The 69242-nt window shown below is 52.6% G+C and overlaps 2 protein-coding genes across 14 annotated transcripts in view; both read left to right on the top strand.

Annotated features, from left to right (window-relative positions):
• Positions 1-1025: 1025 nt before the first annotated feature.
• On the top strand, positions 1026-25599 carry RBM5 (RNA binding motif protein 5). Of its 6 annotated transcripts, XM_027098775.1 has the most exons (26): positions 1026-1152; positions 2495-2564; positions 4715-4880; positions 5663-5818; positions 9561-9630; positions 10120-10193; positions 12649-12732; positions 13617-13677; positions 14148-14213; positions 15072-15232; positions 15680-15777; positions 16382-16469; positions 16621-16698; positions 16782-16854; positions 17528-17613; positions 18002-18080; positions 18293-18384; positions 20037-20198; positions 21038-21187; positions 21270-21341; positions 21919-22098; positions 22640-22714; positions 23734-23831; positions 23909-24038; positions 24441-24530; positions 24917-25001. In XM_027098775.1, exons 2-25 carry the CDS (start codon positions 2548-2550, stop codon positions 24495-24497), a joined length of 2373 nt encoding a protein of 790 aa, XP_026954576.1. In that variant the 5' UTR covers positions 1026-1152; positions 2495-2547; the 3' UTR covers positions 24498-24530; positions 24917-25001. The 6 variants fall into 6 exon arrangements, with proteins under 6 accessions (XP_026954576.1, XP_026954574.1, XP_026954579.1 ...); XM_027098774.1 differs by lacking the exon at positions 24441-24530 and having other exon boundaries at positions 1027-1152; positions 24917-25599; XM_027098773.1 differs by having other exon boundaries at positions 23909-25001.
• Positions 25600-55940: 30341 nt separating this feature from the next.
• The window catches only part of SEMA3F (semaphorin 3F), a 29493-nt gene continuing 16191 nt past the window's right edge, over positions 55941-69242 (top strand). For 2 of the 8 annotated variants that reach the window (XM_027098767.1, XM_027098765.1), the window contains exons 1-2: positions 55943-56455; positions 60470-60627. In XM_027098767.1, the coding sequence (XP_026954568.1) occupies positions 60516-60627 (112 nt within the window). In that variant the 5' untranslated portion in view covers positions 55943-56455; positions 60470-60515. Of the gene's footprint in view, positions 56456-56762; positions 58098-60469; positions 60628-69242 lie in introns of those variants that run through there. The other 6 variants (XM_027098764.1, XM_027098766.1, XM_027098762.1 and 3 more) reach the window with 6 other exon arrangements.

Raw genomic sequence — 69242 nt, forward strand, 5'->3', positions numbered from 1 at the left:
ACATTTTAGTGTGACCTACTCTCTAAAACAAGGACAGTGATAATAGCTTTAACTAAGTGAACGGCAGTTGAGCCAGCTAGAAGTGGTCAGATCCAAGATATAGTTTAAAGGTAGAGTCAACAGGATTTGCTGATAGATTGAGTGCGAGGAAAAAGGAGTCATGGATGACTCCAAGTTTTTTGTCCTGAGTAACTGGAAGCAGGGGGTTGCTAACTATGGGGTGGGGAAGGCTGTGAAGGAGACAAGGTTGGTTTTTGGCTGTGTTAATTTTGAGATTCTATTAGACGGCCAAGTAGTAACTGTTAAATTAACCCTGGAAGGACTTCCTGGTGGCATTAAGACTCCACTCCACAGTCCCAATGCAGGGGGCCCGTGTTCAATCCCTGGTCAGGGAAGTAGATCTCACATGCGTGCCGCAACTAAGAGTTCGCATGCCACAACTAAGGAGCCCACGTGCCACAACTAAGGAGTCCTGGAGCCGCAACTAAGGGGCCTGTGTGCCACAACTATGGAGCCTGCCTGCCACAACTAAGAACCAATGCAACCAAATATTTTTTTAAAATCCTCTTAATTTCCATAAACCTCAATTTCCTTACTTGAAAAATGGATTTAATAACCACCTCATAGGTTATGAAATGAAAATAGAAATTTGTAAAGCATGTAGCCCAATCTAATCTAGCATTCAATAATGCAATAGGCGATCGACCTACATTCCTTCTCTTAAAGCCAGATTAAACGTGATGGTTTACACCGCGTCGGTGAAAGAAAACTGTACTCTCTAAGGCCCTTGTAGCAAAGCAAATAATTACTATGCCTAATAAAGGTAAAAGCTCTGATCCCTATCTGCAAAAGGCAGACTGGAGATTAGGCCTGGGTTTTGAAGAAAGGGAAATACGCAGGAAATTGACACAGGGCGTAGTTAAGTGACAGGTTGCCCTAGCGACCACACTCCCCAGCAGCCCTCGCGCAGCCAGACCCCTTCGCGGATTGGACACCTCCATAGGAAGCGTGTGGCGGGGGGAGGGGATAGGCGCGAGGTACTGTGGGTAGGAGACGGCCGTCGACGGAGGCGCCATTTTGTGAGGCGGCCGTACCCTGTTGGAATCCCTTGGCGCAAAACCGCTACTGCTGCTGCTTCCGTCCTTCCTGGGGGTGAGTGCGGCGGCCGCCCGTAATGACCCGCGGTTCTTTCTGTTGCAGCAGGCCCTGTAGAGCCTCCCTGTCAGCCGCGGGCGGCGGTCGATCAGCTCCAGCCGGATCTCTCGAAGGGCTACCGGAGGCATTGGAGAGCCGCGCCCCTCCTCGCCGCTAGCGCTGTCAGCTTTCAGAGAGCGTTCTCCCGCCCAGCCCGAGGCCCGCTTCTTTCGGGCTTTGAGTGTGCCCCTGTCGGGACGTGTTTCCGACTACCCAGCCCAGCTGAGCATGAAGCCGTCGTTTGTCCCTCGGGTACTTCTCAGGGGCGCCCTGACAGTCTCCAGCCGCCATCGCCCCGCAGCTTGACCTGAATCAGCCCTCTCCGGAAAGCTGTTCGGTGAAGGCTGATCTGCGGGCTGGGAACCTCTTGGGGGTCGGGAGGCGGGTGTGCAGGCAGGAAGAGAAAGCCGGACTCCTGAGTTGGTCGCGCAGGCCGTGGCGCCGCCATCTCGGCCGCGACACCCCGCGGAGGTGGGTCCGGGCACTGCCCAGGCGAAGAGGGGAGGCATCAGAGATTCTGCCTAGGGCCTGGTTTCTCCTGGATGGTTCTCTTCCATTTATTAATTCAGCAAATGTTCGTTCAGCGCCTGCCTAGAACAGGCGCCAGGGACTGCTGTTAAGTAGTTTCTCGGACCGCGCACGCATCGAACGCAGTCTAGCTCTGTGATGTTTTATCACCGCCGGTGCGCAGCTGAGCCAGGCTGGCCACCTCAAGAACCTGTGATGATCATTGTTACCTAGGAATTAAGTCGTGTGGAGGTTTACCCTTGTTTGAGATAGCTTTGGATCAGCCGTTGCATTTTAAATGGAGTAGATTTTCAATCAACTCAGCATCGGGCTTCTGAAAGGTTTTAAGTTTTTCCTAAGTAATTTTTGAATTTCGTTTCACTCCTTGTATTAATATACTTTGATTAATGTTTTAACGGTCAACGATCGCAATGGAGTTGCTTTGATTCAGAACACAGGGAGCTGATTGCAGCTGTGCCCTTTTTGCTTTGTAATCCTACAGCAGGAGCAGGGAAGGAACCTTCTGCTCGTATCCTTTTATGGCTTTGTTATTGAATGTGGAATCTAATATTTTTAACTGTGCTTCGCCTTCCTGCTATGCCCACTGTTAACAAAATGTTAGCTTGATTTTAATGTTGACAGTTGGTCCCCACTTCCCTCCCCACCCCCCCAACCTTAGATAATCACTGTTAATGGTTTAATGAAATTCCAATCTCAGTAGTGTTCCAGCTGTGGAACAGTTGACTTACATGATCTCTCAGACTTGCAGCAACCTATCTCTTTTGTCTCCTAGGAAAAACAAAATTTGAACCGTTTGGAGCAGTGTGCTAGATCTTCAGCAGGACAATGGGTTCAGACAAACGGTAAGTTATTACTGTTACATGCCTTTGATCTCAGCATTTCAATGGGGACTGAGCTATTTGTTAAAAATTGTTTATCAAACAAATATTTGAGTGTCTGTTTTGTATCCGGCGTTGCTGTGAGCACTTTCATGATACTTGCTCTCACAAGCACACAGTTTAATGAGATAATTAAAATACTGTGTGAACTGTGCTATGGTAAAAGAAGTTGAGGGTGCTGTTAGAACACTTAGGAACATGTGTTTTCTTGGAAACGGCCAGGAAAGCTTCCTGGAGAAAGTATTCTCTAAGGTGAAGCCTGAAGGGTAAGAAAGAATTAGGCAAAGGAGGGCTGGGTGGAATAGTAAGTCATGAGGGTTCCTGGTGTGGATAACAAACAGCCTCTGGAAGAAGCTAGGAGATCATACTGTCTGTCACTTTGCACAGTACCTGGGTTGTAGAAAGCAATCAGTGAATGCCAGTTCTCGTTATTGTCCCCTCCATGACAAGATGATCCAGATTTATAGAGCTGAGAAGCTTTGGACCATGGGTTACATTTTTAAGAAAAAAAGAAGAAGAAAGAAAAACTGCTAAAGAATTAGTAAAGAATTAAGATGAGAGCATTTGACTCCTGTGTCATCTGTGGATTCTCCGACTCAAACCATTTGATTTAAACACACAACCTTTGTTTATACATCCAGCTGCCTCCTTAATATTGAGTCCAGTCCCAGTGATAGATCAAATTGATGGCGCACTGGGACTCATGAAGTGTTCATGTCACATGATATCATTGTTTTAATGCTTTGTCAGTACTCTGGTTCCAAACAAATTAACATTTACCGTTTTGGGGTCTCTCATCTACGTACTTAACATTTCAAAATAGTCCTAGGCTACTTGTTTCATTTGTTTCTTTTTATGAAATTTGTATACTCTAAATGAGGCCCTTATAAGCCTTCTCTTTGTCTTGTCCTTACATAGTAGTTTTATGAACCTGGTAAACAATTTATGAAAGAACTATTTATATCTGTGGTCAAATGGGTTTAAGCCTTTTGTTATTAGGTTTTCCTGTGAGGCCCAGTGCTGCTCAGTAATCAAAAATAAATCAGGGGCTTCCCTGGTGGTGCAGCGGTTAGGAGTCTGCCTGCCAATGCAGGGGACATGGGTTCAAGCCCTGGTCCGGGAAGATCCCACACGCTGCAGAGCAACTAGCCCCATGTACAGCTGCTGAGCCTGTGCTCTAGAGCCCGTGAGCCACAACTACTGAAGCCCATGCACCTGGAGCCCGTGCTCTGCAACAAGATAAGCCACTGCAGTGAAAGGCCCTCGCACCGCAGCAAGAAGTGGCCTCCGCGCACAGCAATGAAGACCCAATGCAGCCAATCAATCAATCAATCAGATGTTATAGGAAATAATGTTCTCTGATGGTGCTAGTTATATCTAACAAATGAACTTGGTTAACTGCCTAATGGGGAAAAAAGACAGGTTATCCAGTTTGTTGGTCCATTTCTTAGTAGTGAGATACTCTTCAGAGTGGATGAGTCAGGACATGTCCTCCTTTGTAATTGAGTGAAATGCTAATACAGTTGACCCCTGAACAACATGGATTTGAATTTTGCAGGTCCACTTATAGGCAGGTTTTCTTCAATAAATACAGTACTACATGATCCGTGGTTGGTTGACTCTGCAGATGCAGAACTGTGTATACCAGAGGGCTAACTGTGGGACTTGAGCATCCATGGGTTTTGGTATCTACAGCAGGTCCTGGAACCAGTCCCTGGCGGGAACAACTATAATTACATTCTTCCCATCTAGATTGATCACTAAGATCTGAAATCAGGGATGAAAGGAGTGATGTGTAGGCCACAGGCTTGGGAAAATGCAGGATGAACTTGGGCAGCTTGACTCTCTCAAAAATATTAAACCCATACATTTGATAGCTATATTTTTACATTTAGTATGAATTCCTGAAAACTACCTTTGTACTTAGGGATATAGGTGTTTTCCCAGTCATTGTCTTTGTAAATTGGAATTTGGTGATAAATTTTAAGGGATACACTGAACTAGTTGGATGTCTTGTAAACTGAGATGTGGGTTGTGTGTTTTTTCAACCATGTTTTCTAAAGGGACAAAATATGATTTACTGAAGAGTAAATGAAAATTATTTTCCGTGGCAGAGTGAGTAGAACAGAACGCAGTGGAAGATACGGGTCCATCATAGACAGGGATGATCGTGATGAGCGTGAATCCAGAAGCAGGAGGAGGGACTCAGATTACAAAAGATCTAGTGATGATCGGAGGGGTGATAGATATGATGACTACCGAGACTATGACAGTCCAGAGGTGAGTGACCAACAACTGTTTATAGAGTTGTTAGAATTATGAATTATATGCACAGAACCTCCAAGATTCTTGAAATAAGTATACCAAGTGTGGAAATCTCTCAAGAGGAGTATTATATTCAAACTCTTTATTATTCTGAAATCTGAGTCGACTATAACCCTCAAAGACAGACTGTGCCCTGTAGTCATAGAAATACTGGCCAGGGTTTACTTAGGGCTCACTATGCTCCAGGCAGTCTTTTGAGCACTTGACTTACATGAACTCATTCAGGTCTCACTATAACCCTATAAGGTAGGTGTTATTCTCATTTTAAAGATGAGACAATTGGGGCATAATTATATACCATCCCTTTGCCTCAGATGGTGTTTCTAAAAGTTGTAGTTTAACATTGTAGCATAGCTTTTTTCACATTTCTTTACATATGCATTAGCTTTGTTTAGCAGTAATTGTGCAACCAGCATAATTTTGCACTGTTTTTTTTTTTTTCTTATGCATATAATCATCTTATTTTAACAGGTAATAGTGTTTCATTGTGTGTTGTTATACTGTTTGTGAGTTGTTAAACCATTCTTCCTGAACTAAATGATTGTTGCCAGGTTTGGGGGTTTCTGTTCTTGTTTTTTTTGTTTTATGCTGTTTTAGAAGACACTGCAGTGAACATCATCATGGAGTTCTTGTATTATCTCTATTCCTAAAGATAAATTACAAGTGGAGAGACTGGATCAAAGGGTATAAATAAGTCCAGTGTGATTTGAATTACAATTTTCTTTTTTGTAAATCAGAGAGAACGTGAAAGAAGGAACAGTGACCGATCCGAAGATGGCTACCATTCAGATGGTGACTATGGCGAGCATGACTATAGGCATGACATCAGTGATGAGAGGGAGAGCAAGACCATCATGCTTCGCGGCCTTCCCATCACCATCACAGAGAGCGATGTAAGGGGAACCAACAGTTCTAATGAGCAATCCAATAGGCACAGTGAACTTTGAGCTTCTACCATTATTTTCTTGTGTTACTATATCTCGAGCTAATATCTAGTGAAATACATTTCTGTAATTAGGGTGGAGTTCTCTCAACTTGGTTCACAGATAGAATCATTTGTATTTAGGCTTTGAAGCTCAATGTAGAGTTTTCAGAAGAACTACAGGGAGCAGTTCTTATTCTTTCAATAATAGCTATTAGAAGGTAGCCAGTACGTTTTTATTGAATTCGTTACTTACTCAGTGAGGATGTATCTGTAAGAACATTTTATGATTTGGCCATCCTTTGATTTAATGGAAATTATATTATCCATTTGAAACTTCTTAAAAGCCTGTAGAAAAGCCTGGCTCCCCACTTCTCAGACTGGTCAACTATGGCCTTGGTGTACTGGGCACTGCCTGATTTCCAGTGGTATCTCTGACCCTCATGCATTCCTTCCAGCCACATCCACCACTTGCTTCTGCTGCAGGCCACTTTGGACATGTCCACTGTTCTACCAGTGTGCCTTTTTTTTCTTCTTGAAGCCCTCTTCCCTTCCCTTCTTCCTTCCCTTCTTCCTTCCCTTCTTCCTTCCCTTCTTCCTTTTCTTCCTTCCTCCCTCCCTTCCTCCCTCCCTCCCTCCCTTCCTCCCTCCCTTCCTCCCTTCCTTTTCTTCCTTCCTCCCTCCCTCCCTTCCTTCCTCTTTCTCTCTCCCCTCCCTCTCCCCCTCTGTCTCTCTCTCTCCCTCCCTCCCTTCCTTCCATCTTTCATTTGGGAGGGCAGCTCTGTGCGGCATGCAGGACTTTAGTTCCCCAATCAGGGATCGAATCCATGCTCCCTACAGTGGAAACACGGAGTCTTAACCACTGAACCGCCAGGGAAGTCCCTGAAGCCTTTCTTGACCTACCAGGTAGAATTTCTTAAGTGTATCCCCAACCCTTGAATGCAGGAGGCTGCTCAGCCAATGTTGTTTGTGAAATGAATGATGTTTTGAAATACATTTATAAAACATGCATTATGCCAGTATCTATTGTCTTGGAGTATTCAGAGTAATATTCTGACTAATGTTTAGTGAATTTTAGAGCTAAAGATAAGTACTGAGTTCACACAGCCTTGGTCTTCTAAACATTGGAAGTGACAAATGTGAGATGGGATATTAGAATTAATAGTGGGTATTTGTGATCCACAGCACACTTGCTACACTGTGTACTGCTATGCTATAGTGATGCAGAACCATGGATCCTGCCTCATAAAAGCTTAAGGATGAATAGCTAAGGTCAGCAGATAATGAAGACAATGCAGAGTAGAAAGGGGTAGGTGTTGGAAGAGGTCCTGTTGAAAGTGGTTCTGTGGAGTAACTCTGGAGGATTCTTTAAGGGAGCTGAGTTAACTGGTTGAGAGCAAGGAAGAGCTCCAGGGAGGTTTTAGTTGAGTTGATTCTTGGGGGATAGAAATGTTTTGGTCTGGTGGAGAACTGAGGATAAGATGTGGACTGGCCCAAATCAGCTTGGTTTGACTGAAATCAAAAGCTTTTGGCAGGAGAGAGGTGGATGGGAAGGTGCTTTGGGGGCCAGTGATGGAGTCTTTGAAAGCCCAGCTAAGTATAAAAGAAAGCTACTGAGGTTTTTACCTGGTAACAAAAGCTATGTAGGTTAGAATGGTAGGGGGTGGAAAGAAGGCAGAGCTGAGCTCAGCAGCAGCCATGAGCATGTGGAGTAGGGGATACAAGAAATCTTGCAGGAGTCAGTTGAGGAAAGTTTACTTGTTGATCATACTGTTCCCTTGAGTCTTTTAGGCCTGTGGCCCTGGGAGCGTGCAGAAGAAGTGGGTGGCATGGGGAGAGCAATGCCTTAGCTGACTCTGGGGGCACTCCCTTCTGGTAATGAAACAAGATTGAAATGCTTATTTATTTCAGGCTTCTCAGAGAACTAGAAGTGCTTACCTTAAGAAGGCAGGTTTTCAAAGTAGACTTTCTGAGGTTGCCAAATTTTGTGCAGTATTTGTAGAAAATTTGCTTATTGAGATCTTTAAAACCTTTTAAAATTATAGTATTTAATCTTCTCCTGAATTTCAGTTTATCACTTTTAGTATTGTCATTTTATTTTAGTCCCCCACTGACATGTGAACTCTTAGAGTAACAGTCTTTAGTTAATTATGTTACTATGTACGTTACTGTATCACTACTTTTTAGAAGCTGTTTTTAGTTACTCTGGTGACTGATTTTTTACTTACTGTGTTACCAAGCATGAACTTGAGTCAGGTGGTTGGCTCTGGCTCAGTGTAGTGCTTCTCATACATACTCTTTGTGAAAAAATAGTCGATTTTCCTTATATTTATGGTAGTTGCAGTCTATAAAGGCACTGGGGGTATGGAACCATGCTCTTAGGGGAAATACAAAGTTAGGTTCCTGTGAGCCTCTGGTCACAACATTTACATTAACTAATCAATATATGACCTTGTTTCGTGTGTATTTCTGTTTAGAGGTGCCTTATTTAATATATACTGTTGATTCATTAGCATTGAACTCACAGCCAATAGCACTGTAACTTATGTCTGAATGAAGCTTTTCTAATATATTTTCCCTGTAAGGGACATCACAGCCTTCCTTCTTGCATTAGGAACACTAGACAGCACTTCAGCACTGCACTTGGAGAGCCATTTTAAACAGTGAAATCACCAACAAAAAGTACAAAAATGTGAAAAACTTGGCACTAAACAGACTATGAGTAGGACACTTGTTTACAGTATGAAAGCTGAAACAAGGCAGAGCATCACCTCTGCCGGGAACACATACATCAGGTGACTCAAATTTTTTACTACTCTGCACGTGTCTGCAAATGGCCATGAAAGCACTTACAAGTATTGATTTGGAGTTAACGAATTTTAATGCGTAGGCAAATCCACAAGCGCAGAATCCCCAAATAATGAGGATTGACTGTATATAATCCTGCAGCCTTTACACGTAATTATGGAAAGTGGAGGCCACGAAGAATCTCTGTTTCACAAATTTGGCCCTGGTTTTCTCCCTGGGAGTATCGCTGCCTGGTATGATTGATAAAGAGACTAATGTATTTATTAATGTATTTTGCCTTTTGCAGTAAGGGTTTGATCTGACATCAATAACAAACCTACCAGCCAGAAGTCTTTCTTCAGGCCCAATTAATGTTTACTTTGATTTACTAGGAACCAAAGAACGTTATGAGCTTTGTTAATTTTCACCATTAATGTAAATGTAAGGAAGCTATTTCTTTAAGATATTGTGCAAAAAATATTTATCTTAAGGGAGTTCCTCATTTTTTGGCATTGATACTTGGTTGCGTACTTCAGAAGACAGTGACATATCTTCTGCATTTTTTAAATCTCATCTTTCTTTCTGGTCCTTTAGTACAAAGAACAACAAGATTAGACTAAAGGAGGGAGGCTTGAGGGACAGCATACCATGAGCAAGACTGTATATCACAAAATAAATAATTGTGCTTGAGGAAATTCCCAGTCAGCATATAAAGAATGCCTTCAAAGCTGTTACAGTACATCAGTTTCTATGAGAAGTGTTCCTTCTTTTATTCTATTTTTAGAATAATTACATTTTGATGATAGAAGTTAAAAGCTTGGCTAATTAAGCAGTTAATGTAATCCCTAGTCTTTGACCTCTCTTTAGTGTGGAATAGTTTGTGGCTAAAGCTTTAACTATAAATGTGTAAATCCCTGTCTGTGCAGATTCGAGAAATGATGGAATCCTTTGAAGGCCCTCAGCCTGCGGACGTGAGGCTGATGAAGAGGAAAACAGGTGAGAGCTTGCTTAGTTCCTGCTGTTCTGGTTCTCTTCCCCATTCCCACCTCAGTCCCTAAAGAACATCCTGATATCCCCAGTCTTCAAGCACATGAATTCAGAATGAAAGGTTTGCCATGGCTAAGGAATGTGACTGTTTGAAAACGATGTTAGAAAGCATCTGAGGACCTTTTTAAAAACTTTGTTTTTAGGGGCTTTTTTTTCCCTTCGGTAAGTAGTGATTTATAAACTCCTTGTTTGACTGTTTGTAGTCGGTTGCATGGTTACTTTTTAAGCGTGGAATCAAATCGAGTGGCATTTAGTTCAGGCGGCTTGGTTCCTTGCCATGGCAAAGTATCAAGAAGATCCCCAAGTCAAGTCACATTTGTAAAGCTGCTTCCCAATTGGCTTTGTCACGCAGTGTTGAAGCAGTGGGAGAGAGATTCACCTGTTATAAAGGAACTGACTAACACGAGTATCCCGTCTATATCTGAATGCTGTCTCTAGGTGTAAGCCGTGGTTTCGCCTTCGTGGAGTTTTATCACTTGCAAGATGCTACCAGCTGGATGGAAGCCAATCAGGTTGCTTCACTCACCAAGTCTAGATATTCATGAAAATGGAACAAGTCTGTACAATTAAAAAAAAAAAGGTTGAAGGAGTGGTTTGTTCCAAAGGAGTGACTTTAAAAAAAGAAAAGCTTTGTATATATTAAAATTGCTGTTACTAGAATAAATACAGTACCAAGCACTACGTTGCAGAATTTGCTCTGCCTTTAAACATGGCTACCTGGCAGAGCCTTGTTAACCACTGAATATTTGTCTGGTAGTTATCAAGACATCTTTAATATTCCCCTTTTCCTTACCTGATTATATTCCTATTATGTCCATTGAGAGTAATCTTAGATTATCCAACTCTCGATTTGACAGTGAAGAGAATATAATTGAAGTCTGCTACAGGCATTTTGTAAGTAATTTTTTATTTTGCTTGGAGACTGCAAGCCTCCTGGAGGCGTAACTGCTCAGTGGGTCTTCAAGGACTATATAAGGACCTAGTGGAATTTCTGAACAATAAGTCTGATGAGATTAGCCTGGAAGCTGGTGTCCTGCTGCTGTCTGATCTAGTTAGAGTGGCATTAACATTCTAATCTCCCTGAGAATGCCTTTTATAGTCTGTTCAAAGCAAATCATTGATGATTCTTTAAGAAGCATTAACTGAAGTGTTCTACAGTTTGTCAAGATAATGTTCAGTGCTTGGCACTTAAATAACGTTTTTTGCCAGAACTCCAAAGCACAGTATTGAATGCCTTAACCAAGTGCATTCTGGGAAGTCTGCTTAACTCATTATGTTGCTTCTCTGCAGCATTTTATGATTTGTCACTCATAAATAAGAGTTATATTCTTTGATGATTTATTATCATTTATAACAAGACTCACTAATGAGGGTATCATTTTGATTGACTTGTTAGATTTTTAAGCCTCTCATTTCCTTAACCCAGAGGTGACAGCCTGATCTTATAATGGTAGATCTTCATTCATTTCATACCATGGACACCATCCTAATAAAACTCAGGACATACACAAGCTTCATGTGAATCTGCTTTCTTTACATGACAGCATTTTTAATATGGTGGATGTATCAGAATGACTTGCTTGGGAGTTTAAAACTCCTAGGAAATTAAAACTTGTAAGACACTTAAAAATCTCCACAATTTTAATGTATACAAAGCTATGTTAATGTGTAATATTTCATTACAGTTCAAATTCACTCCAGAAATAAAAGGCCAGTAGGATTAGGGACTCAGTGATAGTTTGGAGTCTCCCCCAGCACACATCCCTCCTAGTGGGATGATCTGTTGACATATCTGCCAGCTTCTTTATTTTTGCTTCTTTACAACACAGTGAGTGGATGGCCTTCAGCTCTTTCCCTCTTGGCCAGACATGCAGTCTTGTCTTTAGATATTGCAGAGACAACATTCACAGCATGTCTTAACTCTTCCAGGATTTGCAAGAACCAAATTACTCAACAGTATGTATGTTTAGAGGGGTTAGACTTCTTTAAAAAAATTTGGATATCTAACCTCCTACTTAAATCTGTTCTGACAGTGTCAGAACATCCTGCTCCCTTCCCCTCCCCCCCCAAAAAAAAAAGAAAAGATGTGCCTGTTAAATGAAGGCTCTTTGGGGGCAGGTGCTGGGTATACTCTTGGTAGAGTGATTCAGCTCGGAGTTTTTGACCTTTGAAAATTAAGTCCTTTTTAGTCACATGGTTGACTTGAAGGATGAGGTGGTATATGAACATTTACAAACTTTTCCTAACCCCCTGAAGAAACTTCATTGGCCTCCTGGTTACTCATCTTGAAGGAGAGTACCATCTATTTCAGTGAAAAACACATCTGTCACTCAGGACATCACGTGGTTGCACTTGGCAGGAAGAAATCTCATTTAGCTGTTTTACAGTCGATGGCATTCAGACTAGTTCCTCCTGAGAAAATTGTAACCAGATTCCCTTTAAAAATGAGTTCCCCTCCCATTGTCCCCCAAAGGACACATCCTGAAGCAGGAATTTGAGGGAAGGGGAAATGTAAAGGCTTTCACTTTGCATAAGGATGGGGGACTGGGGAAAAAGTGAAGCGAAGCCCAAGGACACCATGCTAAGGGCTAAAGTAGGAGACAACCTCAGAACTGGGAGAGTTGTGTCTTCTGCTTTTTGAAATAGACTGTCACTCTCAGGCAGCCTGTCAATGATGAATGTTAGGACTTCTGTCTCTGCTGGAGACACGGCCTGGTGCATGTCAGCGTTTAGTGTGTGGCAGCTTTCTCAGCACTCCCTGACTCCGTTTACCTTTACTCCGCATCCCATTCTCTTACTGCCTATCTGAAGGATTGGATGGGCAGAGTATAGGTGGCGGTGGTTGGTCCTCCCCGTATGTTGTCCATTTAATTCCAGAGCACTGATTTTTCCGAAGTGTGCTCTGCCCTGGGAAAATGGACACATGTTCCTCACAATGGGAATAACTAATTACTTCTTTTTTTACAGAAAAAGCTGGTGATTCAAGGAAAGCATATTGCAATGCATTATAGCAATCCCAGACCTAAGTTTGAAGATTGGCTTTGTAACAAGGTAAGCATGTGTCCTTCCCAAATAGACAAAACTCTTTTGGGGTTTTGTTGTTTTCTATTTGTTTGTTTGATTGTCCAAACAAGGACATGAGTAAGTACACAATCACCAGCTTTTATCATAAGGTGATTTTTGTACTTTCTGACTTTCTTGGGTCCTCCTGAGTAGGTACTAAAGGACAGAATCCCTCAAACATGAGAGATTTTGTTTAAGATCCTGGTTCTAAGCCCAGTGTTTCAATTAAGATTTTAAGTTTATTTCACTTTATGGTTTCTTGAATTCTAGAGCTCTCAACTTTTGGCAATTTCTCTCTTTTTTTTTTTTTTTCTATTACTGTTTGGCTGCATTGGGTCTTTGTTGCTGTGCATGGGGGCTGTTCTTCATTGCAGTGCACGGGCTTCTCATTGTGGTGCCTTCTCTTGTTGCAGAGCATGGGCTCTAGACGCATGGGCTTCAGTAGTTGTGGCTCACGAGCTCTACAGCGCAGGCTCAGTAGTTGTGGCGCACGGGCTTAGTTGCTGATTCTTAACCACTGTACCACCAGGGAAGTCCTTATGGTGCTCTTCTGATATAAGGAAGAACTTTGCCAGTGGCTTGCTATAGGATTTTGGGGTGAACTAAAACTTTTCCCCAGCTTGGTAAAAATGGAATTCTACTTCAGAATACATCAAAATTTGTTTTTCTTGGGAGAATTCACATAGTAAAAGCATTCTAAATTTTTAGGTTAATATCCCTTTATCTTGGATACATGGTATCACTTTCTGCTTTTTTTTTGGTTGTTCCTCACTGGGACTTGCCCGTGGCCCTCTTGCTCTAACTTACCACATTGTTACTAGTAAGCCCGGCCTACTGTGAGAAATAACTAAGATAAAACTTTTTTTTTCCAGTGCTGCCTTAACAATTTCAGGAAAAGACTAAAATGCTTCCGATGTGGAGCAGACAAGTTTGGTAAGCACAGATTCAGCTGTTTGGGAATATGTATTAAACCCTGACTAATTGGATTGTCTGTGAACCTAAGGAAAAGTACAGGTTGTAGGGCATTTAAACAAGTAACCTATATATTTTCCTTAAACCTTCTTACCTTAGGTTAGGTAGATCCTGCTGATGATTGTGAGAGTACAAATAGTTCTTTTATGTTCCAAAATTAAGTCTGCTCGCCTTGTTTACATTCTGCATCTGCTTTTCTTTAGTATAGAGGTAATGTCAGTCCTCCACTGGCCCAATTTTTGCATTCCCCATTTAAAATTCATGTCAAAATTAATGAGGTTTTACTATAGCCACAAATGGTTAAAAAAGAAAAAACAACTGCTACATTTACTTAAAATTAAAACTTCGGTATTTCAATGTATTTTTTATATTGGTTTGTTGTTTGTTTGTCTTCAGTTAGTGATTCTTCCTCTTTCTTTCCTTTCTTGTAGACTCTGAACAGGAAGTGCCCCCTGGAACCACAGAATCAGTTCAGTCTGTGGATTACTACTGTGATAGTAAGTTCAAATGTAATCTCTTGGCCTTTATGTTGGAAATTAACCTCCATTTGATGTTTTTGTTCTCCTACCCTTTTTTATTTTATTTATTTATTTTGCATTTATTTTATTTATTTATTTTTGGCTGGCGCTGGGTCTTCGTTGCTGCGCACGGGCTTTCTCTACTTGCGGTGAGCGGGCTTCTCATTGCGGTGGCCTCTCCTGCTGCACAACATGGGCTCTAGGCATGCAGGCTTCAGTAGTTTGGGCATGCAGGCTCAGCAGTTGGGGCTCGTGGGCTCTAGAGTGGAGGCTTAGTAGTTGTGGTGCACGGGCTTAGTTGCTCCGCAGCATGTGGGATCTTCCCGGACCAGGGCTCGAACCCGTGTGCCCTGCATTGGCAGACGGATTCTTAACCACTGCACCACCAGGGAAGTCCCATCCTGCCGTTTTTTTTGTTTTGTTTTTTTCATCCTGCCATTTTTTAATGAGGAGCAGTAGCTTCAGATTGCCTCATAAAAGATGGGTTTTTAGAATCTTCTCCATGTCAAAGTGTGAAAGATATGCAGTCAACTCTTGAACAACATGGGTTTAACGAACAATGTGGGTTTTTTCAATGAATGCTATAGTAGTACAGTATCCTCTAGTTGAATCTGGGGTTGTGGAACTACCAGTACAGAGGGCTGACTATAAAGTTATATACAGATTTTTGACTGCGTGGCTGGGATGGGGGTGGGGTCAGCACCCCTCATCCCCCTGCATTCAAGGGTCAAATATGCTAGAAACCTCCCAAAATGGATTTGTTTGTACTTGAACCTGCCTTGAAAAGCATTGGTTGTGGGAATGCATGTATCTGTCATCTGTCTCATTCACCTGCAGCAATCATACTTCGAAACATAGCTCCACACACTGTGGTGGATTCCATCATGACAGCGCTGTCTCCCTACGCATCCTTAGCTGTCAATAACATTCGCCTCATAAAAGACAAACAGACCCAGCAGAACAGAGGCTTCGCGTTTGTGCAGCTGTCTTCTGCAATGGTGAGATGTTCATTGAATCTTTCCTTTTAAAAGAAACTGAGATTTAAGAGGCAAATGTGGTTCATCCAATTGTGATACTGTGTGTAAGGCTCCTGGAGCCCAAAGTTCAAGACTTAAGAAATGACAGTTATTACAGTGCTAAATTATAGGCTGATGACTTCAGTAAGTGGTAAAAATACATATATACCTGTAGATAACTGAAGGTTGAGCCATAGTTTTGTCATTTCATCATGCTTTGTTTTAGACTGTTTCAGCATTTACTCTTTTAATAATACGGGATACCTTCATGTCCTGGAGGAAAGAGGGCTAATTTTTTTCTCATGATTTCATATCCGCAAATAAGAATGAATTGCTATTCTTTTTTTAATATTTCTTTGATTGGGCTAGGTAGTAGCGAGAGATTTTCAGTTATGTGACAAAATTGTTTTTCTTCACATTCTCCTTCAGGACGCTTCTCAGCTGCTTCAGATACTACAGAGTCTCCATCCTCCTTTGAAAATTGATGGCAAAACTATTGGGGTTGATTTTGCAAAAAGTGCCAGAAAGTGAGTGGCTTCATTGTCCTTACTTCAAACCGCTGCATCTGCGTGCTTGTCCAGGGATGCTTTGCTAACTGCACTCAAAGCCCATGTTCTCTACATTGAGACACTATCCTTCCTGGTTGGCTGGGAAGGATACAGTTGTCTTCTTAGAGCTTATTCCCTCCTGTCTCAATAACCAGTTGCCAGAAAACTTCAGAGCAGGACAAAGAGAGACATGGCAGATGGGTTGAGAATAAGTGCTATGCAAACTGCTTCAAGATGGTGCAAACCCATCTGGATATAATTCTTTACTTCCAGAACAACCTGCAGTTTCATGTATATAGAGGTTCATTCTAGCGACGTAAATTTCCCCTTTCTGGTGTCATTGCTCATCCAGCAGACACCTTATTAGATGGAAGGGTACAAAGGAGAATAGAAATACTACAGGGACACTTGCCCACTTAGGGCTTTGCCCATGGGAACCCTTCCTCATCTGAAATGTGGCCTTGTTGGCATTAGAGACCTTCCAACAAAGGCTGGAGTGAATTGCTGTTTTCTGGGTAGTGTGGCATTAGTGATTGGAAGCATACTGAGATAGAATCACATGATTGGATCATTGTGGTTTCAGAGACTTGGTCCTCCCAGATGGTAACCGGGTCAGTGCTTTCTCCGTGGCTAGTACAGCCATTGCTGCCGCTCAGTGGTCTTCCACCCAGGTAAGATGGAGGATCTTTTTGCTCAATGTAGTGTGGTGGCGTTGCCCGGATTCACAGAAGTAACCTCTCCAGCGATGCTTGCCTTAGAAGCTCTCCAAGGACATTTTAAAAACTTGATGTCTGTGTTTCCTCTTCTTTTGATATTTTGTAGTCTCAGAGTGGCGAAGGAGGCAATGTTGACTACAGTTACCTGCAGCCAGGCCAAGATGGCTACGCCCAGTATGCTCAGGTAGGTAGATATGACCAGCATCCAACTTCTGGTCTCCAGAGTGTGTCTGAGAATAGCAGCTTTAATGGTGGACTCTTCTACAGTACTCACAGGATTACCAACAGTTTTATCAGCAACAGGCTGGAGGATTGGAATCTGATGCATCATCTGCATCAGGTAATAAACTTCATATTCCCTTTATTTTTGTTTAAGCAAATACAATAGAGGAGATAGAACTAGATGTTCTCACTAGACCCAAATAAATCTATGAGGGCCATTTCCCTGCAAAACTTGGGGATAGGACACATTCAGCGTTGTCACCATGTGCCTAAGGTCCTAGGGGAATATTGGGATTGCTCGTGTACATCAGGAGCTGATAAGAAGCTCTTAGAGACCATGTGATGAGTGTTCATTCTTGGAATTCAGTATTTTCCCTGTCTGTGTTGTTAGGAATCATGGGTGACCATGTAGGTTCAGGTAAGCAGAGACGGTGTGGCCCTGCAGTCTGGTGTCCAGTCATTAATCAGAAGGGTCACTCTAAAAGCTTATGCTTCAGTTGTTGTTCTAGAATTATAAAGGTGTGGCAGTTAAATCTATTCACAACCCCAGAGCAGATATGGAGACTTTCTTCTCTTCCTTCTTCTTAACCATCATACAGAATGTTTGACTTTGTGTGTCACATTCTAGTAGGATTATAAAAATGAAAATATCGTAGGTTCAAGAGTACTTATTGGGAATTAGGTTGTTAAGAACTGACATATACAAAGATGCTAGATTGGGCATTACAGATAAGGATGTTTGGCTTAGAGTTCAGTGCGTTGGCTCTTCTAACTCCTGTGTTTATTATCAGGCACAGCGGTGACCACCACCTCAGCGGCTGTAGTATCTCAGAGTCCCCAGCTATATAATCAGACCTCCAATCCACCCGGCTCTCCGGTAATCCTGTCATTTTAGATACAGAACTGGTGACTGTTGGGGAAGCTTTGTGTTGCCATACTAGTATTGTCTTTGCCTGCTGTATGAGCTAGGATTGAATAATACACACACATTCCAGTCTCACTTCTCTGTCAAATATTATTAGATAATAAAATAATTTTGTGTATGTATTTTAAGTGCAAGATTCCAAACGGTGTATTTATACTATGCATGTTTCGACTTGACCTTTAGGAAGAAAGTTGTCAACATGTGTTTTGATCAAGGATTGCCTTAGATCGTTGCTACAGTGGGTCTGTCAGGGGGCCCTTCCTGCTGGATGATTGCAGTGATTTAGTTCTCTTGAGAGACTTTACAGTTGAAATTATATTGAAGCTGCTGTTCTTTCCAGACTGAGGAAGCACAGCCTAGCACTAGTACACAGGCCCCAGCCGCTTCCCCCACTGGTGTAGTTCCTGGTACCAAATATGGTAAGCCAAACCTCATGGGGCTGTTGATAGTTGGAAGGTCCTAGTTGTTGTCTTTGTTTAATAAGAGTTCCTCTCCCTTTGTGGGTGTCAGAGGGACACTTGGGGATGTGAGAGAAGACCATTAAGGCCTGCTGCATCTCAGTGGCTTAGAATTTAAAGTAAAGCCAGTTTCTTACCTGGAATGACTGTATGCTGGATTTTGTTTTTTGCAGCAGTGCCTGACACGTCCACTTACCAGTATGATGAATCTTCAGGATATTACTATGATCCGACAACAGGGCTGTACTATGACCCCAACTCGCAGGTAATTTAAGGGTTAAAATGCATGTTTTGAGGTATAATGTACATACGGAAAAATGCATGAAACTGATGTACCGTTCTTGCAGTTCTTTGAATGTTTGCATGTATATGCGTTCATACATACACCAGCACTGAGATAAGAACGAGAGCATTCCTAGCACACTGGACATTCTCTGGTGCCTGTTGCTGTTCGGTCAGTAACCCCACCCGTAGCCACTATTCTTACTCCTAAACCATGGATTATTTTGTCAAGTTAAAATTTATAGGTGACTGTTAACCTTCATGTAAAGACCTAGATAAAAATTTTAATTGTGATTTTTTTTCTTACTATATATTCTTTTTTTTAATTGAGATAAAATTCACAAAACATAAAATTCACCATTTTAACCATTTAGAGTGTTCAGTTCAGTGGTATATTCACAGTGTTGTGCAGCCATCATCACTATCTAATTATAGAACCTTTTCATCAACCTGAAAAGAAACCCTATACCCTATATATTAAGCAGTCACTTCCTAATCCCGTCCCACCCCAGCAAATGCTGTCTGCTTTCTGTCTCTATGGATTTGCCTATTCTAGACATTTTGTGTAAATGGAATCAGATATGTGACCTTTTGTGTCTGGCTTTTACTTAGCAACCCTTTGTATTTTTGAGAATAGAAATTAGCAGATGTGTGGAGTGATATTTTATTTTTGGTAGTGTGTATAACTTTTAAAGAGGAAAAGCAACATTAACACTCCAAAAATAAACAGCTATTTATGACCAGGAGCTGTATGTATATATAGAACAGTAAAAATAAGTGCTTTTAACAGAAACTTGGCATTGAGAGCTTGTGGTTTCTGAGAGTCAGGTGTGAAGCTGTGTGGGACCTGCCAGGGAGGCTGAGCCTGTGCATGGTTCTTCCACTGCTCTTGCTTGTGAAGTCTGACCTTTCCCAGGCCATTCTTCTTGGCGGCCATAGAAGTTGTGGCTCCTGTGCCTGACCCGCACCACCTTCCCTGGAAGAGATACAACAGGCAGTCTCTCCTGGGTCCCTGTTGAGCAGGTAGAGTGAGTGATTGAAGAATAGAGAAGAGGAGAGAGAACTGCTACCTATTCTCTGTTGTGGTTCTCCCCACAAATTTCAGATCAAGTTCCTTCACATGTCACCTCCTTCCAGGCTCCTGAGCTAGCCTCTTACAAACCTGTTTGGTTGCCTGAATGTCCACAGGCCGTGTTCTGTATGGTTGAACCCAACAATGAGATGTTAACTGGTTGTCATAGAGGACGTATGAGAAAAAGCTCCTCCTGAACCACCTGTTCTGGCCACTTGGTTTGTGTAAATGGTCTGTCTATGGAAAGGAGTCAGACGCGTTTCTCTTAGGGTACCCTCCAGGCCCAGGGATTAAGTTAATAGGAACTAGACTCTTGAAAAGAAACCACACTCTACTTTTACCCAAGAGGTTTCACACCTCTTGGCTGGTTCATCATCCTCACCTACACCAAGGTGTACAGCACCTCTTCTCTACGTAGAAAATATTACTAGTCTGCAACATGCTTTGTTTTTATGTTTAGTTTTTTTGACAAAACAACTTTGATGTGGGTTTTTGACAAAATACTCCTTTAAGTTAATGGTTCAACACAGCAGAAATCTGCATTAATGGTATTTTTTTCCCAGTACTACTACAATTCCTTAACCCAGCAGTACCTGTACTGGGATGGAGAGAAGGAGACTTACGTCCTGGCTGCGGAGTCTAACTCCCACCAGCAGACAGGCCTACCTCCTGCAAAAGAGGGGAAGGAAAAGAAGGAGAAACCCAAGAGCAAAACAGCACAGCAGGTAAGGTCATGACCCAGCCAGCAGACCCATCTTTCTCTCTGGGATATTGGGCTTAATTTTTATGTTTTTTTTTGTGGGGGGCAGGGGGGCGAGGCATTTATATCTGCTTTATTTGGATTCTTTAAAATGGGGCCACACATTTATATCAAGTTTGTAGAGCATTTTGCAATTTTTTAGTGTTACATATGTTGTCTGTCAGTTGCCTATGTACTTACGGGAAAAAAATCCTGAAAGACTCAAAGACTTTTTTAATATTTATTTATTTGGCTGCATCGTGTCTTAGTTGCGGTACGCGGGATCTTCATTGCCGCGTGCAGGGTCTTTAGTTGCGGCATGAGGGATCTAGTTCCCTGACCAGGGATAGAACCCGAGCCCCCTGCATTGTGAGCACAGAGTCTTAGCCACTGGACCACCAGGGAAGTCCCTGAGATTTAGGTTGTATAAGGCTGTATGGGGTTTCCTGTGCCTTTCGGCGGTTAAAAGAATTCACTGAAGAGTTCCCTGTGATGGAGCAGCAAGAAGAAAAGAGTCATTAATCAGCCTGCATAGTGCAGGAGCCTGCATGAGTCCCAACTTCAGTCCAGGGAGGAAAAGTCGTTTATACAGGTAACTTCAATGGGAAGCTGATAGAGGCCATCCATAAAAACTATTTATGGAATTTAAAATACATTGACTTTTGAGACCTTTAATGACTTTGGTTGTATGTACCTCATAAAGGTAAGGGCAAAAGGGGTTTTGTTACAGTTTGTTACCATAATGCCTTGTTTTCATGGCATAGGAGACTATTTTCTAAGTTCCTCTACCTAAGTGTATTTTTTGTAATTGTTGTTTGACTTTAGATTGCCAAAGACATGGAACGCTGGGCTAAGAGTTTAAACAAGCAGAAAGAAAATTTTAAAAACAGCTTTCAACCTGTCAATTCTTTGAGGGAAGAAGAAAGGAGAGAATCTGCTGCAGCAGATGCTGGCTTTGCTCTCTTTGAGAAGAAGGTAACAGTAGCAGGAATGGCCTTACTTCATGAGGGGAACTTAGGTAAAATTTGAGGCTTATGGTGTGTTCTCTGTTTCCCAGGGAGCCTTAGCAGAAAGGCAGCAGCTCATCCCCGAATTGGTACGAAATGGAGACGAGGAGAATCCCCTCAAAGTAAGGAAGTACCACCAGTTTAAAGACCATATCTGTGCTTTGTGTCTCACTTTGAAACTCAGCTGCATCGTGGCTAATGTGATTTCTACTTAATTGGTCCCTGTCAGTGGGTATTTGGAGCAGCTTCTGCACATAGAATCCATGTTCAGGGCTTTGCTTTCCCTGTGTGAGAGCTGGAGAGATGGAGCAGGGAATGAAGCCCGAATTCCTGAGCTCAGTTAATTGAGTTTTATTGCATTTGTAAATAGAGAGTTTTAACAGACTGGAAAGAGAAAATTAAGACAAGAAAAAAACGGATTTTATTGGTAGATACTAATGTGGGTAGGCTGTTACTCTGATCTGTTGTATTTGGGGTTTTCAAATATGGTCAGCAGTTTGAGAACAGCCATCCAGGAACTCTTCTTGGGGCCCCAAGAGGGTTGGTGCCAGGAGGCTCTCGAGCCCATCACTGGAGGACCTGGCTGCTCCACTCAGTACGGGTAATGCGTACTCGCACAGTTTGGATTAGGCATTACTTTTAGCCATTGCTATCTTCCTGTTGTACATTTCCAATGACCCACCCTCCTTTTGTCCCTAGAGGGGTCTGGTTGCTGCTTACAGTGGTGACAGTGACAATGAAGAGGAGCTGGTGGAGAGACTTGAGAGTGAAGAAGAAAAGCTGGCCGACTGGAAGAAGATGGCCTGCCTGCTCTGCCGGCGCCAGTTCCCAAACAGAGACGCCCTGGTCAGGCACCAGCAGCTCTCAGACCTACACAAGGTGGCCATGCTTCTCTGAGCTGATCTGAGGCAGGGAGGGGAGGCAGCAAGATGCTGTGAGTGCCCTGACGGTAGTGAAGTTTCAGTAAATACCTGTATTAAATGATTGCCTTTTAGAAGGCTGCTCCTGATTATAGTATGTTCTAGATTATAGAGTGGAAAGGACCGTGGCAGCTCCATATGCACCGGGCTCTGGCTTTCATGCTGTAGTGTAGTGAATTAGACTTTGACTCTTAGAATATAATAGATACTGGGGCTTCCCTGGTGGCGCAGTGGTTGAGAGTCCACCTGCCGATGCAGGGGACACGGGTTCGTGCCCCGGTCCGGGAAGATCCCACATGCCGCAGAGCGGCTGGGCCCGTGAGCCATGGCTACTGAGCCTGGGCGTCCGGAGCCTGTGCTCCACAATGGGAGAGGCCACAACGGTGAGAGGCCCGCGTACCGCAAAACAAACAAAAAAAAAGAATATAATAGATACTGATAATGTTGTGATACCTCAAATTAGGTGTGAATTCTTACTGTCTGTAAAATCTCTCGTATAGCAAAACATGGACATCTACCGACGATCCAGGCTGAGCGAGCAGGAGCTGGAAGCCTTGGAGCTGAGGGAGAGAGAGGTGAATGGGGGTCAATGTGCCGCTAGAGTGTCTTGGGGTAACTGCCTTTGGCTTTTATTTGTAGCACTTGTTTCAGGTCCCAGGGACAGGGTAGGATTTGCCACATACCTGTCACCTGGCCATTGTGGCTCATGTAGATTGGACCCAACTCTGTGCGCTTTGTGAGCCCTGTACTGACGCTTAATGAGGGTGCTCGAGGCTGCTCACAAGTCCTGAGTGCCAAATACTTGCTGGTGAAGTATGCTGGATTTTAGCAAGGAGAGAGTGAGCTCATCTGGCCTGGCCAGGGAAGCCTTTGTGAACAATGAGAGAAGCTTCAAATGAGGCCCAGGGAACAGCAGGACACAAGATGATTGCAGGTGATGTGGAAGGAAGCAGTGGGCAGGAGAAACTTGTGGGGCCACTAATGGGCAGTCATTTGGTAGTTGACGAGGCAGGTTGAGAGCCAGCTGGGCAGGGTTTTAAATACAAATAGAGGCCTGTGGGTTAGAGATGAACCAGTGAGCAAGTTACTTGAAATTTCTCACCCCAAGATAGTATCTGTAGTTAGGGCTTTTGCTTTCCTGTTTTTTTCCACTGTTTATGGTGCCGTCTCCCCAGGGACTGTAGAACAGGTCTCTGGAAGTCTCCTTGGCTCTGTCTCCCTGGAGGTGGGCCTGTCCAAATGCTGAGGGGTACAGCAGCTCTGCCCTCCTCTCCCTCGAGGACCTTGGCAAGCTGTGCCCACGCCCAGCAGGCTGGTTGAAGAGCTTGACAAGAGGTGACTCGTTAAATAAAACTGGTTGTTGGAAACATAGTTCTACCCCAGGTTCCACACACAGTTCATCTCTACAAACCTGCCGTTTTGGGTATGACTGAGTGCAGCGAGGGAGACAGGGCATGTGGTATTTGAGAGCACTCTAAAAGGCCAAGCTCCGGATGAAGAAAGCACTTGAGGTGATAATCTTGAAGTGTGGGTGCATGAGACTGCTACAGATTGAAGTCTGAATATCTCTAACCATGTTTGTTTTCTCACATAGATGAAATACCGGGATCGAGCTGCAGAAAGACGGGAGAAGTACGGCATTCCAGAACCTCCAGAACCTAAGCGCAAGAAGCAGTTTGATGCTGGCACTGTGTATGTGTTGTGCACATTTTCCACTTTGTGAGCCGGGGCTCTGGCTTTTTAAGTAACTGTGTGTTTGCCACTGGCAGGAATTACGAGCAGCCCACCAAAGATGGCATTGACCACAGTAACATTGGCAACAAGATGCTGCAGGCCATGGGTTGGCGGGAAGGCTCAGGTTTGGGAAGAAAGTGTCAAGGCATCACAGCCCCCATTGAGGTAAGCAGTGGCTTGCAGGCTTATCCCAGAGATGAGATGCGATTGAAGAACCCAGAGGACCTAGGACCCAGTGGGAGTTGTCTTCTCTGCAGCCCTCCCATATTTCACGCTCCTTTTATGATGTCAGTTGGAAGGAATGGGTGTGGCACCCTACTTGATTTTTCTGGTCTTTTGGTATCTTTGGGTAAAACCTACCTTCTCCTAAAGGCTGTGTCTTTCCATGTCCTTTGTTATAAACAAACCCTAATTTAATACCAATTAATACCTAATTTAATACCAATACCAATTAGATTGGATTTTTAGAAAGGTACTGTGCTTTAATTTCTAAGTGATTTTGCTTATGTATAAAACAAATTATAATTTAGTAGGATTTCCATCCATGATAAGAAATCTTTTACTCAGATCTCAGGAGCAGAGGCCCTCAACCACTGGCCTTCTAGACAAAAGCACCGCCAGTGATTGCTCCCTCTCTGACCCGGTAACATAGCTTAGGTCAGACTCTTACTGTTGATTTGTGCAAGTGAGTTCTGCTGACTTCAAGCTGTCCTGCTGTAATCTGTGCCCAAAATTACCAGAGCTTCCCTGGGCTTCAGTGCAATGCTTTGTGCTTTGGGGCCCTTACAATGCTTGCTGAACAGGCATAGGAGTAGGGGAGGGTGTGGTTCTATCTGCCTGTCTCCCTTACTTACCTATTTGATCCCTTCAGTCCTTAAACCTACTCCAGGTCTCCAATATAGAAATCCATATCTTCATTTAAAACTTCCTCTCCTGTCTTCTAGAGGGTGGTCCAGCTCAGTAGGGAGTGGGTTAGATAAGGGAGAGAGGGAGCCGTCCACACCCTACCTGCCAGCTGCTGACAGCAGTTTTATCCCCCCCAGGCTCAAGTCCGGCTAAAAGGAGCTGGCCTAGGAGCCAAAGGCAGCGCATACGGACTGTCTGGTGCAGATTCCTACAAAGATGCTGTCCGGAAGGCCATGTTTGCCCGGTTCACTGAGATGGAGTGAGACTCAGAGGATGAGAGAGAGAGAGAGAGAGAGAGAGAGAGAGAGAGAGAAAGAGAGAGAGAGAGAGAGATGACAAGGAGCTCCAGAGAGCACAAGGAGTGCTCCATCTCTTGAATTCACTCTGACCACCTTTCTGTTTAAGGGCATGCCTTGTGCTGTTAATAGTTTTTAGGGCAAACCACTTCATTCTGCAAGGTTCTCCCACTTAAAGGAGTTCCCCTCATATGGATTATCTGGTGAATGGCCTGCCAGAGGGCTCGTGAGCTGGCCAAGGGGACAGTGGGTCTTTTATACTTCAGTGTACATAGTGTAATTGTAGTGTGTTTTACATGTGTAGCCTATGTTGTGGTCCATCAGCCCCTTGCATTCCTAGGGGGTGTTGAGATGCCCTAGGGTGGTATGTAACACCAAAGCCGCCTCTGTCATTTGTTGTGCTGTCTTTTCTCGGCAAAAGCCTTGTGTATATTTGTATATTACACATTTGTACAGAATTTTGGAAGATTTTCAGTCTAGTTGCCAAATCTGGCTCCTTTACAAAAGAAATACCTTGAAAAATGTGTGTCTGTGTCTCTTTATTCTTGGGGTGATGAAGGAAGTGTGTGAAAATTCATCATGAAAACTCCATCATAACTGAGTCGGCTTTTCCACTTCCTTACTTTGTATAGGCCTAAGTGAGTGCGAGAACTTGGGCTTCTTCACTTTTCACAGACTATATCCTAGACCTGCGGGGGGTAGGCATGTTACTGCTCTGTGAGGAAGAGCCTCCCTGCTTTTGGCCACAATACAGGCGACCTCTGCTGAGGTGGAGGAGCTGAGAGGCCATCTCTCTCCCCCGAAGCACTCTACTTCTCCGCTGTCATCTCAGCTGCTGAGGAGGTAAGGTGGTCAGGGACGTTGCAGGGTTTTCCATTCAGGGTGGTGTCATCCAGTCCTTGTCATCATTTGGCCAGCAACACCATGCTTGACAAGAGCAGGAAGTGTGTCTGAGTCTGAGGCTGTTCCCGGGACCAGATGTGGTGATGGGGTACCTATGCTGCCCATCTAGCTGAACTGAGTGCTTGGGCTCCCTGTTTGGCATTTAGTCAGGGAAGGGGAACTTGTTCTTAAAGTTAGACCTCCATGGCTTTTGTGAATGGTCATATTTTTCTGTTTTCAGGCAGGCCTGGCCCTTATAAAATCAGGATGAAAAATGCTCAGGAGGAGCTTTCAGGGCACGGGCCCTCACCCCAGCTTCCTAGGGGGTGCCTCAGAGAGGTTGAGCCTGGCTTTGCTAGGGAGATGTGGAGGCAAATGCAGAAACCTCAGGCTTGGGCTTCTGTGGGCTAAGGCTTGGGAACCTCACAAATGAGGGCCTAACTGATATGCCCATCTTCCAGGGACAGCCGTGGGGAGATACCATCCCCAACTCCAGAGTCCTTGCAGACGCTGGTTCTCTTAGCATTTGAGCAGCAGTTGCAAGCAGCTTAGACACATCTGACAGCCAGCCTGGAAGGCTGCAGCCACACAGGTGAGGCCACATGTTATGAAATCTGGGAAGCTCTTAATTACGTATAGCCAGCTCATCAAAGGGCAAGTGAGTGTAAGCCTCTTCCCTGGGAAGCTACAGCTGAGCCCTGGCAGGAGAGCCAGGCCTCCATCAGCCATCTTGAGCCTCTCACTTTCCCACACCAGGAATCGGTCCCAGCCCTACTTGGTGCTGATAGTTGCTGTACTCTGCTGCTCAAGGCTCCCATGAAGACAGCTCTGGACCACAGCATCTGCTGTCTGCACTGGCATGGGCTTTCCTATAAACATGAATTTAGTGTCCATCCTCTGATCAGATCCTCAGAGAAGCTGGCGGCTCCCTCTCCCACTTTCAGCCTGTTCCACAGCTATACCTGTCACCAGCATACCTAGCCAGGTGACTTCAGCCCTCATCTTGCATCTGAACCCATGGACCAATTTCTTAAAGTTTGACAGGCTGTACCTTTGGCTCAGATCTCTCATAGAAGACCATAGTTGGGAGATCCTGCCAGTAGTGCTAAATGACTCTTAACCCCTGAGGACCTGAGGCTGAAGCCCAAGGGCCCAGGCATCCCCCGCTGGCCTGTCAGGTTCTACTCCATCCCCAAGCCCAGGGATGAGTGTGCCATGTCCTGCCCTGCCCTACCCTGACCATAGGACCGCTGTTACAGCCATGGCCGACGGGGGTGCTGTGAGAGCAGTGCAAAGTTCCCAATCAGGGAAACCCAAATTCTGAATTTGGAAGGGTCTCTTGCTGACCAAGAGGGAACCTCCAGGGATCCCAAGTCCAGCCTGCCCTTTGCTGGGACAGCTGCTGCAATGTGCAGGGCTTTGAGGGCCATCCAGGAGCAGATGTCGTGGCCATGCATCAAAAGAGTTTCAAAGCCCAGATGAGCAGTCAGGCATGAGCTAAGCTCCCCAGGCATGCACAGTTTGGCTGGAGGTCTCAAGGGCGCCTGGAGTCCCTCCATCGGCCATCCTGATTCCCGAAGGATGAATGCCCTCAGGGACAGGGGGGATGGGGGGATGGGGGGGAGATTGGCCTGGAGACTGGACCCTGGAGAAGGGCTGTGTTACTGGTGGCCACCAGGTGGCAGCACTTCATCATTTATGGGCTGGACTCGTTTAGGTGCTCTCGTTGGGAGCATATCTCACCAAGTCCTGGGGTGCTGGAGGATCCTAGGACCTCTTCCAGGTCTCTGAGATTCAAGGGGACCTGGCTAGAACTTGGGCCTCAGAGGCCCTGCAGGTTTTTTGTTTTTTTTTTTTTTTTAAGATTTATTTACTTAGTTTTGGCTGCGACGGGGCTTAGTTGCAGCACGCAGGATCTTCGCTGAGGCACGCGGGCTTCTCTCTAGTTGTGGTGTGCGGGTTTTCTCTTGTGACGCGCGCAGGCTCCAAAGCGTATGGGCTCTGTAGTTGAGGCATGCGGGCTCTCTTGTTGAGGCGCACAAGCTCAGTAGTTATGGTGCACGGGCTTAGTTGCCCCGTGGCATGTGGGATCTTAGTTCCCTGACCAGGGATCAAACCCGTGTCCCCTGCATTGTAAGGCAGATTCTTTACCACTGGGCCACCAGGGAAGTTCCCCTGCAGGTTCTTGCCAGGTCCCTTACCCCCAGGGATCACCACTGGCTAGAAAGGGAAGTTGTTGCCCAGCTGTGGGACAAAGGGTCAGGCTAGCCCTGTGCACAGTAAGTGCTTCAGTCTCTTAGCAATTCTTTTCAACCCAGGTAAATAATTTCTGTGGTCGATAAAATGCATTTCTGCCTCTCACACTCTCTTTACCCATTTGCCTGATTATTGACTCACAGAAATACTCCCTTGGCAGAGCCCACATTGGATCCAGAGCCTCTGTCTCTACAGCCAGAGGAAGTTTGGGCTGAGCTTGCCCAGGGCTCTCAGGTGGAGGCAGGGGATGCCCACATGCCCTCAACCAGCCTCCCAAAAGCTGGAAGGAGGGGGGGAACTTTCCAGCAGGGGGCATAGCCAGGGGCAGGGCCCTTGCATCCGATTAGTCTCTGAACCACTTTTAGTCCCTGAATCATTTTCATCCAGTTTAAAGAGGAAACAGGCTCAAAGCAGAGCAGTTGCTGGAAATTACCAGGCTAGCAAGTGCTGAGCCTAGGTTCTGACTCAGGTACCTCTGCCCAACTGACATCTGGGCCAGCCAAAGGGACCGGTAGAGATGGAGAAGCTCGGCCTTGGGGATGACCACCCTCACCCGCCCACCACTACCCTGGAGAGAGAAGACAGACAGGGAGAGGCAGGAAAAAAGACGACTGCAGACAAAGCAAGGCCTAGAGGATGCCAGGAAGAGGAGCAGGAAAGGTCTGCAGCGGCTGCAAGGGGCGGGAGGAGGCTGTGGGGCAAGATAACGTGGAGTGGGAGCGGCCCACCAGGTCTGCGGGAGTCGGTTCCGCTCCACCCCCCTGGCCGCCGAGGAGATAAGACAGCCAAGGAGCAGCCGGTGAATTCTGCATGCTGAGCGGGGAGGCCAGGCGCAGCAGGCCAGGGAAGGAGGAGGGGCCAGGAGGCCTGGCCCGGAACCCCTGCCGGCTTTCCTGCCAGACTGAGCAGCCCCACAGACCCTCGCCCACCAGGCCTGGCTCCCACTCCAGGCAGGCACCAGCACCCTGAGTTCGGCTGCTGGACAGGAGCTCTTTGAGAATGATTCATGGATGCAATTAAGTGTCCCCATACCATCCCCTTGCTCAGGCAGGATTGGGGGAAAGGGAATTGGAAGAGGATGAAGATATGGGAGCCCCGGCCTGCTGTGCAAGGGTGGGGTTAAGCACAGCCAAGTGCCTCAGGTCACCCACTCCAGAACTCCAGCCTGGAGCAAGGCAAGGCTGGGCCCAAATCCTGGGGGGCACCCGGGCAAGGGCTTCTCCTTTCTCCCCAAATCCTAGGCTGGGCTGAGGGGTGGCCCACTGCATGCACAAGCATGAGAGAGTACACATGCACATGCATGCACAGGCCTGGATAGTCATCCAGCAGAGTCAGGAGTGCTTCTCCAGCACCCTCGACATGCGTGGGGGTAGGACACGCAGATGCCTGCAGACCCCAACCTCCCGCGCCCACCCCGCCCGTGCGTGAAGCATGCAAGCTCACACACACCTCTTCCCAACCACCTGTACATGGGCAGGCCAGGTCCAGTCATGAAAGCTCACCCCTGCACACACTTATAACCTGCTCTGGCTCAAGGGGGTGGGAATCAGACTCTTGCTACCCTTGAAGAAAGGAAGCTTGGTCTGGCAGCTGGGAAGGAGGTGGGAGCTCACAGGCCTCAGTGGGGCAGGGCTCGGACTGGCAGAACAGAGGTACCCCCCGTGCGCGTGCACACGCGCACACACACACGCACGCAGTCACTCTGCGGCTTCCCCTTCACAGGTAGGTGGATCTTGGGGGTTTCCACCCTAAACAGGTTCCCGAGCTTACTGAACAGAGTCCTCCGCTCAGCTCTAGTGTCGAAATGCAGAGCTGAAGGGGGAGAGGAGACTGAGGAAGGGGACGTAGTGCTCCTGAAAAAACTCAAAGCTCAAAACCTTCCCTTCTATTACTTACAGCCACACTTAGTGGGGACGGGACTGAGCGGCCTTCTCCAACAGACTGGCAAACTGAGGCTCAGAGAAGGGCTGCCGCAAACCCTGACTGATAGGGTTCATCCACAGCTCGTGGAAGCCCAGGGCTCTGTCTGTCCCTGCCCCTAGGCATCTCCGTGGGTTGGTGTCCTCTCCCACCCAAGACTGGGCTCTGCCATCCCCTCAGGCCGGCAGACCCTAGGATCACCTCCTCAGGCTAGGAGTGCCCAGAATCGGCTGGGCTCTGCCTCCTCCCTCAGACTGGGATCTCCTAGGACTGGATGGCTTCTCCTTTAGGACTGGGTACCCCAGCAATGACTGGGCTGGGCCTCTCCTCTAAGACTAGGAGCCCCAGCCTGAGCCCCTCAGGCTCTACCAGACTCAGATACAGAACGTGAGCAGCAACCACACACTGTCCTCCCCCCTCTCAGATTTTTCTGGTTCTTATTAATGTAAATGAAATCTGCTCAGCGTTCTTAATGGAAAGCGTTCCTGGAATTTGTGCACACGTGGTGGGAGGGGGTGGCACCCTGAGATTAACCCTTGTGCAGTCAGATGGAGATTCATGACTGTATAAGGACCCCTCGGGCCTCAGGCTGGGGTGGGGCTTGGCAGAACCAGGACAGTCACTCAGCCCCTCCCAGAACTGTGTCCCGGCAACATCAAAGGTGGCTGACAGAGCACCACACATACCCTCTGCCCTGAGACCAGCTGGGCGGTCCAGAGGTTTCTCAGAGCCTGAAGTAGGTGGCCTTGACAGGAAATAGGAAGCCCTAGAAGGTCCCTGATCAGGGAGGGGCCCAGCCAAAGGCTGGAGAGGCAGGGGTGCTGGGGGTGGGGGTGAGCAACCGCCAGCCAGGCTGCCCATCCTGTGCTCATCTGGCTCTATCCTGTGTTGGGAGAGGGGAGCCAGGCAACAGACCCTGTCTCTTTGAACCTCCCCACCCTGCAGGGAGAAGACCCTGCCTCTGTGGTACACCCCCCATCCATCCCTCCTCCGCCCACCTTACTCCTGTGATAGATCTGCCAGGACAATTATCTTCATAACTGAAGCGGGGGCAAAGAGGGAAGCTGGAGATACAAGGGGAAGTGCCTAGGGACAACTAGCTGAGGGGGTAGGGGGGGCAGCGAAGCCCTGGCCTGGAGCCCACACCTCACCCTGCCTGGCTCCCGCCCCCAAATCTGGATGCTTGTTCTGGCACAGCCCTCCCCCGCCGGCCCCAGTAGAGCCGTGTTTTACTGCCTTTCGTGTCCAGGACAGGGATGTCTGCTTCATCGGTGGGGGTAGGGGAAGAGTCTAAGATTTCAATTTCTCCCAGGTGTGGCTCAGTCTGGAGGATGCCTTGGGGAGGCTGACTGAGAGGCCAGCACCTGGTGCGGGGGAGGGCAGTGCAGAGAAGGGGAGGGGCTCCGGAAGGGGAGGAGGCCACCTGGGGGTCTCAGAGAGGGAAAGTGGGCTCTGGGAGGTGGGTTGGAGGGGCAGGGGCTCAGGGAGGGGGTTGAAGGGAAAGGGGACTCAGAGTGGGACCGACTTCAATGGGGTACAATGGGCTGACGGTTCTCCCTCCCACCCACACCTGTCAGGCAGGCTGGGGGAGGGAGACTGACCCACTTAGCTGCCTCCCCTCCCAGGCTTCCACTAATGAGCGCACTGAGCTTTGGGAGGCAGCCTTCCCCCCACAGGCTGTGCCTGAGGCTGTCCCTTCCCCCCAGCCGCTCATTATCTACTGGGGGTGCTCACTGGCTCAGGCTGCCCCCCTTATCTGCAGCTGTGCCTGCCTGTGGCAGTGAGGAGGAGGCTCTGGACCCCAAAATGTGTCCTCTCGGCCCCAGCTCCCCTCCTCCCCCAGGGCTGGGGAGACAAAGGCTCCCACTCCCCGCTGTGCAGCTCAGCTCCGAGCAGAGCGCTTTGATTCCACCTGTGGGCCCCACCAGCATGCCAATGAGGGAGGCGGGGTGGGATGGGGGTTGTGCCCGTGGCTCACGGGAGAGCTGGAATTTAGGCGCTGCCAGGACCCCCGGGGATGGGGTCTGCACTGCTCGCCAGAGGGCTTCCCAGCAGCTGTGGTCAGGAGTCCCTCTTGACCAGGAGTGGGGGCTCGTGGTGGGTGACGGGGGGCTCCTGAATGTGTGGAGAGCACAGCTCTGGAGGCCGGAGAGTATGGAGTAGCGTTTGGGGCACAGCTCTAGGAGGAAAGTGTGGGGTCAGGAGGGATGGTGGGGAGAGGTTTACATGGGGGCACAGCTCCTTGTGGACAGTGTGTGGGAGGGAGCACAGCTCTGGAAGGACCATGTAGCTGGGAGCATGGACCTGGAAGGGCCACAGTTCTGGAAGGACTGTGTGGGGAGCATAGTCTGGGGGGCTGATGTGTGTGGGGAGAGCAGCTCTCAAGGATATTCTGCCAGAGGACAGTCCAGGAAGAATGCTGCCATGTTTCTGGTAGCCTTGGCTTCTTCTGACTCCTCCTCCCCCACATTCCTGGGGTGCAAGGGGAGGTCTGGTTGCTGGAGCATGCCCAAGTCCCCCCAGGCTCCCTCTGACTCTGTCCCGCTGTCCATCTGTCCACCCCCTCCCCCAGGAGCCCAAGGCCCAGGTGGCACTCTCCCCTCCCAGCACCCTCATTAGGAAAGGGCTTTGAGATCCTCCTGAAGCATCTGCCCCGAGCCCCCCACCTCCAAGTCAGCTGCAGGCTCTGGCCCCTAGAGCCTGATAAATATTTATGACAAGATAAGTAGGATCTGCCACCTCCCAGCCCAAACCTTTGTCGTGGGAGCTAGAGGGAGAGGCAGGGTCAAAATCTCAGGACTTGAGTGTCTGGGGGCAGAGCTAGGAGTCCGGTTCTGGGTGGGGGCAGGCCTGACTGGGTAGGCCTCCTGAGCTCCATACTAATGAGAGGACTGGGCTGGGCTGTGGCTGGAGCAGGGGGTGCCAGAGGGGAGTTTCCTCCAAGGTGTCACACTAAACAAGGTCGCTCTCCCCAACCCTGGCGGGTCTTATGTGGGGGGAGGTGGGGGAGGGTACACACCGTACTTGGAACCCATTTAATTCCTTCCTCAGTGTGGACAACTGCTGTAGCCAGGGTAGGGTTAAAGCCATACTTAGGGGCAATCTGAGTTCAGGTATTCAAAGAAGCCGTGAAGTTGAAGAGGGAATGAATGAACGCCATTAATGGTAAGTCCAGTAGACTCTGGGCATCCCTGGCTAAAGGGGTGGGGCTCAGGTGATCCAAGGGGTCACCCATTAATTCCAAACCTGCCTACAGTGTGTAACCCTCACAAGGCCGCCAAGCGGGGCTCAGGGCTGGCGATGAGGGGGCGGGGGCCGCCTAAGGAAGCCTGGGGGAGGAGTCCCTATCTCCCTCACTCTATGGCTCCTGCCCAGCGGGCCCCAGATCTCCGTCCCTCCTGGAGCTGGGTGCCGCCTGGCTGAGCCCTCTGAGAGAAAGTCCAGGCTCCTTTTGGTGCGGGGCAGAGTCCCAGGTGAACCAGCAGGGTTTGGCCTCTTGCACGTGGCTCCAGGAGCTCCTGGGACATCAGATACTGGCCTGGGGCTGCAGCGACTGCACCCCACTTGGCCGGGGTGGGGGGGGGGCGGGGCGAGGAGGGGGATGGAGCCTGGAGCAGGCTGCCCCACACACACACACACACCTGGGGGCAGCCTGAGGGTCCCTACTCTGAAGAGAGGACAGCTACCTTGGGGAAAGTGTATGGCGGCAAGAGGTCCGAAAGTCCCCACCAGCCAGCTCCATTGTTCCTGTGGTCCCTGTGTGTGTGCCCAACGTGTGTGTAAGTGAGAGGTGTGGCCTGGTTGCACCCAAGCTGCCGCCCCCCTCAGGATTCTGGGTCGGTGCCCTCTCCCCACCAGTCATAACTCCTGCCATGGCGGTTCTAGCCGCCTTCTCAGTGCTGAGTGATAATTGCCCCATCTGACCCCAGTCAGGCGCTTCCTTCCGGCAGACTGGCTGAGCAGGGTGGATGTGGGTGGCGGCGTGCCTGGAGCCTTCGCCAGGGTGGTTTTGTGTTTAGCGTCGACTGTCCAGACCTCGGAATTCCTTAACCTGGGCCAGCTGGGCTAGTGGGGAGGCAGGATCTTGACGGGGCAGCCCTGGGCTGGATCTCCCCTCCCAGGGCTGGGTGGAGCAGCTTCTGCAGATGTAGGTCCTTTCTAGGCTCAGCTTTCCTACGTGCGAGAGGGGCAGTTGGGCTCGGGGAGCGAGGGAAGGCATGCCTCTCTTTCACCCAGTAGTACCCAGCCTCCCAGAAGACCAGGCCAAGGCAGCTGTGAGGAGAGGCAAGAGTCATCAGAGTGCCTTGGGTTCTTGCTTCTCCAGCGGCAGGAGGCATTTCTTACCTGCCTGAGAGGTGCTTTTCCCCTAGACAGACTCACTCCTCTCTCCACCCATCCCACATAGTCACATGGGGCTACACAGCCTCCCTGATACTCCCGTGTCTCCTCAGAACTCTTGTGCCATGCTCTCGGCAGAAGGGAATTCTGGGCGTGGGTCTGGGAATCTAGAATGTAACAAGCCTGCTCGAGGCTGACAGACTGGGATGGTAGACACCCCCGCCTCCTCTGCTGACCTGCACACACATGCGCGCACACACACACACACACACACACACACGCACGCACACACACACACACACACACACACACACACAGAGCCAGGTCTCCAAGGTCACTGGCAGCCCATATAATCTCTGAACTTGGCTACACTAATGCATTAATGGAAAAGCCTGAGACTCCAGGAGCCAAGATGCTCCCAGGTGTATCTAACAAGCATCTTCTGGTGTCACTGGGAACCCCAGAGACCGACTCTGATGGTAGGATGTCAGGCCATGGGGCCAGTAAACCTGAATACCCAGCCCCTTGCATGGAGCCTATGGTGTGAGAGGGTCAGTTGGGACCCAATGGCTGCACAGGTCAGTCCTGAGCCCACACCAGGAACTATTGACGCGACTTGTGCTTCTGGTTGCCAGGCTGTCCTGGGGTTTCTGAGAGTGTCCTCAGTGGTGACAGAACAGGAGCCTTTCTGTCCCTCCCTGAACCCTTACATTAAACCAAGTTTCTGGTGATAGGGCTGGAGTCCTGGAGGCTATAGGCTGTTGGAGGAGAGGACTGTCACCTTGAGAAGCCATCCTCCACATATGTTTGGTCATCTTCCAGGTGTACCTAGCAACCCTCCAGGTGTGTATAGCTGTCCTCAGGGTATACTACATAGTTGTCCTCCAGGCCTCATGGAACTAATTCCTGGCCATACACTTTTCTTTCTTGGGGACCAGTGACTGTGATGGTGATTCCCAGACTGCCACTCCCTGAGGTCAGGCGCAAACTTGGATGGTCTCCAAGCCCAAGGCTGTGCCCAGTTAAGAGCTCGGTTAAGCAGGCTCAAGATCCCACTCAGGGCTCCTATAGGCCGGAGACATTTGAGAAAGGAGTGGGTGGTAGGGGTTAGGGGATTATTCCTGACAATATTTTCTCCTCTGACCCCACTGCCAGGAGAAGGCACCCAGCCTGGCCTTCTGGAAGTGTGGGGGTAGGTGATCCCAGGCTGGATAGCAACCCCCCTCCTCCAAATTGCTCCAGCCCAGGCTCAGCCTCCTCCACCTACCCCCTCCGGCCACCTCCCAAATCCCCAATCCCAGCAGCAAACCTCGGTGTTTGCCTGTTGCCATGGCAATGGGATGCACCTTTTTTGTTACCATGGCAACCAGCCAGGGGTTTTTAAAATTCAGTTGAGGTAATTTCCACCCCTGAATCCTCATCCTCAGACACCTCATTCTTCTCTTTTCTTTTCTGAGTCTTAGAAGGGAGGGGGGCCCACAGCCACCAGTCAGAGGTGGAGGGTCAGAGGGGCTGGTGGGAAGACTTGGGCCCCATTCCTCACTGATTCCTCCATGCAGACTAGACCCCAGAGAATAGGGCAGCCTCTTCCCCATTCCCTGTCCAGATCCAGGTCCATGGTGGGAATATGAGGGCTTTGCATGGCTGGGCAGGCAGAGCACAGCACACCTGGGAGGCCTAATTGAGGGTACAGCCTGTATGGCTATGCAGGAGCAGAGAGAGTCAGCAGGGACCCTCCCAGACCTCCCTGCTGTGTCTCCAGGGCTCATGTGAGGATCTCAAGGTACCAGGGCCCAGACCCCAGGACAATAGGGCACAGATGTTGTTTATGCTGTGTCCTGGTGCTAAGGAGCTTAGCTTAGTGGAGCCCCGTGCTGGCCAGATTTGGGCAGAGGGTATCTGAGAAGGATGGAGGGAGAGGGATGCAGACACTGTCCAGTACCTCCCCCTCCCCCTCCCCCCTAGTGTCCTCTTTCCCCAGGAACCCGCTTCATTAGTCTGGTCATTGTAAATTCGTGAGGCCCAGCATCCCCTCCCTGCCCTGGCCTGCCTCCTGGCTGGGAGAAGAGGAGTCAACAGCCCAGGACAGACAGGTGGATGCTCCCCTGATCAGAGTAGACTGGATATAGGGGATGATGGGACCCCAAGCCCCACGCACTGCCCCATCATGACTCGTGTGCATGTAATTCCTTCATTCTTTGACTTGTCTCTGTAGCAGGTTTGTGCCCCACAGGCAGAGCTTCCCCCAAAGAAGAGGTTTCGAGGAAGGAGAAGTTGGGGAGAGTCTTGCAGCAAGGGCACCCTCCCCACCTCCCCTGTTCTCTCCCTATGCCTGTTCTCCTACTCCATCAGTCAGTTGGGTAGAGGGGCCCTTCTCCCCCAGGATGGATGTGGAGTGCCAAAGCCAAGCACTGCAGGGCCAGCAGGTGGGTGCCAGGGCCAAAGGGAAGTCACTTCCAGCTTACCTGTCCCTTGAGCTCAAGGGCCAAGACCCTATGGCAACAGCTCTTCTGAGGCCATAGATGGGCAGTCCAACCTTGGGAGACTACAGAGAACCCCCCCAGGTTGAGGCTGACGCTGCCTGAGGGCCTGCTCCCTCCTGCTCCTCCCTCACCCCAGGCAGGGAAGGTTTGTCTGGGTTAGCATTGCCCTTCCCAATCTCCTCTATTATATAGTAGCCCCAGCCCCAGGGTCCATGCCACCTGTGGGTGGGGGTCACTCATGCCTTTCCCACCAAGGACCCACAAGACCCTACAGAGTCCACAAGCGCCTGAACACCTGGGTCTGTGGCCCCCCACGTGCAGGATAATAAAGTCTGTGTTTGACACTTTTCATGACTTACTATTCCCACCAGCCCTGTAGACTCCATTGGCCTAGACAAAGCCACAGGTTTCTCCATAGCAAGTATGGTTAACACTTTTCTGTTCTCCTGTCAGCTGATGGGAGAGCGGGGGGAGGAGGGGTTAAACCAGAGACTTCTGGGAAGGAGGTGATGGGGCAGGGGTTGGGGAGGAAGAGGATAGAGGAGTGTTGTGGCCACCCTACCCCCACCTGCCCACTTTTCTTTCAGTCTCTGCTCCTTCCAGGCTGCCAGACCAGGGAAGCCCCAGGCTAGGCTGGGGAGGAGGGAACCCAGCCCAAGCCCTAGGTGAGAGTGGGGATGTCACAGGTGGGGCACCCTGCTCCATGCTCAGCTGGTGGACACCTGCAGCCTCTCTGCTTATCACCAAGGCACCTCCTCTCTACAGCCTGTGACCCCCTCCCAGGGTTATGGGACCCAGAGGAGGCTAGACCCCTCTCTCTCCCAGCCATCTGTGGCTCCTAGGCTCCTGAAGAGCTTCCTAGTATTAGGGAACTGATACTGAACCACACTACAGCTCCGTCAGGGCCTCCACACTTGAGAGCCTGCAGCTGAAGTACTGAGGAGCAGCGCTGCCCGAGGTTTCTCTTGTGAGCAGCACGCGTCCAGTGAGCCACACTCAGTGCGAGCTGCTGATGGGGGTTTGGCATCAGCTAGAGGACTGTCCAGCTGGGCAGACCCTCCAAGAAGGCCTGCTGGCCCTGGCAGGCTTGTGCAGCACTGGAGCCCCCATCTGGAGTCAGAGGAGGGGTGCAGGTGAGAGGGGGAACAGCAGGGCAGGGCAGGATGGGTGTCCGTGGCATGGGAATAGAGACCACCTCATCCTGGGACACCTGATGGCCTAGTTTCTGGGCACCTTCTCTAGGGTCAGAGACAGCACCCTCTCCCCCACATCCTGTGTACTCACATCAGGCAGGGAACAGGCCTCACACTCCATGGGTGGTATCCCTGGACCATCCCGATGCCTGAATATGAAGAGACGCCAAATTGCCCTGCCTCAGTGGAAAGGGGTCCCTGGGGCTTTAGAACCAGGAATCGGGGCCTAGAAGCCTGACTTCCCAGGGGGCATTTAAGAGAAGCTGAGGAAATCCCAGCAACTATTTATAGCCTGTGGGATATGCCAGCCCCAACCCAGGATGCATGCCCTCGTTCTCCTGCCAGCCACCTGCCAGCCATGGAGTAAGCATCCCTGAACTAGAGCAGGAGACCCCAAAGCTTCAGAGAGCAGACCTATCTGAAATCCCACAGCTCACGATCTGCACAGCCCTGGGAGCTGGACGGTGAGGACGGGGGCAATGCCTAACTCAGGGCACAGCATAGCTGGGGAGGGGCACTGGGATAGGAACATATACTCGGAAGGCCAGGGCAGGGCTCTCAGCCCAGGCCAGGCTGGGCAGGCCTGGTCAACAGCAAAGGGTGGTTGAATAGGCCTCCTGTGAGGGGAGTGGAGTCCAGTTCCCTCTGCGTGGAGCTAAGGCTATCTGGCTATCTATAGGGGTGGTTGCTAAGAAGTGGAGGATATGAATTGTCCTGTCAGCTGCTTAGGCGACCCAGCCACAGGGGCAGGGAGCAGATCAGAGCTGGAAGTATGGGGGGCACTGGGTGTCATGGAGGCTGGTCCCCACTGCTGGCTGAGCAAACTGGAGATTAGAAGCTCAGGAAGCCCTCCCAACCCACCCACCTGAGACCCAACTTCCCAGCCCACCTGGTCTCCTGATGCTCTGACAGCCCATTCATCTTAGGATTCTGTGGGGCCCAGGGGCATGGCTCCTATTTCCTCAGTCCCAGCCCTGTCCTCCAAGAAGAGTCTGAGCTCTGGGCAGGCAGAAACCATACTAATGCTAACGCTCATCCACCCTGCCCCATTGGGGCCTGGGAAAGAGGGGGGCACATGGAGTTGTGTGTGTGAGGCAATGAATGATTTTGCCTTAAAGCATTGGAAATGTACCTGTGCTTTGTGGTCAGTCGGTTGACTGAGCTGTTACCCAGTGCTTCCAGGATCTGGGGACCAAGTGTGACTGAGACAGATGTGATCTTCATCCTCCCAGAGCTCACAGTCCCATGGGTAAGGAGGACAAAGCCGATCCAGTGGTTGGACCTGTGATAAGGGATGCAAGACACATGGGATCCCAAGGAGGAGGGACTAGGCTATCTTCTTTGAGGAGAGGTCCCTGGGCTGAGCTGGCTGGGTCCCAGGGCCTCCAAACTGCAGGCCAGAGGAGGAGGCACATCAGGACCTGGGAAGAACCCCTCAGAGCTGGAGCTGTCTGGACTGGCTTTCCCTGAGAGAGGTCTCAGGGGAGGGTGTTGAGATCAGAGGGGAGTGCAGGGGCCACCTCTTGTTCATGATGGATAGCCTGGGGACGTGAAGACAGGATGAGGCAGTGGCAGGGCCTCGGGTCACTGCCTGTCACTGACTTGAAGGACAGGCCAACTCAGATCTCCCGGGCAGCTGGCTCCACTGATCTGACTGGAGACTGAAAACCCAACCAGGAAGTGACCAGGGACATTCTGGCCAGGAACACTGGGGAGCAGGCTGGTGTGGGGGGGGGGTTACTTGTCCCCTTGGCCTTATCTGGGCTCAGCTGTCTTCCTTCCCAGCAGGCACCCCATTCCCAGGGACTGGTTTGCCTCCCCCGGGGCCTGCGAGGGTGACCCCTGAGGCACTAGCTAGGCATACACCTGCCCCACCTCCCAGGGACACAGGGATCAGTTCCCCCACATCTGGACAGGTGAAGCCCATTTTTCACCAGCCGCCAGAATGGAGCCAGGAGCCAGCCTCCTTCCTGGGAAACCATCTGCCCAGCTCAGGTTGCCTGAAATAGGCACCAACATCTGAACAAACAGCCCTGAGTGGGGTGGGGCTGGGGGTGGGTGTTGGGGAGGCAGTGCCCCCAGCCCTGCTCTGGAGCTCACAAGAGTCCCACAGCTGCCTTTGTCCCAGTCCTGCTTGACGACCACATGAACCTCCCACCCCTCAGCCCCATGGCTAACCACTGCCTGCCCATGTTCAGCCAGGCTGAAGCTCTCCTGGGCCCTCCCCAGACAACCTGTCTTCTCTTCCTGGTACACGAAGGGCCTCTGCCCATGGCCCTCCATTCCCTGCCACCACGCCAGTAGAGCTGGGCTGTCCTTCCCAGTGTCCACCACTGTCCCGATGCCAAGGACAGGCTGGCACACAGTGGGTGCTCAGTAAGTATTGCTGCCCGTGGTCATGACTGTGGGGTGAGTGGTCCCAGGGTTAATGCCTGACCTGTTTGGACCAGCTGTTCTTCCCACTCCTCCAGCTCACATGGCTTGATCAGGCACTGAAGGCGTGACCCAGATGCAGAGCTGGGCTGGGCTGGGCTGGGCCCCCAGGTGGGAGCTGCCCATGTGAAGCCCACACTCGGTCCAGCTGTCCCTATCCCTGCCCACCTGGGGAAAGAGGGGACTGGCATGGCTCCTCCCCCATGCCCCTCTTATCTGGCATTGGCCTTGGTGGGCGGAGCCCTGTGACCTGGGAGGAGCAGGCTCTCTGGGCCTCCGAGCTCTCACCTGAGAAATGGGGATTATAGTGCCCCATCTACGGGGTGTGGGGCTGCTGCAGACATAGGATCTGGCACTCTGTGCCTGGCATCCCTCAGAAGGCTTCAGCCCCTCCACTTCCCCTGCTACCTAGGGGTGGGGGCAGGGGACACATCAACCTTCATGCATCTTTCCCGTGTTGGACTGTCAGTGCTCTCTGTCTCCTGATGGGGGACTTCCAGACAGGGCAGGGGCTGTGGGGTCCTGCGTGCCTGTAGGACTGTCGCTCCCCGGCGACCCGAGGGTACACAGGGGTCCCTAACCGGCCTGACTGTATCCTTGCTATGACATCTTGGGCCAGGGGGAGGGTGACCCTCCCTCTGGGTAAAGCAGTAAGAGCATCCCCCAAGGTTCATTTTCCATTTCCTGTAGGTCGGATCTCAACCTGACAGGCATCCCCTCTCACCTCGCAATCACCATGCCTCCCACCCCTCCCCCTGCCCCTGTTCTATTACCCACCCCTTCCCCCTACCTAATCGGGACGTGGCCCTACCCCCCCAGAGTGGCTTCCTCTCTCCACGTGGTCTCATTCCCACCGCCGCGGGGAGAGGCCAGCACCCCGGCCCCCTGCCTCCCTGCAGTCCCTGTCCTCTCCCCTCTGCCCTTCAGGAAGCCCCCCCCCCATCCTGAAATACCCCCACCCTTTTGGATCCCCATCCCAACCTGGGATTCGGTGTCCTGGGGCGCCCACCCCCCAGCAAACTTGGCTCCTTTCAGCTCCCCTCCTGCTCGGGCAGAGGCAGGGCGTTCAAGTCCATTTAATCTTGGCAGAATGCAATTTCCTGCTTCAGGGAGCTTGCGGGTTTAGGAGGCTTAATGAAGGGGGAGGGGGGAGACGGGGAAGAAGAGAAGCTGAGTGGGGCTGGGAGATGGAGACAAGAGTCCCTGAGAGGGTGGTCCAGAAAGCTCAGGGATGTGTATGTGTCTGGGGGTTGCCTGGGGGTCTTTGGGATCACACAGGGGTCAGCTCTTCAGCTTCAGGCTCCCGCTCGTAGGTCAGGGGCTCCTCCGCAAGCAAACCTCTACACCCCCAGCTATGAAGGGTGGAAATGGGGGAAGGGGAGGGGCCTCAAAGTGGCCCACAGTGAGTGTGGGGGTGGGGGCACGGATCCACACGGCCAAGTGGTGTGGGTGCAGGTCCAAGCGTGCAGGTGGGGGAGGGTGTCCTGGGGAAAATGTGCAGCTGGGGCATCCTGGGTAGACTATACACTCTGGGTGGGTCCTGGGGAAAGTGTGCAGCTGGCAGGTCTCAGACCCCCAGGTGGGGAAGTGGGCAGCCGGGCTGGAATTTCAGCTCCGAATGGGATGCTTATCTGGATACTGCCACCTAGGAGGCAGAAAAGATAAGGGACAAAGGGACCTCTGAGCTGCCGGACGCCCCACACCTGGTGGGGGCCGGGCAGCCGAGAGCCTTGTCTGACACCCAGAACACAGGCAACCCCTGGGGGAGACTGAGGCCGGGCGTCTGTCTTCCTGCGATTCCTGCCCTGCAACCGCACTGGGCCCCCTCTCCCCACACTTCCCTGTCTCTCGTTGGGCCTGGTTCAGCACATTTACTTCCTAGAAAAGCCCTCGGAGGAGCCACAACCCATCAGACCCCATCCCTGGAGTCCCCAGGCAGGGCTGGCAGAGCGGTGGTCAGGGACTGGCGCCCACAGGAAGCAGGCAAGGGGGCAGGGTGGAGGGTCTTTACAGGGAAAAGCAGGCAGCCTGGAACCCTCCAGGAGCAGCGCCCTGGATAGGGAAGCTCAGCTAAGCTTGGGGCCCCCGAGGAAGGGACAAAGCAAGGAGGGTGGAGAGGGTTTGAGGGCTCTGAGCCCACTCTCTGCTGGGAATTCTCATTTATGGGGACCTGGGAGGAAGGCTGATGGACACCATGGAGGGCTGAAGCCCTCAGCCCCTTGGCATGCTGGGCAAGGCACTCTTCCTCTGGGCTTCAGTTTCACCATTTATGAACAAGAGTACCAGGACAGGAGTAGCCCAGACCGCCTTGGAAACAGGTGGACCCTGCCCCAGCCCAAGCGACATCTGGGGGTGTGCTTGAATGGCAGTCAGGTGTATAGAGATGGACACTAGGAAGCTGAGGAGTGTGGAAGGTATGATAGGGACACAACCTACGGCCTTGTGCCCTCCTGGAAATCTCAAAACCTCCTAGCTGCCCATCCCTGATGAAAGCAGCCTCTTCTCCAGAGGAGGCATCCTAGCTCTCTGGGGAGGATAACTCGCAATCTACCAATAGACTATGCTCAGGGGCAGAAAAGTCTGCAGGCCGGGAGTCAACAGGAGCCCCCAGGGCTTCCCCGGTGGCAGAGTGGTTGAGAGTCTGCCTGCCAATGCAGGGGACACAGGTTTGAGCCCTGGTCCAGGAAGATCCCATGTGCCACGGAGTGATTAAGCCCATGCACCACAACTACTGAGCCTGCGCTCTAGAGCCCGTGAGCCACAACTACTGAGCCCACGTGCCACAACTACTGAAACCCATGCGCCTAGAGCCTGTGCTCCACAACAAGAGAAGCCACCACAGCGAGAAGCCCGCGCACTGCAAGGAAGAGTAGCCCCTGCTCGCCGCAACTCGAGAAAGCCCACGCGCAACAACGAAGACCCAACACAGCCACAAAATAATTAATTAATAAAAAAAAAAAATAGGAGCCCCCAAGCCCAGCTCCTTGGGAAGGGTTGACCTGGTTCCTTGCATCTTCCCCTTCTGACTAGCTCACCAGCTGTCTGGGCCACCTGCTGTCCCCTCACTGGGCCTTTTCCTCTGACTGACACCTCCCCAAGGACTGTTCCGGGGTCCACATCTGCCCTCACTCTGCCTCTGCTGAGCTCAGCTCGGGCCCTCTTGGCTCTTGTGTCAGTCAAAACGGAATTCCTGTGCCACTTCTCCTACCCCCTACCCCTGGGCCTGGCCCCTGCCCCTGTCCCATGCATACCTCTAGTAGACTCTGACACTGAGTCCCACTCAAGACAGCCCCATGATCTGGCCTCTAGGACACACCTTGACAGGTTATGCCTCCAGGCTCTTGCCCAAGTTGTTCCTTCAACCATCAAGCTGGGAGGTCTCTGATTGGTTATTTAAGACCCAGTGACAGTGTCGCCTCCTCTGTGCAGCCTTCCCTGAGTCACCCTCCTAGCCCTCTGAGTACACACACTTGCTAGAGTACCCCCTGGCTGACCTAGGAGCTGATCTGGGGCCTCATCACCTTGCCAACTCCAATAGCTCCTGGCTCATAAATGTTGGGAGGAACTGTGGGTTGGACATTGGGGTCAGGCCCAGAGTGGGGCTGGCCGGTATAAGGAGGGAAGCAGGTGTGTGGCCTGGGAGTCCCAGGTGGCCTGCTTTGCTAGCACCACTTTCCCATGACAACTTGCATGCTGGCCTCTCCCAGGGAGGACAGTAAGGTTGTCTTTACTGGTAGAGGCTCCAGTGGGGGCAATCCTGTGTGCTGCCCTACAGGTCCTGGATGCCTGAGGAGCTGAGGCAGTGGCTGGATATGGGGGTCAAGGCTGCCCCATCCTGAGTGGACCCTTCTGCTAGGTGAGAAGGGTGCCTACTTTCTCCTGGGGCCCCAGCCTGTGGCAGAGCAATTCAGGTAAACCCTCATGCCCCTGGGTTTCTCTGTCATCCACTGGGGAGAAACAATGAGTCATAACAAAGATGACATGGGCAGAGTGTGTCCTATATACCAGATGCTGCTCCCAGCAATCTGCTCTTAGTGGCTTATTTCATCCTCCCAGCACCCTGAGATGAGGGACTTGCTCTCATTTTACAGATGAGGAAACTGGTCTCCAGAGAATAAGCAAATGAATGCACATGGGCCATGGGTGGGTAAGACCCTCAGGACGCTAGGCTTGGAGTCAGGGGGTCCTTGATGGGGCCAGTGGGGACCTGCCCACACATGTGTGCACTCATACTGCAGCCCCAGCCTTGCTGGCCCTGATGGTTGGGTAGGTAGAGTGAGGCACAGTGAGATCAAAGAGCTCAGTGGCCCTGCCTGCATCTGCCCATGTTCCCATGTCCACAGGAGCTCTAGTGGCTGCTTAGAGAGCAAGGCCGGAGCTGCAGGGCTTCTGTCACTGCCCAGGCTGCACACTGGTCTCCACACTTCTGTGGGACTCATGCTTCTCTAGTCCATCTGCCAGCCCTCATGGGGCCTCTCCAAGGTGTAGGGTCCAGGGTGGGCCTGGGCCCTGCAGGGACTTGATCCCCCAGACTCTGTGCCATTAAGGTCTTCTGAGGTGACCCCTTTCCCTCAGCCCCAGGCCTATAAGCTTAGCCTACCACTCCTTAGAGACAATTTTGTTAAAATTTCAGGCCACACTGGGGTGTCGAATCAGCATGGGGGGTGGGATTGAGGGCTTACTCACCCAGTAAGCAGGGGCTCAGTGGCAGTCTGGTCCATTTTGCCCATCCTCCCAGAACCAGCTCTGCACCCTTTGCTCAGAGGAGACTCCACCAGGCCCTCTGAAGTTCACGGTCCAGAATGAGTGTGAGATGTGCGGAGATGTCAGCCTCTGTGGCCTAACGATTGGCACAGGGCTGGGCACACATGATGTCTGCAGAATGAATGAATAAATGACATTTGACCAAGACACAGGTAGAGAGGTTCTTTCCTAGAAGCTCAGAGGACAGAGACTAGCTGGGCAATCAGGGGAGGCTTCTGGGGAGAGACAACGTTGGAATCAGGCCAGAGAGAACCTCCCTGGGGAGATGGGAAAGACATTCCTGGTGGGAGAACAGCCTGGGCAAGGGCTTGAGAGCAACGTGGTACTAGGTGTGATGGAGCAGTGGCCCTCCAGGAACCTTGGAGTGACCCGAGGAGTTACCTGGCTAGGGCTTAGGGACCTGGCTTCCAGGCACTGAGGTTTGCCTGGGAGACCCCTCCCCGTAGAGACCCCTCTGACTGACTGAGCAGCGCAGGCAAACTGGGCTCTGCTGCTTCTGACTCAGACTTTCCATGGGACCCTCTCAGGGCCCTCATTCTCCCCATTTGCCAAGTGGCACATTTATCTGAGATCTGGCCTGGTAGGGGGCGAGGGGTCACTGGCATGGGACGCTGTGGAGATCTCGTCCGGCGGACCCGTGGGAAGAGCAGATGGGTAGGAGTGAGTTTTCCAGAGCCCAGGACTCACAGGGCGTGCAGTCTTATCTGATGAGGAAGGGGGAGTAGGGGTTGTGCCTTTGATCAACAAGTGACACAGGGAGCGGGAACTGACCCTGCCTGAACAGCTGGAAGCCCCAAGGTATCCTCCACAACCAGCCCCATTGTGAGGAAACACCCGGTCCAGGGCAGCAGATGAGGAGGGGCATTGCTTGGGGGAATTCAACACAGAATTAACCCCAAACTCTGGCTTGGGTCGGCGGGGGGGGCTCTCATGCTTTGTGTCACCACACCAAACTCAGCCCTTACCTCCTCCTCCAGGAAGCCTTCCCCAACTGAAGGCCCCAGGATGATGGAGGCCTGGACTGGACCACCTTGTGTCCCCAAGACCACAGAGCCTGAGACATGAGCAAGCCAACACCCAGGACTGGGTCCCCCCTCTGCGTGACTAAATCTGCAGCAAGGGACACCATGTTAACCGGAGGCTGGGCCCCAGCAGCCCTGCCTGGCCCCTTCCTGGGGAATGGGGCCCCATAGCCTAGCCTGGGCCCAGCCAGACCCTGGCTGGGAAATGTGGGCTTCCTGAGGCTCGGTGTTGACTCAGGGCTTTGAGTTGCTGCCCAAGATGCCATATTTGGGCCACCCCAAGGGTAAGATTCCTCTCAGGCTGGGGTACAGATATTCTTGGCTGGGAGGATAGTTGGGGCTACTCAGCTGGTGGGGAAGCTGCAGTGAGTCCAGAGTGGTGGGCGCCCTGGGCAGGGGCTAGGTGCACAGAGAGAAGAGTGAGGAGAAGGCGGCCTCGCGGTGGAGGGTGGTGTGGGAGGGCTGCAGTGAGGAGTGGGGTGGAAAGAAGTTGGGGCAACTTGGGCTAGATGACAGGAAAAGGGGTACTCCATGAGAGGACAAGGGGCGGGGGCATGCTGCAGGCTGCAGTTTCCCCTCAGGGATTGTGAGGAGACCAGAAACTGGGGAGGGGGGATGGCAACAGCCTCCTTTTGAGGAGGTAGTGCCCCTCTGTGCCCCTGACCAGTGTCTTGGGGAGTCAGGACCTGTCCAGGGCTGGGCTGGCCAAGGGGTGCAGCTTGGGGTCCCAGAGACCGTTCCTTGTGAGCTGAGTGGATGTGACTGATAGAGGTGGCACACAGTAGGTACTCAGGCATGCTGTGGACACATGAATGCATCCCTCTGGGTGGCAAGAACAAGGCCCCTCCAAGTTAGTCTGGAGGAGCAGGAGACAGGCAGGGCAGAGGGTGGAGTGTGGATTTCTGATCTCTCCCTGCCCCCTCCCTTCCTCCAAATCCCCCTCCCGCCTTATCCCTCCATCTCAGCTGGTCCCTGCTCCTTCCGGCAGCAAACATGAGCTTTGCAGAAACTTGTCCTCGGATTAAAGCTTAAACCACTGTTTCAGGGGAGCGGGGGCAGGGAGGCTGGCCAGCCAGACCACATGTGGAGGGTGTATGAGGCCAGGAAGGAAGTCTCTTTCCCCATTCCCAAATCCTGGGTCAGATCTGATACATAGGCTCAAGGGAAACGTGAGGGGACCCTGGCTGAGTTGAGAATACCCAGCAGCACCCCTAGTAAGCTAGCCAGGTCCCTGTCCCCTCTCTCTTGGAGGCTCATAGCTTCCTTTCTGGCCCCCTAGGAGCCAGAGGAATCCTTTAAAATCTTAAATCAGACTATACTGGCCTCATTACCCTCAGGCCAGTCCTAGTCCTTCCTCAATCAGAGGCTACACGCCAATATTCAAGGCAGCCCTAGTCTGGAATCCCCAGAAAAGGTTGCCCAGGCTCCTGCTCCTCGAGGTCTCAGTATTCCCTTCTATGAATTGGGTACACAGTAGTGTTCTGGCCAAGGTGAGCCAGAGGCTGTCATCCTCCCTAAGACTCCACAGATAGCACAAGTGGAGCCCCCAGTTCCTGGATGCAGGTCCAGAAACCAGGTAAGGCCAAGGTGTCCACTCTACCCAATTATGTTTGGAAATCAAACCCTCACAGGACAGGATGGCACCCTATCCCAGGGTAGGGAGTGTGAGCTCAGCATCATTGCCCTGCCAACCACATACATGGAGCAAAGAGGCTCATCATTCTGGATGGAGTGCTTAGGACACCAGGTTGGCCAGGGCAGGCCCAGCTCCCCACTGCCTGGCATTAGCCCTGCTACCCGACACTCCCCTAAGGCACGAGGCTATGAGCTGTAAAGGAGAGATTCTCTGCAAGGAGCATTCCTCCTTGGCCAGTCCCAGTGCTGCTGTGCCACAGATGCCTTACAGCCCGGAATAGGCAATGGTGCTGGCCAAGATCCTCCATTTCCTGGCTCACGGGGGATGGAGACCGAGATGGGATGCTCTGGCCTTAGATCTCTGGTCTGAGGGTACGGACAGTGACCTCATATTGTAGTCCTTCCTCAGGGAAGACCTGAAGCCAGGCTTAGGGAAGAGGGCCAGGATGGCAGGGTACCCACGGTCTGCCCACCTGCCCCTCCCCCTTCCGGGGGGGCTGCCTTCATCTGGGCCCCACTTCCCTGCTGGGAATGAGGGACCAGGGGAGGCCATGCTGCGGCTGTCACGGAAGAGACATTCCCCAGTCATTTGGAACTAAGTAAGTCCAGATCCCAGCTTGCAGGCCTGGCTGCAGGACCCTCCTTGGGCCCCCCTCTCCCAGGACTGTGGCCACACAGACACATGGAAGGGGTGTGTGCAGCAGATGTGGGCCTGGGAGGCAGCCAGAAACCCCACAGGATCAGAGCCCGGCGCAGTCAGCTTTGTTGGGGGGCTGCCTGGGTCTCCCCTAGCTCTGAGACACACCTCTGCCTAAGGGACTATGCCTGCCCCTGGGGGGCTCACAGCTGGAGCTTCCCTGCCTTTCAAGTCAAGGCAGAGTCTACCTTGAGTCTCTGGGGCTGTAGCTTGAGACACTGTCTACTCAGGCCAGCTCTTCCATAGAGGAGGAAACAGCACATGGGTACCCATCCCTGCCCTGTCCTCAGCTCCAGGGAGTGTGAGCAGAGACCCAAAGACCAGGGTAGAAAGCAGCTCCTGGTCCCTGATCAGAGTACAGAGAGGCCCTGGGTTGAGCCCCTCTCTCATTCAGTGAGACTGGTATATACCAGTCTCCATTCTGGGTGCTGGGGAAGCAGCAAACAGACAAAACAGTTCCTGCCCTCTTGATGCTGATAGTCTAGCAGGGGTAGGGAAACGGACAATAACTAACAAGCATAAAAAGAAGCAAAAGGGCTTCCCTGGTGGCGCAGTGGTTGAGAGTCCGCCTGCTGATGCAGGGGACACAGGTTCGTGCCTCGGTCCACGAGGATCCCACATGCCGCGGAGCGGCTGGGCCCGTGAGCCATGGCCGCTGAGACTGCACGTCCGGAGCCGCCTGTGCTCCGCAACAGGAGAGGCCGCAACAGTGAGAGGCCCACGTACCACCAAAAAAAAAAAAAAAGAAGCAAAAAATGTCGTATAGAAAGAGAGGAGGGGAAGGGAAAGTCAAGAGTGCTGGGGTAGTGGTTGTAGATATTACTGAGAAGGTACTATCTGAGCAAAAACCAGAAGGAGGTGAAGGAGAAGTCATAGAGGTGCCTATGGGAAGGGCATCCAGGCAAAGGGAACAGTCATTTCACGGGCCCTGAGGCTGAAGTGCCTCATGTGGGAGGAAGAGGGAGGAGGCTGTGGCCAGGAACAGGAGGACATGAGTCAGAGATGGGAGCAGGCTGGGGAGACAGCCACTGCAGGGACTTGGCTTTGACTCTCAACGAAGTCGGAGCCACTGAGAACTTTGGACAAGAAAGAGACATGGGGCTTCCCTGGTGGGGCAGTGGTTAAGAATCCACCTGCCAATGCAGGGGACATGGGTTCGATCCCTGGTCCGGGAAGATCCCACACACCGCGGAGTAACTAAGCCCGTGCACCGCAACTACTGAGCCTGCGCTCTAGAGCCCACGAGCCACAACTACTGAGCCTGGGCGCTGCAACTACTGAAGCCCGCGCGCCTAGAGCCCGCGCACCTAGAGCCCGTGCTCCGCAGCAAGAGAAGCCACTGCACTGAGAAGTCCGTGCGCCGCAACGAACAGTAGCCCCTGCTCGCTGCAACTAGAGAAAGCCCGTGCGCAGCAATGAAGACCCAATGCAGCCAAAAATAAATGATAATAAATAAAAATAAATATTTTTTAAAATCTTATATAAGAAAGAGACATGCCCTGGCTTCCATCTTAACAGGGTCCCTCTGGATCCTGGCTGGCTAGCAGGAGGCAAGAGCAGAAGCTGGGAGCCCAGTCAGGAGTCTCCCATACTTGTCAGGTGAGAGATGAGGTTGGCTGTGGAGGTGGAAGCTGCAGAGGCAGTGGCTGCAGAGCTGGTGGCCAGGGAGAAGGTAGGAAGTTGTTACCTGATATTTTGCATATTTTGAAGGTGAAGTTGAAAGTATTTACTGATGGCTTAGATGTAGATGTGTGAGAGAGTCCAGGCTTATTTAAAGACTTTTTGGCCCGAGCAGCTGGAAGGATGGGGCTGTCCCAACTGAGCTGAGCAAAGCCAAAGAGTGGCTGGTGGTTCCTCCCAGGTGGGCTCCAGATCCAAGGTCTTTTCAGCCAAGCTCCACATCCCCCACCCCTAGCCAGTGGCTGGGGCTGCCCAACCATAAATGACCCAGGGCCCAGGCACCCAGAAAAAAGATCTGTACCATGGGGGCAGAGGAAATGCAAAATCCCCATCCCAATTCTTAGTAAGGAGGCCTCTCTGGAGCAGATAAGGTTTGAGCTCTAGGCCCAAGACCTGGGCTCCCCAGCAGGGGCAGGACAGGCCCAAGTGAGTGAGGGCTGGCTGTCTGGCCTCTGTCTAAACAGGATATGCTCAGGCTGGCTGACGGTCATGGGTCACTTGGCAGCCAGCCAAGCTTGGGCCCACCCGACCCCCACCTCCCTCAACATATACAAACACACACACACACACACACACAGTAATACAAATATGGGATGAGGGAGTAAGTGGCAACTCAGAGCCCGTGGCTCCCTCTCTTATTCAGTCTGAATGCACACGAGAAGCAGTTGCTGATGGGTCTACGTGGGACCCAGCCAGGAGAACTCAGAGAGGCCTGGGTCTGTTAATGTCTGGATGGGGATGCAGGACCCGCAGGGGCCCAAGGACGCTCCTGACCCAGCCATTAGGATTGGCTTTCTGGGAGGTAATATCTTCCTAGAAGCCTGCAGAATCTAGAAGGAAATAGGAAAGGCATTCCAGGCACAGGGGAACAGCATGTGCAAAGACCCAGAGACGAAAGAGAGGGCAGAGCTCCTCAAAGAGGCTTGGGATGCCTGCAGGGCTCTGGTGTGGAAAGGGAGGATGAAGCAGCCTCAAGAAGGGACACCGGCCCTTTGTGCAGAAAGGGACAGTGTTTGGGGTTGGAGGAGGTGGCCGAGGGCTCTGGGCTAGAGGAAACACAGGGTTTACACTGGCACTGAAGTCGGGAAGAGCATTCCCGGTAGAGGGGACAACAGCAGAAAAGGCCTAGAGGCAGCTTTGGGGAGCAGCCAGGGAGGCGGGTCATTCCAGCTTTTGATGGGCTCAGAGCCAGCTCCTGGGGCAGGCTGGGCAGGGGAAGGTTGAGCTGAACCCCATCCTGCACCCTGGCTGTGGGTGACTCCTCACGGCCCGCCCCTTCCTGGTATGGCCAAGCACCTCCGTGCGCCCCCTCCCTGGCCCCCTTTCCGACACCCCCTCTGTGGGATCCAGTTCCGGATGGGTGGGGGCTGGGCCAGAAAGCAGGCAGCGCCTGGGGCAGAGGAGATGAGAAAACCAGAAAGCGAGGAAATCTGAGCCAGCAGCGCTGGGGCTGGGCGGGCCGAGGCTTGCTTAGCCTGCTAGGCCCGGGAAACAGGTTCCCCAGAGACCCGGCCAGAGGAGAGAGTGCTGGTTTAGTCGCCACCTTCATCAAGGGGGCATGGCCAGTCCCTGAGCCCAGGCCTTCCTTATTCAGCCTTCCAGATGCAGAGGCCAGGAGGGCAAGTTTTCTCTCAAGGTTACCCAGTACAGCGGCTGCCCTGTCCCCACAGGGGAGGCCAGATAGAGACAAATAGTGTAGACAGACAGAGGATCGACAGGCAGCAGGAGGCCCAGGGCTGCACTTCAGTCCCCAGCAGCACAGGCTGGAAGAGCCAGAAGGAAGTGAAACAGGCATGAGCACTGCCAGAAACAAAGTCTGGGCCAGGTGGAAGGGCTGGAGGTGTTTGGGGGAGAAGACCTTCAAAGCTCTCCTGCCCACTGCAGCACCATCACCCAGGGCGGGGGCTGGGACAAAGGGGGCCAATTCCTTCCCAGGTGTAACCCCCATTGTTGGGCTTTGTGGCACCTCAGAAGCTCTGGGAAGCTGAGCCATGAGCCCAAGGCTACACAGCCAGGATATCACCCCAAGGGCCCATCCCCATGTGGGAAGAGAGAGGGGGCTGCTCCAGAGGCTGGGTCAGTGGGGGAACCTGACCTGGCGTAACCATCTCTGAACTCCCTACCACCTTGTGTATCCAGGCTGGTACTAGGGTGGGCCATGGGGGAGCTGGAAAAGAAGAATGCGTGGGGTCCAAGTGTCTGTAGAGGAGGGAGGGATGGAGGCCAGGCAGGTGTTAGCCTGGCCTGGTCTCCGTTCAGGCAACCCCACAGGGCATCCTGGGTGGTTCTCAGGTGGAGCTAGCACAGCAGAGTGGCTTTTAGAGGGAAAGACTGAAGGACTCTGGGTGGCAGGGAGAGTGTCGGGCGGGGGCAGCCAGTCCAGAGGAGCTAGGTAGTAGGCATGGAGTTGGCTCCTGTGCTCCTGTGCTCTTGGCTCACGCGCCCTCTTGGATCTGGTATTGCAGGAATTTGCCCTCTTATTCATTCAGTAAAGATTTATTGAACTCCCTAAGTGCCGCGTGTGGCTCTAGCACTCATTGCCAGCCCCCCAGCACCGGTCTGAGTTGCAGGCCCTTGGCTTCATGTGGGCCCTGTGGCCTGGCCCTTCCCTCCTGGAGCCTTCCCATAGCTCCTGAAAATGCCACCTTTCCCACACCACAGCCTGGTGCTTATAGGCCTCACCCCACTTCTCCCAGTCTCCTCTTCCTCATCTGTACAATGGGGACAGCAGGACTTGCTTCTCAATGGGATTGTGAAGTGCTGGGGAGGGGGCAAAAGACCATAAACCCTGCTGGCATGCAGGGCCTCCCAACCCCGCATCAGGGGCTGGTTTCAAGGGGTCTTTGGACTCCTGCAATTGAAGGCAAAATCACAGGAGGCTCCACAGTATTCCTCCCAATGATACATATTATATATAAAATGACAAATAGTGTTACAAAATGCTCATCCCAGCATGACACACACAGGGCAAGGGTGCAGTGTGGATTCACTGTGGCAATAATAAAATTATTTTGATTTTTATTGATTACTCAGCCTTCTCACACTGATTAGAAGAGAAGTGGCATCACTCCACTGTGTGCAGCCAAGCCCAGCTCTAGCTCTCCTCCCTTTCCTTGTCCCCTTCCTCCCACCCCCCTGCCACCAAAGAACTCTGTGTGCTGGGCCTAATCTGTGTGTCTGAGAGGTGCTCCATGGACAAATCAATTGAGTCTCTTTCCTTCCTAACCCAGAACCCTGGAGTTGTCTTTGGCAAGTCCTCACAGTTCTGCTTTAGTGAGCAGGATAATGATCATGCTGGTGGTGGTGACAGAGGAGGCCAGGCTCTGAGGAAGCCAGGGAGGTTGTGGGGTGGTGTTGGAATTGATGGCTTTGGAAACCACAGTAATGGTGTCATATGCTGCACTGGTAATGGTGGTGCAGTGGTGGTGACCTCAGGGGTGACCCTGGTACAGAGGAGTGGGGATGAGGAGGAATGACTGACAGAGTGATTTTATTTTTATTTTTTTATTTTTTCAATTTTTTGGCAGCGTTGGGTCTTCGTTGTTGCGCGTGGGCTTTCTCTAGGGGTAGCAAGCTGGGGCTACTCTTCATTGTGGTGCACGGGCTTCTCATTGCGGTGGCTTCTCTTGTTGTGGAGCACAGGCTCCAGGTGCGTGGGCTACAGTGGTTGCAGCACACGAGCTCAGTAGTTGTGGCTCACGGGCTCTAGAGCGCAGGCTCAGTGGTTGTGGCGCACGAGCTTATTTGCTCCGCGGCATATGGGATCTTCCCAGACCAAGGATCGAACCCGTGTCTCCTGCATTGGCAGGCGGATTCTTAGCCACTGCACCACCAGGGAAGTCCCGACACAGTGTTTTTTGTTTTTTGCGGTACGCGGGCCTCTCACTGCTGTGGCCTCTCCCGTTGCAGAGCACAGGCTCTGGACGCGCAGGCCCAGCGGCCATGGCTCACGGGCCCAGCTGCTCCGCGGCATGTGGGATCCTCCCGGACCGGGGCACGAACCCATGTCCCCCGCATCGGCAGGCAGACTCCCAACCACTGCGCCACCAGGGAAACCCGATGATACAGTGTTTTTAAATGAGACATGACAGTGAGAGACATGCAGGCACTGTCACTGCAGCCACCATTACTGCAGGCTGCAAGCAAAAAAAAAAAAAAAAAAGAGCAAAGGGACTTCCCTGGTGGTCCAGTGGCTAAGACTCTGCACTCCGAATGCAGGGGGCACGGGTTCAATCCCTGGTCAGTGAACTAAGATCCCGCATGCCACATGGTGCGGCCAAAAAACAAAAAAAACCCTGCAGGCTGGTATTTCCTTAGATCCAGTGGCCAGCCTCTGCTTGGAACATGTGCGCCAGCACTCCAAGTCCAAGTCCGGGTCAGGAGACCCTCAGCAGGATCCCTAACATCCCACCCCAACCTACATTTGCAGTCAACCAGCCAATAGGTCAGAGTGAGAGATGTCTTGTTGGCCAGGAAGAGAAGAGGGAGAAGGAAGAGAGAGGAGAGGGGGAACAAGGGAGGAAGAGAGAAAGGAGGGGTGTAGAGGAAGAGGAGGAAAGGAGGAGAAAGGAGAGAAGGAGGAAGCAGACAAGGAAAAATAGGGGGAGAGGAAAGAGGGGGAAGAGAAGGGGAGGGCAGAGGAGGAGAGAGGAAAGAATAGAAAGGATAGAGGAGGAAGGGGAGGGAATAGGAGAAGAGGGAGGAGAAGGAGGACAAAGAGGTCCTATGCCCACTGGGACCTTGGCAAAGTGCATGGGGCCAGGCTGAGGCTGTGGTCCTGGCTGGTGAGGCTACGGCCTTGGGAGTAGGGTTAGGTTGGCTGGAGGGTCCCTTCCTCGGATCAGTTGCAGGGCCCTCAGTTCATCAGGAGGCCATTTGAAAGCCAATGTCCCTTTTAGGAACCCCTATCCGTCTCCTCTGGGGTATGGAACTGTAAGGGGGTGGGTCCGTGGGGCTACTGGCTTGAAATAGGACCGGCTGCTGAGGGCGTCTCAGGGAGCTCTACAGCGGTTGAACGGAGCTGTAAGGCTGACCTGGCTTGGGCTGGAGGCGGCGGGCAGGTCCCGCCATGCCAGCCGTCCCAGGGGCTGCACTGCCACCTGCTGAGCGGCCCGGGCAGTCCCGGGCCCTGAGCTGCGGGTCTCACGCTGGGCCAGGCATGGCGGGCAGCGAGTGGGAAGGAGGGACACGGCAGGGGGTGCGCAGGTGAGCGCAGGCTCTTTGCTCCCGGGCGCGTCTGCCCTTCCCGCCAGGGAGTTGAGTGCTCGGGTAAACACCAGGCGCGGTGTGCGCGGTGTATCCACGGATAGACAAAGCCAGGGCGGGGCGGGGGCGCCGCCTGCGAAGCCAGGGCGGGGGCGCGGGGTGCCGATTAGCCTCCCTGGGCGCAGGCTGCCCCACCGCCTGGGAGCATCGAGCCCAGCCCGCGGACAGGTGGAGAGGGGGCGGGACGGCGGCCGGGCGGGTCCCGCCCTGGGGGTGGGGCCGGGCGGGGCGGACGGGGCGGGGCCGCGCTATGCAAATGTCGCCCACGGGCGGCCAATTGCCGGCTCTCACCGCGCGGCTCCGAGCGCCCCGTCCCGCGGGCGGCCGCGAGACCAGAGCAAGCGAGCGAGCGAGGGTACGGCCGCGGTCCGGTGACCCCCGAGCGCAGCCCAGCGCGGCCGGCCGGCCCCAGTCCAGAGACCAGGCGAGCACAGCGCCACCGAGCCAAGCCGAGCGTAGCTCCCCGAAGCCCAGCGCGCGCCGTCGCCCGCGCCCCGCTCCGGGGAATGCGCCCTCGGCGCGCCGGCCAGGGGGCGCCCGCAGCCCACCCGGGGGGAGGCGGCCCCGAGCGCCCCTGAGCCTTCCCATGGCCCGGGATGGGGCCCGGGGCCTCGACTGCTGACGCGCCCGAAGCCCGCAGAACCCGTTAAGCCGGGGCCGCGGCCCCGACCCGGGCTCAGGCACAGCGGCGAGAGGGCGCGGGCAGGGCCATGGCCCCGGGGGGCCGCTAGCGCGGACCGGCTCAACCGGGAGTCCCTCTGCTGCCGCCGCCGCCGCTGCTCGGGAGCCCAGGCCCCTCCGCCGTGGAAGAGGTGAGTGCGGCGGGAACCGGGAGGGAGCGGTCAGGCAGCCGGGCCACCCCGCGATCCCTCTGGGACCCGCGGCACTGCAACTCTGCGCAAGTGTCCGGGGCTTGGAGCTCAGAGAGCCAGGGGGCTTTCCGCGGACGCAGGGGTGACCAGACGAGTGGGTGCCTATACCTGGCCGAGCTGCCCCGACCCTCAGCATCGAAGCGATGTGGAGATGTGTGGAGGATGTGGCCTGCGGGGTCACCAGTGTGCAAAGCAACTTTTTCTGTGAAAGGTTCTGGGTGGGTGGGTGGGTGTTCCCATACACCTCCACCGCCTTGTTCCTGGAGCGGGAGGCCTCATGCCCTTTCTCCTGGCTGAGCTCTCCCACTAACGCCTCAGGCAGCGTTCTTCCCCAGTAGGTACGCCTGCCCTGCCTCAGTGTCCGGATCTGGGGATCGTCTGCTGGAAGGGAAGCGCTATACTGGCAGCCCCCACGTGGAGGGTCTCCAAGATCAACAGGGCAGGACTGCCAGCCCCAAGGCTTTTCTCCCAGCTCTGTGCCAGCCCCCTGACCCTTTGCTGCTAGTTTGGGTTTGTTTTCCAGCAGGGAGTCTTGCTTGGATTAGGGGCCCTGCTGTATGTGGGGAGTAAGTGAGCTGGGAGAGCCTGCAGTCAAGCCCCCGATCTGGGCAGGCTGGGGCCCCAGTGGTTAAGTGGGCAGGGGACACTAGGAGCTAGGTGAACTTGCTTAGAGCAGGTGGGACCAGAACGTGTCAAGGTGGCCCAGGAATGAGGCAGGACTGGCAGGAGGGGTCAGCTGGAGCTAGGTCTGGAGGCCTGGCTGGATAAATAACTTCTAATTCTTGAGATAACTGTGTTGTGAACACCAGCCCATGAACACCTGGGGGAGGCGGGAGGGGGGGAATGAAGGCACCGATGTGTCTGCTCTGGAGGTTGGGGGTTCCTGTCCTGAATTCATACAGATTGTCTCCCAGAAGCCCCTGTCCTAGTTGGAGAGATAGGGAAACTGCACCCAGAGGTTGGTAGGCTCATTCCAGTCCAGGGGGTTGGATGGAGCTGGAGCCTTTTCCCAGGCTGCATAGGGAGTGTGCCTGGACCCTTGGGGTAAGGTGTCCTGGAAGGTGAGGACACTGGGCACGCCTACCCCTGTTGCTGCCCCTCAGTTCTGAAGGAGCCAGGCCCAGAAGTGCAGGGGGTTGGGGAGAGGAGGCCAGGAACCCAGCCTCAGACCCCTGCCGCTCCAGGAATACCTTGAAGGGGAAGATGGAGCGAAGCCAGGTGACCTTGACTGGGAAACCCTGGCCATGAAAGGGGGGGTTTCAATCCTAGCTATGCTGGTGTGTCTCCGCTTCCTGGTCCATAGGGTGTTGGGGGAGGGGGAAGCCAAGGAGTCAGGAAGGAGCTCTGGTCTGCTGGGGGGAGTATGAGAGCAGCTAGGTGGGGGGTGGAGTGCTGTTAATAATTTCTTCACCATGTTCCCCCGCAGCCCCTGCTCCTGCCTCCCTTCCATCCAGGCTGTTCTCAGTTCGAAGGAGCCAACCTTCCTTCCCTGAGGCAGGCTGTCCCCCACACCCCCCCCAAGCCTGAGAAGTCTGGATCAGTCTGGACAATTCGACCTCCTAGCCCCCTGCCCCACCCCCAGGTGCCTCCAGACCCCCTCGTCTGGCCGCCCCTTCCCTGCACCCCTTGCCAGCCCCAGCTCCTCGGTTCTTTGTTCGAACGTCTCTCCTCCGTCCCTCCCTCTCTCCTCCCTCTCTCCTCCTCCCTCCCGCCTGCCTCCCTCCCTTGCTCCCTCCCGCCAGCCTTCTTTCCTTCCTTCCTTCCTTCTCTGCTCTCCTCCTGGTGGGCTCCCAGGTGGCGGTGGCTGTTCCTTCTCTGTCCACCCACCTGGGCTGGGCCAGACTGGGGGCTTCTCCGGGGCTGGGGCTGGGTGGAATGCATCTAGGGGCTGGCAGAGGGGAAGCAACTGTGGAAATGCCCTCCCCTTTCCTCTCTCTGTCCTTCTCTTCCTCTTTTTCCTTCCCTCTCCTTCTCTCCTCCACCCCCCAGGCTGCCAAGGAGGGGGCCTAGACTTGGGCCTGAGGCCCCAACAGATTTGAACATCCCCTATTCACCCTTTTAAAGGGCCAAAGCATTGTGGGAGGTCCCTGTAGGGGCCCAGTGGAGCAAAGCCCTCCTCATTTCTGGACACCTTGGGGGACTCCACCACTGTCCTTGGTGACCCTGACCTTGTCACCATGAAAATGGCTGTAGGAGAAATGAGGTCACAGGGAGGACAGGAGGCAAGTCACCCTGAGCCCCCTGATACAGAGGAACAAAGCTCTCTAAGGGACCCAGCCTGCATCTTGTCCTTCCCAAGCCAGGACAGTGTCTCCCAGCTTCCTTGAGCCCCACCCCACTAGCAGGTCAAGTTCTTGAACAAACATATGCTTGTAAGGACGAGTGTGGGCATGTAAGTGTGGACGTGTGTATATCCACAACTGTTAGTGGGGGCCTCCCAGGTGAACCCCAGGGTGCTGGTAGCTGCACAGCCCTTTCTTCCGCCTGCCCGCCTCATCAGGGCCTGCCATTCAGTCAGCACCAGCTTTGTGCCCCAGCAGACTGGCGGAAGGACTGGTTCTAATTCTCCCCTCCTTCCTTCAGCCATCCTCCCTAGGAGGGAGCACCTGTGATGGGGGATTTGGAAGGAACATGAGAGGTGTGTCAGGCACTCAGGAGAGGGTGTTCCCACAGAGGGCACCACATGGGGAATGGGTCAGTCAGCCTGAAGCTGCACTTCCTGTCTGAGGAACCACCAGTGGTTTGCTTGGCAGGAGAGGCAAGGTCTCGGGGGAGGTGGGCTAGGGAGGGCATCAGGGTCTGTCGAGTGGGGTTGGACAGTCAGATGTGGAGCCTGGGCCTTGCCTCAGTATGTGTTAGCCAGTGCAGGGGATTAACAGGCCACGTTACCTCTTACACCCCACCCCCACCTCAGGGTCCTAGAAGTGGGCCTGGGGTCCTGTCTCCCATGGGAGAAGGAAGTAGGTCAGACAGATCTGGGGGATGGGGCTCACATTGTCATTCTTGGTGCCCCCACCCCCAGTGCATCTGGTTGGGGGGGGCGCGGTTGGGAAGTTGGCACTGGTTTTCGCCTGGAGGGAGCAATATGTTCAGACAACTGGTGCTGGGCTGCGTTTACCCAACAGCCAGTCTGCCTGGGGAGACAATATTTGAAAAACATTGTATGGAAACTTGGGCCTGCTGGGGGTATGGGAGTTCTGCAGGGGACACTGAGGCTGGCTCAGACCCTGCCCCAGGCCTGCTGGCTGTCCTCGCTCCCCTTCTTTGCCCTCTGTAGGCAGAGCTGGAAATTTTCCTGGCAGGAAGTCCTTCTGTATGTCTGACCTGGATCCCTCCTGCTGTGATTTCAGTAAAAGTAGACCCTACTGTTCTTTGACTCTCCTTTTCTGGCTGCTGTCTCTCTCTCACTCTAGGCCATCTATGTGTGTCTCACTCATCCTCCACTCCCTCATGCTCCCAACCCCAATAATCAGGTTCAGATTTTCCTATACTAGAAGGAGAGATTTGGCTGGAGCCAGCAGGACTGGACCCATCTTTTCCCTCATTCCTTGAAGTGGGAGAGGGAAGGAACAGCCCGTTGGGTTGGGGGTGGATGCAAGGGAACTAGAGAGGGCTGTAAGATCACCTGCTTGAGCTGAGCACTGTGAATGGAAGTCAGGAAGCTGTGATGCGGGGAGGGTTTGAGTCTCCCATGGCGCCTATTAGTCCTGGTGACCCTAGGCTGCACTCAGTGGCTGGTCTTTAGACCCATTGTTTGGGACAAGAAAGAATATGAGGTTTTCACACTGAGCCATTCATGGGCCCAGTCTGAGGGTGTGAGCAAGGAGACACCCATCGCCCTATTTATTCAGATAGGGAAACTGAGGCACCTTGGGCAGAATTACACAGGGAAATGTTGGTAGGGCAGGATACCCCACTCTGCCTCACACATTGCAATCTTGCTCCCCCTCCCAGGTGTCTAGCCGGCTGCCTGATTTCTGGGCCCTAGGCCCCTCCCACAATGCCTGTCGCTGGCCTCCTCCTCTGGGCTTCCCTACTGACTGGGGCCTGGCCAGCCACCCCAACCCAGGACTACCTCCCGGCCATGCCCCGGGTCCGGCTCTCATTTAAAGGTAAGAGGCTGCCTTGCTGTTCCCCAGCATCCTTCTCTGTCCAGAGCACTTGGCCCTGTTGCACAGGAGAGAGAAGAGAGGTCAGAGCAAAAAAGGACAAATTGTGCAGCCACATGGGTCACACTGGGTGTGTTGGGGCTGACAAAGGAGGTGGTGACTTGCTGGGAAAAGCTGGAAACTGGACTACTTAGATATTTGGAGAAGGGTCCTGAGTCTGGGCTGCTGCTTTTTTTGTTTTTTTTTTTGGCTGCATGGCATGAGGGATCTCAGTTCCCCGACCAGGGATTGAACCTGCAGTGGAAGCATGGAGTCTCAACCACTATACCGCCAGGGAAGTCCCCAGACCGCTTCTAGAGCCAGAATGTGTGGCCTCTGGGTTTGAGTCTGCAGAGCATCTCCCTCTGTGTGATAACTGGGGTGACAGAGGTGTCTTGCCTTTCAAACTTGTGTTTGCAGAAGCCCTTCCCTGGGTTTCCCTGGTGGCGCAGTGGTTAAGAGTCTGCCTGCCGATGCAGGGGACACGGGTTCGTGCCCCGGTTCGGGAAGATCCCACATGCCGCGGAGCGGCTGGGCCCGTGAGCCATGGCCGCTGAGCCTGCGCGTCCGGAGCCTGTGCTCCGCAACGGGAGAGGCCACAACACTGAGGGGCCTGCATACCACAAAAAAAAAACAAAACAAAACAAACAGAAGCCCTTCCCTGCCACTGGTCCTGCCCTGCCTGGTGAGACAATCAGGGCAGACACTGAGGCCTCCGAAAGCTAGAGGAGCAGGACCTGCTCTGCTGGGCTGTGGGTGCTTGAGGAACCTTCCTATGGGTCTCCACGTGAGAGGGGTTCCCAGGAATTGGGGAGGGGGCTCTTGGCTGTGACTAGAGACTAGACCACCCGGTGAGTTCAGGGAGAGCACGTGCTGTTCTGACAGGCCTGACATCCCCAGTGAGCACTTTGCTTGAAGTCACTGGCTCCACCACCTTTGCAGCTAACCCACTAGGCAGGTGAACACGCGTGCCACACACGCTCTCCAGGCATACCGACGGCTCACTCACTAGCCACTTCCTCGAAGGTGTGCATGATCCAAGAGTCTGCCCTCGGCCTGGGATAAGGGACAGCAGCCATGCTTGGGGGACCTGGGGTCACCGCTGAGTTCTCAGCCTTGGCCCTCCTCTGGCCCAGGGTCACTTGGTCCAGCTGCCTGCCCTGGGTGGGACCGACTCAGCCCTGGCTGACCAGATTTCCGGAGGCACTTATAAGGGTGAAAGGCTGGGCCAACCTTTCCTTCCTCAGGCTTGGCTGAGGCCCAGCCCCTACCTCACCATGTTCCCATGTCCCCCAGCAGAGCCCCTCTCCTGGCCCCATATTACCTGTGCAACTTGATGGGGGAGTGGGGAGTGAATTTCTGAGGATGTGCCTGGAAGGAGTCCTGCACAGGGCCTGAGAAATGGGCAGAAGAGTTGATTGGTTTGGGTTGTAAAAGACAACTCCTCTCCTAGGCCTAAGAAGGTGAGATACTTATTCTGCTGATATCTCTACCCTTTCCTGGTGGAAGTCCTCGGAGCTGATTAATAAATATTGAAGGGGCCTGGTCCCCCTCTCACCCCATTCCAAGCCCATGGTGCCAGCAGGGAGAATAGAGCATCCCCTCCCCCCACAGGGGCAGGGCAGGTGACTTGGTTTCCGCACCCCTGGGATCCTGGAACCAAGACGTCCACTCTGGGTATTACTTTTGTCATCACCCTGGAGACCCATGAGAGGAAGCAGGAGAAACAAGATATTGGGAGGGTCTCTGTACACTCCTTTTAAACCTTCTTGGACCTGCAGGGGCAAAGGGGCAAAGGCTTTTGTTCCTTTTTTCCAGAGAGGGAAACCGAGTATCAGGCAAGGGCAGGGCCACGGTCAGGCAGGAGGCAGAGGAGAGGCCAGAAATAGTGCTGGTGCTCTGGCCTTGCCGACGCCTGAAGCCCACATCGGCCAGGTCGATTCCCCCTCAGTTAGCTCTGAAGCTGACACCCACAGTGACTAAAAGCCCAACTCACTGGCAGCCAGCCTGTGGCGCTGACTGTTGTGGCAGCCTGGGGTGGGGCTGTTGGCTGCCTGGGGCCACCCCATCCCCAGGCCTCTGTGCTTTTGCACGGGCAGGTTTCCCTGTCCTGAATGACCTTTCTGTTTCCTACTTGATCTCCTGTCCTACTTTTATGCTTAGTTTAGCAGATTCTTGAGTACCTGCCATGTGCCAGGCCCTGTGCTGAGCACTGGGGACTGTGCAGTGAACAAGATGGGGTGCTCACAGACAAAGTGGCTGAAAAGACAATGGACACCCAGCTGGCCGGTGCCTCCTGGGAGCTCAGCACTTACTGTGCACCAGGCCCTGTGCACCCCTATCCCCCCTCATGCTGGATGGTCTCAGGCAGCTCATGCCTACGATGCGGCCCTCAGTGAGGAGTAGGCCCTCACTGATCATTTGTGGAGTGAGAATGGAGACCAACACCTACAGAACCTGGACCCTGGCCTGGCTGTGACCAGGGCTGGGGGAAGCTTCTCCTCCTGTATATACAAGAGGGGCACAGAGAGGGCTGCTCTTGGGAACACTGGTGGTCACTGTGGCTTCATGCCTCAGTTTCTCCATCTGTGCCTTGGATGGATATAGCGGCTGCCATACGAGGCCTCAGGGCCTCCCTTACCCTAGGCACATCCCCTCCCTTGCCTGGGTCCTGCTGCAGTTGGGAGGTGCTAGTTCCGGCCTAGACGGATCAGACCCTCTAAGCCGGAGGTTCTGGTATGAGGGGCCGCACTGCCCAGGGCAGATAAAGGAACAAAGGCAGGAACTGGGCCAGGCTTGGGCTTGCTGCCTGCCCATCCGCCTGGGCACCCCAGCCAGGCCTAAAGCTGAGAGAGGGTTTAAGGGAGAAGGGACCTAGGGTTCAGTCAGAGTGGGGAGACTCCTATGGCCCATCTGCTGAGCTTCCATCAGCAGCACAGCCAAGGTCATGCAGAAATGAGGGGTCAAGTGAGGAGGATTTTCAGGAGCAGGAGAGCTATTTTTTGAGAGCTCGTGGATGCTTACAACTAGAGAGCCTCTTTTTTTACCACCTATCCTTGCCTGGGGCCCTCTTTTTACCACCTATCCTTGCCTGGGCCTGGAGTCCCCTTAACCCCAGAGTCACTGGCCAAGCCTGGGAGAAAAAAACCTCTCCCTTCCCCCACCCTGAGATGGTCCAAGCCCTGGGGTACCACCTCCCACTGCAGAGGGAGGTGTGAGGGCCCTGCCAGGTCCTTTGTTTAGCTTGGGGAATGTTTACTTTTTCCCAGGAAGCCACCCCCACAATACACTGCTGCTGCCTGGGCTGGCTTTAGCCAGGACTTGAGGCCAAGAGGTGTTTGGAGGGGGAAAGCGGTCTTGTGATGACATGAGGTGGCTGGGCTACTGGGGAAACTGAGGCCGGAATAAGGAGATGGAATGGAAGGTCACCTTGCCAGGGGAGGTCAGGAAAGATGAAAATAATAGAAATAACAGTAGGTACCCATGATGATAACCAAGTGGTAGTCCCTCCAAGGCCTGGGGAGGGGGACTGCCTGGGTATCCTGTGAGGAATCAGACCCAGAGGCTTTCCCGGGTCACTCAGGAGCAGGACTAAGATGGAGCCTGGCTCTGCCTGATGTCTGAACCTGTCCCAGGACTGGGGGTGGAGGGCAGGTTGGGGATGCAGGCGCAGCCCTCTTCCATGGGCTTGGGCTCGGGCTTGGTCTCGAGCTCTAGGACCCTGCAGTGCCGGCTTTAGCCTGCCCAGCCTCACTTCCCAAGGAAAGGGCTGGGTTCGCACTGGTCAGTCTTCTTGTGCTCTCTACCACTGGAGAAACAGCACTTGGGTTTGCTTATTTCCTATGAATCCAGTTGTCCATCACCCCAGCCCCTCCACTGATCAGAGTCCTCTAGGAAGCTCTCTCCCTTCAGAGAAGGAAAACCAGGGTCCAGGAGTGAAAAGGGCTTCTATGACCAGAGCAGCCCTGGGGTTCAACCTTCTCAAGAGTCTGGGTGTATCTGGCTTGCTCTTTGGGAAGGACGTTTTGCAGGTGGAGGGTGAACGGGTTGGTGCTGGTCAGTGCCCACCAGCCCTCCTCAGCCCAGCTCCTGAGCCTCTGGGGCTATTGGGCCCATAACAGTGCCACCACTTACATCATTTGCGTGTGGCATTCGAGAACCAAAGTCGCCAGGTCTCCTTATTAGGAAATGAGGAGATTGGAGGTTAGGAAGGGTCACAGTCTATTTACTTCACCCAAGGGGGAGTGAGTATGGGGTGAATACGGATTGAATTGGAAGGGCCTTTAGCAAGCCTCGACTTAGCTGGCCTGACTGCATGGTGTGAGGAGTGGGGCTTGCCCACCAGGGGGGCTCCCTGGCCAGCCAAACAGGCTTGGAGCTTCAGATTGCGAGGGACAGGTGAGAAGGCCCAGGAGCTTGGAGGCCAGGGGTGGCACCAGGGAGCTGGGTAGGTGGCTTTGACAGCTACAGGGGGACTTGGAGCTAGCAAACTGGGGAGGTGTGGGTATTCCAGGATGAGCCTGATGAGGGAGGAAGGAAGACCCAAAGCATGAACTTGAGCCGAGATCCCTGCGTTTCGGATCTCAGTTTTCCTGGAAATGGGAGCCGCCTCACTCCTGAGAGGGAACTTGGAAATGGCCGCTTTGGGAGTTGGGAGGTCCTGGGTGCTGGTTGGCTGCCCCTCAGCTGGCCAGGGATCAGCCCTCGGAGAGAGCGGGGCAGGTCCTTGTGCTTGCGGAGAGCCTGCCTGAGGCCCAGCCTGGGTCAGCCAGGCCAGGGCCGGAGGCTCTCAGCTGTGGTCCTTCCAGGTCCAGCCAAGCTTCAGATGGGACCGCCACTGGCTGGGCCTTCTTAGCACAGGCCTTGTCTCTGGTTCCCTGGCACGATGCCCACCCCTCCCTCCCTGGCTCCAGCTTCCCTTGGCACGGAGTGAGGAGCTGGTGCATGCTCAAGGAGTAAATCATGTTCCTTGGCAGCCCCCACTGCTTCGTAATCGTAAAGAATTTAAAGAGAAACCACCAAGATAAAAATCTCATCCTGGCCCATAAAGGCATCTTTCACCCTGTGGCTTGGGAGGTGGCGGCCTCAGAGTGGGCTCCTGGCTGTCTGCACCTGTGTGTGTGCACCTCCAACCCTGTGACCTCTCCAGAGGTGGTGGGGAGTCCAGAGGGTGTCTTCAGAGCCGTGGGTACTTGGCTTCTGACTCCAGGGAGACCTCCCGCTCCTCCCCCAGGGCAGGCGGTGGGACACTTAATTTGGTAGAATGAAGAGGTGGTGCTGTGGTGGTTGAGAGAGCTGGCCCTGAAGGCAGGCAAACCTCTATCCTACCTTGTCAGCTGTGTGATCTTAAGACAAGTAGCTTAGGCTCTCCCACCCCCGGTTTCTCCATGTAAGGTAGGGATGGCAGTGGCCCCATGGAAACGGCATCCTGAGGTCTCAAACTGCCTAGCTTGCATCCTGGCCATGGGTAGACCTTGCGTAGTGAAGTCCGTCTGTGTCCCTGCTGCCTCATCTGTAAAATGGGGGCAAAAATGGTGCTGACTTCATTGTGTTTTGTGCATTAACTTTTTTTTTTTTTTTAATGCTTGGCTTTTTTGTTTGTTTGTTTTGTTTTGTTTATTTATTTATTTTTGGCTGTGTTGGGTCTTCATTTCTGTGCGAGGGCTTTCTCTAGTTGTGGCAAGTGGGGGGCCACTCTTCATTGCGGTGCGTGGGCTTCTCACTGTCGTGGCCTCTCTTGTTGCGGAGCACAGGCTCCAGACGTGCAGGTTCAGTAGTTGTGGCTCACGGTCCCAGCCGCTCCGTGGCATGTGGGATCTTCCCAGACCAGGGCTCAAACCCGTGTCCCCTGCATTAGCAGGCAGATTCTCAACCCCTGCGCCACCAGGGAAGCCCTGTGCGTTAACTTTTTGTGAATACAGTTATGGCTCTGGCAAAGGAAGTCTTAGAAACTAAGAGCTACTCTGAGGGTGGCAGACACCCTCAGAGGGCTGTTCCTGGGGGTGCCCCAGGAGTCCGTACTGCCTCACCTCTCCCTCTAGATTTCTAACCTTTGGTAAAGCAGATGGTGTTTGGAAAGGACTGCAAGAGGGACCCTGAGCCCTGTGGATGGAGTGGGGTCAGGACGAGGAGGATGCCTACCATGGGTGTCTGGACAGGATTTGTGGAGGAGGCTACATCACAAACGGGAAGGGAGATTTTGGGAGCGGGAAGAGCAGGAGCAGAGGTGGGGTGTGTGCGGTGCAGCAGTTGGGGAAGGGCGAGACGCTGGATGGAGTCTTGCTCTTGGTGCTAGGATATAGAGTTTGCACTTTCTCCTTGTGGTTTTTGAGCTCTTTTTTTCATGGCAGAGGTACCAAATACATACTGGGAAAAAGATAATGCATTTGGGGAAGGGATGCCATGGAGGGGGCTCTCCCAGAGATGAGTGTCCCAGTCTGGTTGGGGCCCACGATCTGCTGCAGTGACACAGCCCGCAACCCCCCCGACCCCACACCCTGCACTGTTCTAGTTCCTACAGCTTGTGCTAGGGGTGACCAGGCCTGGGTTGCTCACTTGGGCATCTACATGACTGGCCCGAGAGTATGTTTTCTTGGCCTGACCTGGCGCTGTCCTGGGAATCTGAGCCCTGCCTCAAGGGAGCCCTTAGAGCTCTGGAGAAGCAGAGAAGATTCCTGCTGCATTTTTCTTAGAAATAGCAAGAGGGCCTTTGCCAGAGGCCTGGATGCCAGAAGGCTCCGATCTGAATCCAAAGCCCAGCTCACGTGGGTGCCTGAGCTTGGCAGGCCTGCAGGCCCCTGCCCCCCAGGCTGCTGAGCAGCCCCTGGGAGAGGGTGGAGGCCTCCTGGGGTTGCTTACTGATCCTGACCTGGCAAAGAATGGGGTCTGGGCGGTGGCTGCTGGCCTAGGTTCCAGGAGGCCAGCCCGTGGCGGAGGGAGGCTCAGCTAGGCTGACCTGTGGCATTCTCACAGGGGCTGCTGGCAAGTATTGCCTATCTGCTATATCTCTGCAGGGCAGAGACAGCCCCAAAGCAACAGGCCCCTCCAGGGACCAGGAGGCCTTTGGGGCGTGAGGCCTCAGCTCCACCCCCCTTCCCCCAGTCTTCGTCCTTCCTTCCTTCCCCTGATCCCCCCTTGTCTGCATCTCCTCCCATCACTACCATGATCGCTCCGTGGCTTCCTACCCGGACATGCTCTTTCCTCTAAGGTCTCTGCACCCAGCCAAGAGCCTTGTTTCTTCCCATTTAGGGCTCAGTGCTGATGCCCTTATTTCCTTCCAGGGGCAGAGTCCACTGTGTGGACCTGCTGGTCCACCAGCCTGGGTGACTCCTGTCAGTCCTACACTACAAGTGGAGAGCAACAGCTAGAATGTGGGGGCCTCCTGGGCTCCTGCAGCACCTGAGGTGGAATGGGTGGCACTCTAGGCTCCTCTGCTCAAGGCTGCTCACGCTGTCATTTTGCTTAGCACTCTCCAGTCCTAGCACCAGGTCTGTGTGGAGTACTTGCTGCCTTTCTGGACTGGCGACCAGCTAAGTCATGCCTGGAGTCCTGACACAGCCTCACCACATCCCTCAAGGCTGACCCTGAGCACACATCTGTCTGTGCGGTGCCTCAGTTTCCCCATCTGAATATTGCGGGGGGGCGCTAAGACTGTCTGGGACATCCTGGGAATCTCTGGGTGGGTGATGTGAAGGGGCTGCAGGGACCCCAGGAGTCTGAGGAGGGCAGAGATGGGGGCTGGGCCCAGGGCAGGGGGAGGGTCTTGACACCCACCAGCCTGTTGGTCCCATCCTGGCCTGTCCGTCTGGTTGATTTATCAGAGTTAGTGAGCCATGGAGAGTTTGTTGTCTTTTGCAGTCACAGGGAGGAGGAGGTGGTGGAGGAAGGAGTGAGGGGTTTCCGGGCCAGGTCTGGAATGTGGGAGGAGGGGTGGGCTCCCCGAGGCCTGTGGAACTGGAGGCTCTGATACACTCTGCCCACCTGAGAAATGGATTGGTGCCACCCTCCCCTCAGGACGAGCCCCTCTTCTCACCCCCTTCCGACTTCTTGGGGCGCATTCCAGTGTGAACTGCTTGCCTAGCCCAGGCCCCCTCCTCCCACCCCAGGCTCAGGGTCCGCCTTGACCCTTCAAGCCAGCCTCCTTGACCACACTGTGTCTTCCAAGCTGGGCAAGAGCTCTGAACTTTGCCTGGACTGCGGATGCCCAAAGGTGTCCTCCTAGGCAGCCGTGCATGCCATTTGGGTCCAGGTAGGACGTCCTGGCCCCCTGAGCCACCAGCCCAGACCTAGAACAATCAGGCACCATGTGGTCCTGGGGTTGGGCAGGGATCAATGGAAGCACCGAGGCTGGAGGGCTCCCTACCTGCTGGGACACAATGGTCTAAAGTCACTGGACATCCTTAGTGGGGAGAGATGTAGAACCTTTGCTGTCCACCAGGTTTGTGTGCCAGGGAGTGACTCTGCTGCCCCTTCCCACCTGGCTTTTTCCCGGGTCAGGATGAGCTGTGCCCCCAGCCTGTCTTCTCCTGGGCGGAGCAGGTGGGCGCTGGGGCGGAACGGGCGTGGGAACAGCACGCCTG

The sequence above is a fragment of the Aethalodelphis obliquidens genome, unplaced genomic scaffold (assembly GCF_003676395.1).
Source record: "Aethalodelphis obliquidens isolate GAN/ISIS:26980383/991018 unplaced genomic scaffold, ASM367639v1 scaffold125, whole genome shotgun sequence".
Classification (NCBI taxonomy): Eukaryota; Metazoa; Chordata; class Mammalia; order Artiodactyla; family Delphinidae; genus Aethalodelphis; species Aethalodelphis obliquidens.

Bases quoted from the DNA above. Each gene is read 5' to 3' on its own strand.
- RBM5 (XM_027098773.1), top strand. The intron at 18,385-20,036 runs GTAATTTAAGGG...TTTTTTTCCCAG, and splicing joins ACTATGACCCCAACTCGCAG to TACTACTACAATTCCTTAAC. The intron at 22,099-22,639 runs GTGGCCATGCTT...TCTCTCGTATAG, and splicing joins AGCTCTCAGACCTACACAAG to CAAAACATGGACATCTACCG.